Here is a 69159-nt window from a genome sequence, read left to right as displayed (position 1 = left end):
ATTGCTGAGAATAACGAGGCTTTGAAACTGAAGTCCCGCAGCCCGACCACCACGCCTGAGCCCCACCGTGGCGACTGACTCAGGCGCAATTGCCCGTGGCAGCGGGTTTCGCAACATTCCATCTTTTTCTGAGCTGTCCCTGGAGAAAGTCAAGAGCTCCAAGGGTGGGAAAACTAGTCACTTGTCAGCTCCACAAAGGAGCAAAGAAAACTGCACGCAGCAGCGTCTTGCAGAGCCCCCCTCCCAGATGGCCGCCATGCCCCGGGCCTCGGGGAGCCTCAAAGGGCTCCCCACACAGGGCCCTCGGGCCTCCCCAGCCTGGAACGTGTGGCCAAAGGGGCAGAACCACTACTCGTCCTGCGGGTCAGCCGGCGTGCGCCAACAGCCCGGATACAGCCCACTCTCCAAAGGCCTGTGTGTGCCTGCTCTGGGGCCCACCACCGCCGGCTTCAAGGCACATCGTGCGGCTCCTCGACCTACCACCTCCTCACAGCAGGATCGGAACCCAGAGAAAAGGCTCGGGCATCCTCATGGGATCTGGGCATGGCGCCAAAGCTGAGGCAGCCTGGGCTTCTGCGGCCCACCTCACAGTACCATTTAGGGGAAGGGCCCAGAAGACAAGCATCCATGATGCGGACAGGAGGCAGGGCAGTGAAGCCACAGTCCAGGTCCCTCCAGACCTCTCAGTAACCCGTGTGTGGGGCCCGTGAAACAGTGGGTGCCTGGTGTCGCTGTGGTGTGAGGTCCCCCACGGCTGAGGGCAGGTCACTCAGCTGCTGGGCCCAGAGCAAGTCTCTGGTCCCACTCGCTCTCGAGCACCTCTTCTGAACTCCCGGGTTGCACAGAGCAGTTTCGAGGACCGCCAGCAGTTGCCCTACAGACATGGAGGGACTCCAGCCATGCCTCCGCCCTGCGCCTCTGCCTGCCGGCTGGTCTGCATGGGCTTGGGCGGGGGACTTCAGCTCTGGGCCCAGGCTTCTCCATGGTCAGGGACGGCACTGTGCAGGGCACAGGGGTGTGTGGCCTGCGCGCTCAGTCCCTGGCCTGTGGCAGGCTGGCTCCGGTGTGGCTGCGTCACTGCCCCTGGAAAGAAGACAACCCGCAGCCAAGTGGGCCGGAGTGGCCCCGCCAGGTCCCCAGCAAGCACCAGCTGCCCTGGCAGTCCAGCCTGAAGCCAGAGCCCTGTCCCTGAGCTGAGGAAGACAGTCCTCTGAGCCGGAGGCAAGGGACTCCCCACCAGGGCCTCGGACGGTGCCACACGAAGCCTTTCCCCGCGCCGATGCCTCCAGTGCTGCAGGGTGCGTCCTGAGCCTTGGCAGGGCTGCACCAGCCACCTTCCTGCTCCTGTCCCCCCAGGAGCTGCCCTGGGAACCCAGTAAAGTCTGCAGCCCTGTCCTTAAGGCAGGGGATGCAAGCGCAGCAATCTGCCTCTTACTCTAAGTGATGCCGGCCACAGTACCAACACCAGACTTCTGGACCCCCAAATATCTCCTGAAGTTCAGGCTCTGGATCCCCGCCCGTGCGTCTCCCAACCGCCCACAACCATCACAAAGCCTCTGGTGCTGCCACCGTCCCCCCTCGCCCACCATGCCAGTGCTGTCTGCGGGAGACCCGGGCATCAGGGTCCCTGGGCTGCCGCCTGCCCTCCTGGTGGAGTCGGTGCAGTCTGCTTCTGCTGGTTCCTCTACCTGGATGGCAGGGAGCGCCATTGCCTGGCAGCCGTCACTACCCGCTCCCACTGTGACACCGGCCTGCCCAGCTGTGTCTGGGGACACAGCCCAGCAGCCTGAGTGGACCCACTGCCCCTGCGAGGGCGAGAGCTAAGGGACCAGGGCGCCCAGCCCGCCTGCAAGGTCTGCAGAGGGAGCCCTCCTCCCAGCACACAGGCATCTTCACAGCTTTCTGCCCTACACTGCATAGCTCGGCGTGCCCAGGGGTCATGGGTGGGAAGTGTGGCCCTGGGGTGGCTGTGTGGGGGGCGGGGGGGCTCCCTTTGAGTCGGGACCTGCAGTCCAGGGGAGGCGCCTGCGGAGGGATCAGGCAGGTCTCAGAGCCCGAGGCTGGCAGGGCCTGTCCTCACAGGGCCCTCTGGGCTGCTCTGGAGATGTGCTCTCTCCCCGCAGGTCCCCACCTGTGACGTCCTTCCACTCCCCACAAGGCCTCACCAGGGGCTGAAACAATGGGGCCACCAATCTGGGACTTAGCCTCCAGAAATGGAGCCAAATAAACCTCTTCTCTTCACAAATATCCAACTCGTGAATTTTGTTATAGTGATGAAAATGGGCTGATACATTTACTGGCTCGGCCCCTGAGGGGCGTTGTCAAAGATTTCCCCTGGGCCACTGCACAGTTACCACGCAGGCCCCAAACCAAAGTCCAGTTATTCTAAGCACCAATACGCACATCACAATCACACCCTGAGTGGCCAAGGAAATGACCACCATGTGGTCTGCTAGTCCAGGGGACCCACGGTGACCAGCACCGCAACCAGGATTCCTCTAGCATCCTAGCCATACACCCACCCTACGCAGAGTCCAGGATGAAGCCCAGCATCTGCAGAAGTCAGTGCCTCCTGAGCCCTGTGTCCAGCTCTCCTCAGAATGCTTGCACACGCCCACCCAGGCATTCACCACCGAGCAAACAGCTGCCATCCTTGCCTGCCCCCTTTCTTCTGCCCCCTGATGACCGTCAGATCTGCCCCTGCACACTCCCACCCAGGCGTTCACCACCGAGCAAACAGCTGCCATCCTTGCCTGCCCCCTCTCTTCTGCCCCCTGATGACCGTCAGATCTGCCCCAGGAGGCCCTAGCTCCTGCAGGGGCGGGCTCGCTGTCGCCTACAGCTTCTCTGACATATACTCTCTCTCTCCTGGACCCCACCCAGGTCCCCCCAAATTTTCTCCATACTCCCTGGCCTGGTGACCAGGGAACAGGGGCAGCCTCCAGTGGGGGTGCCCGTCATACTGTGTAGGAGACCCTGCCACATCTGGCACAAGGGAGATGCTGGCGTACAAGGGAGGGACGGGGCCCTCTGTGGGCTCTGGAGTCAGGGTCCACAGAGCCACCTCCTCAGGCTTTCACACCGCCAGGCACCTCTGGACCCGTCACCTCCAGGAAGAGAGGTCCCTGCCAGCAACCTGGGTCCTCGCTGCTGGCCAAGTGTGGCCGTGCACCTCGGGACTGGCAAGCCCCCTCCCCTACTTCAAACTCCAAGTCCCTCCAAGGGCACTGGTGAGGTCGACCCCCAGGCCACCTTGCACCCAAGATGCCAGTGCCCCAGCCAGGAAGGCATCTTCACCCACAGTGGACGGCCACCTCGCCACCCGTGCCTCAGGGCTCCTGCACCTCCTGCGCTAACTGGGATCTTCTGAGGGTGACTGTGAGGATGTGGGGGTGCTGGTCTGCTCAGACTGGCCAAGCAGAGCAGGAGAAGGGGTGGGCGGAGGAGGGACTCCCTGGCCAAGGCAAGTTCTAACCACGTGGGTCTGGCCCTCTGTCTGCGCCCCAGAGTGCCCTAGTGGGCAGTGGGTGAGAGCTGAGGGTGGACCCAGAGCAGCAGAGACCCACTGGGCTGTGAGCTGCGGGCCTGAGCCCTGTGTCAGGACCACCATCTTCACAGCCTCTCAGGCACACTCAGGTATAGACGGGCATGCGCTGCCCCACACTCCCCCCATGGCAGGCCGCCAGCCCTGCTTGTCCCCCTGGTCCTGTGGGATCCCAGCCACAGCCTGCCCCACCCAACCCACCCCACCCTTCTCATCCTCTGTGCTCAGGCAGGGACATGGGGTGGCCAGACCAGCGTTGTGGGGCACTGAGGCTGGGCTGGGCTGGCGGCCAGCTCCTTTCCAGCGGTCTTCAGCTCACAGGAGCCCCTGCAAGCCTGGGAGGAACCGTGTCCACCCGGAGCCCCGCAGGGCAGCAGGCTGAGGAAACCCCGGACGCTGCACCCCTGTCCCCAGACCCGCGGACACCTCGCCAAAGCAGCCTGGCTTGAGCCAGGACACTGGTGGGGCGGAGGGAGTGCCCAGCAGGGGCAGCTCCTGGGGGCGGAGAGGGAGGCCCTTGGGCAGAGGTCCTTCTAGGGCAGCCAGCTAGGGAGGGAGGCGGACTTGGCCGCAGTGTCTCCAGAGAAGCGCCAGTGCCGGCCCTCGTCTGGCCCAGGCTCCGGCCAGCTCCTTTCCCTCCCCTCCTCCGTCCTCTCCGTCCCGGGACCCTCCCGCCCGCTCCGCCGACCCCGCCCCGGCCATCGGCGGGGCCGCAGCGCCTCCTGGTGGCCGCCTGGCCGGGGGCGGGCGGTCCAGTGGGCGGCCCCTCGCGCCCTCCGCCGCGCGCCCCGCTCCTGCCCACTCGGCGCCGCGTCTCGGGCCGTCAGGACCGCAGCCTCCGGGCCGCGTGCAGCCAGGTAAGCCCCTGCCCCGGCCGCGCCGTCGGGTCGTCCAGCCTGGCCCTGGCCGCCGCGAGCTGGCCAGAGGCGCAGGGCTGCGCGGCTGGACCCGGGACCCCGGACCCTCCGCCCGCGCCCGGCCCGGCCGCCCTGGGGGGTCTAGGCAGGGCTCCCGGATGGCTGCGGACCTCCGACCCGACGGCCCCATCGGGCCTGGAACGCTCTCTGAGGGCTCAAATCATCCCTTAGGAGACCCCTTTAGTTGGCCCTGGACAGGCGGGGTCCAGTGGTGCCGGCCCAATGGGGAGGGCCCTGCTGGGGGAGCTCCTGGGCACAGCCTGGGCACCCCGCAGGAGAGAGGGAGCCACCGGGACTGGGGGCGCAGACACTGCCCAGCCTGCCGAGCCGTCCTGTCCCCACAGGGTGCTCGGTCTGATGGGCCTCGGTGTGCAGGCTTCGGCCAGGGCTCACCCGGTCTGGTCCAGAAGGGACCGGACTCCCAACAGGGGCTGGCCACCACATTCCTCCGCTGCTGTTCTTGGAGGCCAGCTGCTTCCTTTCACAAATCGGGCGATACTGGCACTTGGGGCCCCTCAGAGGGAGCGGTTCAGAAGTGAGGGGCGTGGGGAAGCCCCGGGGCCAGACTGAGGAGCTGAACACTGGCAGTGTGTCTGCCCGGTGCGCGGGTCTGGTGGACAGTAAGCCGCTCCGTCGCTCCGAAGCTGCCACACATTGCTGAGAGTGGGGCGCAGGGAGAGCAGAGCGGGGTGACAGGGTAGAGTGCAGCCCGGCTGGGGAGAGTCCAGCTCACACTACTGGCCAGCTGGTCAGCTGGAGTGCGTGCCGGCACCAAGCGTGTGTGTCCACCAGGGATGCTGCTAACCTGCAGACATGGCGGCTCTGCTGTCCAGGGGCCACACCGCGGGTCTCTTGGGGGCCATGGGCAGCGAGGCCTTCAGATGAGGCCTAAGGACAGAGGTGGTGGCCAGCACCCAAAGGAGGGCCGGGATCTCCTGGGCCTCAGCACAGGAAGCCACCACGCCCGCCTCGGGGCTCTGTTTTCTCATCTTAGCACAGTCAGGCTTAAAATCACCCACGCTCTTGCCCAGCACGGGTGCTGGCGCCTTAGCACCGAATAGACAGGCTGTGCCCACAGCTGCAGAACACTACAGAAGCTGGAGACAGGGCTTGTGGGTAGTCGAGCGCTTTCCTTTCCCGGGTCCCATGCTCCAGTGAGTCAGCCCTCCTCCTCACACAGTGACGCAAGGCCAGGGGTCCAATGTGGGCAGGCCTGGGGGCCAGCCCTGCCTCGGGGTGCCTGCTGGGATCGGACCCACCCGGAGACCAAAGCACAACACCCAGCAGGCCGGCAGCGAGCCGGGCTGTTCCCAGAAGGGTCTCAGGCCCCTTGGCGGCCCACTGGAGAAGAGGTGCAGGACGTGGTATCCACAGTGGACGGGACAGCTGTCTTTGCCTTCTGTGCCCATTTCAGAGGTAGTTGTGGGTTTGCTTTGCACATCTCTGGTTTTGTTTGGTTTTATACAGTACATTACCCGGTCACTGAGCACTTGTAATGTTATTGCGATTTGCCTGGTTGTGATTTCCTCTTATTCCTAACAAGTGTTCATTCTTTACTGATTTATAAGCACTCCGTACAGTTTTTATTGAGGCATAATATATATGGAATGTATGACGTGTATGTGCCACAGTGCACAGGTCATTCTTAATGTTATGCATCATTACTACCATCCAGCTCCAGAACTCCTTTTATTTTGCAAAACTGAGACTCTTTAAGCAAGGAGCCTGTTCCCTGTTGCCGAAGCCCGGTGGCCACTTTCTGCTTTGTCTCCGGGATGTGCCAGCCCTGGGTGAGTCACGGTAGTGGAGTCAGACGCTGTGTCCTTGTGCCCGGCTCGTTTCTCTCACGTCGTGCCTGGGGTTCGCTTCCTCCAATACAGAGCAGTCCACCATAGTGCGCACACTCTGCGTCTCCGCTCGGCGGCTCTCTCCGCGCTGTGGCTCTTGCGGGCGCTGCTGTGCCATGGCTTGCAGCGGTCTCCGAGACCCTGCCCCAGTTCCTTCCAACACACACCCAGAGGTGGAGGGCTGGGCCGTTCGGTAGTCCTGTTCAGAATGTGTGCGGGAGGGGCACTGGGCGGAACCAGGGGCATGCCACCTCTGAGCTGCACTCCGGCCCTATTTCATTTTTCATTTTGGAAGAGGTCGCGCCAGGTTGATGAGAGTCTCACTACCTGCTGAGGCTGTCCCTGAACTGCAGTTCTCCAGTCTCAGCCTCCTGCGTACTGGGAGGAAGGCGTGTGCCACCACACCCAGCTGGTAATACTTTTTTTGAGGGCCTGCCACACGTTTCCCACAGTGGCAAGGTTCCCGACGCTCCCGTCCCTGCAGCACTTGCTGATGTCTGGCTCTCCTTCTGTTTCCATAGAGGTTCCACTCAGGGTGTGCGGTGGGGCTGCGGCGTAGATCGACCTGCATTCCCTATGGCTAGTGAGTTGGCGTGCTCTCCTCTGCCGCTGGGCCACTCGCATGTCTGTGGCGGGAAATGTCCGTTTAAGTCCTTTGCTATTCTAGGCAAGTTGTTTGTTTTGTGGCTGTTGAGTTTTATAAGTTCTTTATATATTTGCATATTCTGGATATTAATCTTATCAGATATATGATTTGAAGATATTTTCTCCAATTCTCTAGTTCTTTTTTTACTCTGTCAATAGTGTTTCAATGCACAAAATTTAAATTTTCTTTAGTCCAGTGTGCCTACTTTTCTTTTGCTGTCTTGCCTTTGGTGTCGTATTCGAGAAATCTTTGTCAAATCCAGTGTCATGAAGTTATTGAGCCATGCTTCCTTCTAAGAGTTTTATAATTATGGGTCTTGTCATAAGTCATGGACCTATTTTGAGTTAGATTTTTATATGATATTAGGTGAAGCTCTAGCTTAATTCTTTTGCATATGGATATTTAGGTTTTTTTAGCATCATTTGTTGAAAAGATTGTCTTTTCTTGCCAGGCGTGGTGGTGCACACTTGTAATCCCTGCACCTGGGAGGCTGAGACAGGAGGATCGCACAGGTTCAAAGCCAGCCTCAGCAGCTTAGTGAGGTTCTCGGCAACTTAGTGAGACCCTGTTTCCAAATAAAATATAAAATAGGTCTGCGGTATAGCCCAGAGCCCCTGAGTTCTATCCCCAGTACCACAGAAAAAAGAAAAACAAGATTGTCTTTACCTCACTGAATGGTTTTGGTCCTCTTATTGGAGTCCCATGAACATATATGTGAGAACTCCTTTCTGAGCTCTCTTTTGCACTGAGTGTATATACAGAGATATATAGTCAGTTTTTCTCCTGTGATTGAACTCGGGGCATTCTACCTCTGAGCTACACCTACACCTCCAGCTATTTTTATTTTTTATTTTGAAACAGAATCTAAGTTGCTGAGCCTGGCCTTGAACCTGTGATCCTCCTGTCTCAGCCTCCTGAATACTGGAATTATAGGTATGAACTCTCATGCCCAGTTGGTCTATATATTTTGGCCTGATGTTGGTGCTACAATGTTGATTACTGTAGCTTTGTAATCGGTTTTAAAATCAGTAATCATGAGGTCTCCAGCTTTATTCTTTTTGAAAAATTTTTTGGCTATTTGGAGTTCTTTAATTTCTTTCAGAAATGTTTTGTAGTTTTCATTGTAAGTTTTTCACCTCCTAGTTTAATTTCTAAGTATTTTGTTCCTTTTGATATTGTAGTAAGCAAAATGTTTCTAAATTTTCCTTTTAAGCTGGGCGTGGTGGCGCACACTTGTAATCCCAGCATTCAGGAGGCTGGGACAAAAGGATCATAGTTCTCAGCCAGCCTCAGCGACTTAGTGAGGCCCTCTGCAACTCACTGAGACCCTGTTTAAAAACAAAGAATAAAAAATAGGGCTGGGGGTGTAGCTTGGAGGTAGAATGCCCCTGGGTTCTACCCTTAGTACCACAAAAATAAATAAATAAACAAATAAATCAATCTGCCTTTTAGAGTGTTCATTGTTAGTGTATAGAAATGCGACCGGGCGTGGTGGCGCACGCCTGTCATCCCAGCATTCGGGAGGCAGAGACTGGAGGATCACGGTTCACAGACAGCCTCAGCTACTTAGCAAGGCATTTCGCAACTCAGTGAGACCCTGTTTCAAAAATAAAAGGACTAAAAAATAGGGCTGGAAGCGGGGTTTGGTGGCGCATGCTTGTAATCCCAGCATTCAGGAGGCTGAAACTGGAGGATCGTGGTTCACGGACAGCCTCAGCTACTTAGTGAGGCCCTGTTTCAAAATAAAGAATTTTAAAAAATAGGGCAGGGGGTGTAGCTCAGAGGTTCGTGCTCCTGGGTTCCATCAACATACCCCCCCAAAAAAAGAAATGCAAATGATTTTGCATTTTTCAACTTTGCTGAATTTACTTAAAAATTGTAACAGTACTTTTGCAGATCTTTAGATTTTTCTACATTTAAGATTATCATTGGCAGAGATCGTTATACTTCTTCCTTTCCAATTTGCACGTCTTCTGTTGATGTTCCTTGCTCGATGACCCTGGTGAGGGTCTCCAGAACAATGTGAAGGCATGGTGGAGGCCGGCACCTCGCCTGGCTCCTGACCTCAGGGAGGTCACCCTTGGGGTGAGGTTCACAAGGGCTTTTTAGTATACCGTTTATTATACTGAGCTAACTGCCTTCTATTTTTAGTTGTTGAGTGCTTTTCTTATCCTGAAAGGTGTTGAATTTCGCCCTGTGCTTCTGTGCATTGAGATAGCCATTTTTAAAATTCTTCATTCTGTTAATGTGGTGTACAACACTGATTTCATATGTTGAACTATCCTTGCATTCCAGGAAAAAAATCCCATTTAGTCATGGTAGAAACCCTTCTAGCCGGGCGTGGTGGGCGCGCTTGTAATCCCTGCACTTGGGAGGCTGAGACAGGAGGATCGCACAGGCTCGAAGCCAGCCTCAGCTACTTAGTGAGGCTCTCAGCAGCTTAGTGAGACCCTGTTTCCAAATAAGGTATAAAAATAGGTCTGGGAGCGTAGCCCGGAGGTAGAAAGCCCCTGGGTTCCGCCCCCAGTACCACCAAAAAAATTTTAAAAAAACCTTCCAATACGCTACTGAATTGAGTTGTTAGCAGTTTGTTGAGGTTTTTGTGTCTACACTCACAACAGTGTTAGCGTGTGCTTCTCCTCTCTTATAATGTCTTTGTCTGGTTTAGGTATCAAGGCGGTGCTGGCCTTGCCAGTTATGTCAAGAAGCCTTTCTCCATCTTTAAGCTTTGTGAAAAACTTTAGAGGAATAGTATTAGTTTTTTAGATGTTTGCTAAAACTCACCAGTGAAGCCACTAGGCTCAGGGATTTTCTTTTTTTCTTTCTTTCTTTTTTTTTTTCTTGGTGGTACTGGGGTTCCTGGAAACCCTTCTACCTCCGGGCTACACTCCCAGACCTATTTTATATATTTTATTTGGAAACAGGGTCTCTTAAGCCAGCGAGGCTGGTTTTGAACATGCGTGATCCTCCTGTCTCCGCCTCCCAAGCACAGGGATTACAAGCGTGTGCCACCACGCCTGGCTAGCTCAGAGATTTTCTTTGTTAGGGATTTTTTTTTTATTACTGATTCAATTTTCTTACTACTTATAGGTCAATTTAGATTCTCTATTTCTTCATGATTTAGTCTTGGTATAATTTGTGTTTCTTTTTTTGTGTATGTGTGGTACTAGGTTTGGAACCCAGGGCTTTTCTACCTCTGGGCTATACTCCCAGACCTATTTTATACTTTATTTGGAAACAGGGTCTCACTAAGTTGCTGAGAGCCTCACTAAGTAGCTGAGGCTGGTTTCGAACCTGTGCGATCCTCCTGTCTCAGCCTCCCAAGCGCTGGGATTACAAGCGTGTGCCACCACGCCCGGCTTAATTTATGTTTCTATGAATTACTCCATTTCATCTACATTTTTTAATTTGTCAGCATAAAATTACTCATATTACTCTCCCATAATTCTTTTTATTTCTATAGAATTAACAGTAGTGTCCCCACTTCAATTTATGATTTTAGTAATTGGATTTCTCTCTCTTTTTTCATTCCGTCTAGATAAAGGCATGTCAATTTTATTGCTCTTTTCAAGGAACCAAGTTTTGATTTAGTGGACTTTCTCTCTTACTTTTCTATTTTCTTTTCCTCTGCTCTAATCTTAATATCTCTGATGGATTTGGGGGTTTCTTGGTGGTGGTGGTGTTGCACCTTATTGCACGTCTCTCCTCCCTGGCTTAAGTGACGTCCAGAGCGTTTAAAGGGCTGAACCTTTTTATCTCTATTTTTCTGTTTCTCCTCTTGGAAACCACACATTGAAGACTAGCGCATTCAAAAGCAAACACATATGTGGAGGGGAAGGTGCCGACTCAAACGATTTGAAAAGACCTTATATTTATACTTCAGGCTGCTTCCCAGCACAGAGAAAGCCTTTAACAATCAAAGACAAAACCAAAAACCGCACGTGCTGGAAAGGAGGAGATTCCGACTCCAGAATCACAACATTACTAGACTCAAATGTCCACTACTGACAAAATACCACGAGGCACACAGCAAAAGAAATATTGCAATGGAAACTGTGGCAAAGACCTGATCTACTAGGCAGACTTCAATATAACTCCTTAAAGATGCCTAGAGAACTGAAAGAAGGCATGAAGCAAGCTGAGGGAATCATGTGTGAACAAAATCAAAGCAAAAAAGAAGACCTAGAGCTGGAAAGTAAACTCGAAATAAAAGATTCTCTAGAGTGGGGTCAAGGGCAACTTTGAGCAAAAAGAATAGTCAGTGACCTTGACAGTAGAACCAAGGAACTTATTGACCTAGAGGAAAAGAAAGAAAACGTGTGAAGGAGAGTGACGAGAGCCTAAGGGCCACGGGACACCCTCGACGTCAACTTACACATGGCAGGAGCTCCAGGAGAGAGCGTGAGGGCAAAGCATGTTGAAAGCAATGGCAGCCGGCTAGCCGGGCCTGGTGCCGCAGGTCGCGAGCCCAGTGCTTGGCAGCCTGGGAGTGGAGGGTGGGATGTTCATGGCCAACCTCAGCAACTTTGTGAGGCCCCCCACAACTCGGTGTTTCCAAATAAAATAATAACAATCAGTCTGGAGTGTCGCTCAGAGGTAGAATGCCCCTGAGTTCCATCTTCAGTACCACAAAAAAATGAGAGAAAGAGACAACAGACAGAGGGAGGCTAAGGACAGCATCACAGGTTTGGAAAATGGCGTGACCATCAACACGCAGGAGCCAGGGACTCCGTGCAGGATGAACGGAAGAGACCACACTGAGACACACCGCCACCGAGCTCAAAAGACAGACTTGACGGCAGCAAGAGAATGACTCATCACACACAAAGGATCCTCAGTACTACTGTCAGCAGATTTACTTCTTTTATTAAAGTTTGAATGCCAGTGGGTGATGAGTTGGTATTTTCAAAGTGCGAAAAGTAAAAAAAACTCAAACCAAGAAGCCTGTATCCAGCAAAATTCCCTGTGTGTGTGTGTGCGTGTGTATGTGAGTGTGTACGTGTGTGTGCGTGTGTGTTACTGGGAATTGAATCCAAGAGCAGTCTACCTCCAAGCTATACCTTCAGCCCAATTTTTATTCTTCATTTTGAAACAGTCTCTCTAAATTGTGGCGTCCTAAGTAGCTGAGGCTGGCCACGATCCTTCTGTCTCGGCCTCCCAAGTACTCAGATTACAAGTGTGTACCACCACGCCAGGCTAAAATTGTTCTTTAAAAGTAAGAGGAAAATTAAGACACTTCTGGTTCCATAAACGCTGGAGGAGCTCCTCACCACTAGACCTGCCCTACAAGGAACGCTAAAGGGAGTCTGAGGTTGAGATGACAGGGCAGGCAGGAATTCAAGACCAAATGAAAAGTAGGGTGTCAGTGAAGATGAGCTCACGGCCAGGACAAGAGTGAGTGACATGTAATCATGGTGTGGAACTCCAGTTTTTGTTTTCTACATGATTTAAGGGACTAATACATTTAAATAAAAACAATCATTAGTCTAAAGGCTAATATTATTGTAATTTTGATTTATAATTCCACAGTTTACTACACAATGGAAGGAACGTATGCACTAAATATTAGTTATGTTTTGGCATAATATATGATCATTCTTCCGTGCCCATGGGCTCCACATTCACAAATTCAATCAACTGCAGGTTGAAAATATTTGGAAAATTACCTCAGTGCTGAACACGTGCACGTCTCTTTCTCGGTATCATTGTTCTCTAATAGTGCGGTGCGGCAGCCACTCACATAACATTTGCATGGTACTAGGTATTAAAAGCGGCCAAAGCACATAGGAGGTGTGCCTGGGCTACACGCAGATGCTGCACCATTTCATACAAGGGCCGGAGTGACGGGAGCCGGTACCACAAGAAGTTCTGGAACCATCCCCTCCAGATACCGAGGGCTGACGCCACTGGGAGTTTTGTGACAACGATAGCTGAAAGGAGCGTGGTCAGAGCGGCTAAAGAAGTAGAGTTTTTATATGTTTTTGATGTTTAGGTGGCATAAATTCAGTGTTTTAATTCTATGATGATAAATTTGATCCCCATAGTATGCACAGAAAAATTAAGAATAAACAAACTCAAAGGAAACGAGAAAGGAATTTAAGCATCTCACTACCAAAAACCAACTAAGCAGAGGAAGACAGTAATGCAGAAAATTAGGGCGAAGAGCTATGAGGTGTAAAGGAAGCAGAGGCAAAAGAAAGGAGCCCTTCTTATCAGACCCTGCTCTGAGTGGGTGGTGCAAACACTCCAGCCAAGAAACGGGCTGCGGATGCAGACTGGGTGTTTAAACTGTACTACAACTCCAGGCTGTACCCCAGAAACTCACTCTAGAGCAAAGATAAAACAGGGACTTGATGCATGGGAAAGGATATTACATTCACGTAACAGAAGAGGTGGGCTACACTAGCATCAGACAAAAGAAGCCTCAAATCAGAACAGGCCCGAGCCAGACATGGGGGTGCACACCTACCGCTTCAGTATGTAGGGGGCTGAGACAGAAGGATCACAGATTCAGCAACTTAGTGAGATCCTGTTTGAAAATAAGAAGGGCGGGCATATAGCTCAGGGATGGAGTGCCCTTGGGTTCAATCCCCAGCACCATCAAAAAAAAAAAAGGCAAAAATTGTTCCCAGAAATTTTAATTAAAATTGCATTTAATTGTACATTTAGCTATAAACAACTAATATCATTTTTTATGCTGGGGATTGAACCCAGGACCACTCTGCCACTGAACTACATCCCAAGCCCTTTATGTTTTATTTTGAGAAAGGTTTCTCTCAGCAAGTCGCTCTGACTGGCCCAGAACTTGTGACCCTACTTCCAAGTAGCTGGGATTAAAGGTCTGGACCACAGCACCATGCGTGGTCAGAAACAACTGATACTCTTATTATCTGCTTAAGGTATTTAGATGACTTCTTTTTCCTTTTCTTTTTCTTTTTCTTTTTGCGGGTCTGGGATGGAACCCAAAGGCATTTGGCCTCCGAGCTACACCCTAGCCCTATTTTTTTTATTCTTTATTTTTTGAAACAGGGTCTCTCTAAGTAGCTGAGGCTGTCGGCGAACTGCCATCCTCTGGTCTCAGCCTCCCCAGTGCTGGGATGACAAGCGTGGGCCATCATGCCCGGCTAGATGATTTCTTAGCTAAAACAACGTTTGCCTCTCCAATATATTCCCCAGAAAAAATAAGCCTGGGGTTTTTTCCCTAAGTCCTGCACATTCTTATTTAATTCATTTATTCCTTGGATTGGTATTGTTTTTCTTGCTAATGTAACTAGTATTTCTCCATGACGTTTTCTGACTGGTGTTAGTGGACCGGAAGCCAGCGGCCTTTGCACACTTGCAGTGTCTGCGGTGGGAATTCATTCGGGGCTGGGCTGGCTCGGGCTCAGGGTCTCCCGCGAGGTGGAGGTGGCCGCTGAGGCCGGTGGAGGCCACCGGGCTGCGGACCGCTTCCTGACCGCTCCCTCCCAGGCTGCCGGCGGAGGCCCGGCTCCTCCCCATGCGTGTGATGTGGCAGCCACGGCGCCCTCGGACACCCGTGTCCTTGCTGGCCCTGCAGGTGGGTAGGGGTTCTGTGTGAGCGGGGCTGCGCAGGGCATGGGTACCAGGAGGGAGCCGAGCCGGGGCCATCTCGGATGATGGTGGCCATGCACTGCAGGGCCGAGGGTTTCCTTTAGGTGTTTCCTGCACTTCATCGTTGCTCTTGTTTTTCCCTGCAGAGGTGCTGCTTGCCTTTTCATTATACATGAGGGCCAGGTTTCCCAGCACCCGCAAGCAGGCTCGCCACCAGCTCTGCTCACCTGGTAGCCACGGGTGGTCGTCAAGTCCTGGTCACTGCTGCTCTGCGGAGCTGCCCTCTGCTGCCCCTCAGAGTCTGCTGTGCTCTTTCTTCCGTCTCTGCCCTCATCTGTCCTCCCCTTCACCATCCCTGTTTCTTCTGTCTAATTCATGGATTCTGGTATCTTTAGCATCTCATCTTTTGTCCCCTGGATCCATTTACTTTTTCAACTAAAATAATTTAAAATTCTGAAGCCTGGAAGTGCCTTCTCTGATCTCAGACTGGGGATGAAGACTCAGAGCCACGCACACCCCCGCCTGGGACAGCTCTCAACCTGCACGGGCCTCCTCTTCTTCCAGGTCCTGCTCGCCCACTGTGGGGGCTGTCCTGAGGGCTGCTGGACACCTCAGCACCAGCTCTGAGGTGTGCCCCCCACCTCCAGGGCAGCCCAGGGGCTGGGTCGCTCTTGGGGGGCTGGGCCATCTGATCCACACAGAGGCAGCGGAAGTGCAGAACCTTTCAGGCCTCTCCTGGGCGGTCCCCGGCCCCAGGTCTGGTGCTAGAAAATGTCCCTGTGTGGTAGCCTTGGCCTGCTGGGCATCTGTGTGGCTGCAGGGGCACAGGTAGCTATCTGCCCTCGGTGACCCCACAGGGTCCTGTGCCTTTGAATCTTGGTGCTCTGGGGTCACATCAGCCATGGGTGACCCAGGCCAGCAGGAACAGCAAAGCCAGCTCGGGGCCCATCCAGACGGCCTCCCCAAGCCACAAGCCAGAGTCCAGGCCAGGCCCCATGCCTGCAGTAGCCGCTACTGTGTCTGACCACAGACCTGCCATTCCCAAGTGCCATGTGAAGGGAAAGCCAGGCCAGAGGTCACACCCGACGGGGCCGCACCAGGGCCTGGAACTGGCTCCTAACTCAGTACACAGATGCTGTCCTTCGCCTCCAAGCCTGGGGCGGGGGGGAACTCTGGTGCCTGGAGTTTTGACCCTACTCAGATGGGCCTATCTCTACAGTGCCCAGCCTCCAGAGGGCAGGACTGAGCGTGTGAATCCCACTCAGTTCTAAGTCCAGATGCACTCACTAAATATTTGTGTCTGTAAGCCAGGCACAGTGGTGCACTCCTGTAATCTTGGTACTTGGGAGGCTGAGTCAGGAGGATTGCAGTTTCGAGGACAGCCTCAGCAAGTAGTAAGACTCTCATCAACCTAGTAAGGCCATTTTAAAATGAAAATCTAAAAATCAGGGCTGGGGGTGTAGCTCAGAGATAGAATGCTCCTAGTTTCAGTCAGAGCTCCTAGTCCAGGTGAGGGCAACAATATGGTGTGGCTCCTGCTTCCTGGAGGGTGAGGACGGTGCCCAGTCCTGCTGGCCAGCAGTGTGCCCTGTCTACAGCTGCTGGGATGGGCCCAGTCTGCAGTCATGGGCATGGGTCCTGTTCTGCAGCTGTGGGCATGGGCCCTGTCTGCAGCCATGGGGATGGGCCCTGTGTGCAGCCGTGTGGATGGGCCCTGTGTGCAGCCGTGGGGATGGGCCCTGTCTGCAGCCGTGGGGATGGGCCCTGTCTGCAGCTGTGGGGATGGGCCCTGTCTGCAGCCGTGGGCATGGGCCCTGTCTGCAGCCGTGTGGATAGGCCCTGTGTGCAGCCATGTGGATGGGCCCTGTCTGCAGCCGTGGGGATGGGCCCTGTCTGCAGCCGTGGGGATGGGCCCTGTCTGCAGCCGTGGGGATGGGCCCTGTCTGCAGCTGTGGGCATGGGCCCTGTCCGCAACTGCTGGGATGGGCCCTGGCTGCAGCCGTGGGGATGGGCCCTGTGTGCAGCTGTGGGCATGGGCCCTGTCTGCAGCTGTGGGGATGGGCCCTGTCCTGCAGCCGTGGGCATGGGCCCTGTCTGCAGCCGCTGGGATGGGCCCTGGCTGCAGCCGTGGGGATGGGCCCTGTCTGCAGCCGTGGGCATTGGTCCTGTTCTGCAGCCGTGGGCATGGGCCTTGTCTGCAGCTGTGGGGATGGGCCCTGTTTTGCAGCCATGGGCATGGGCCCTGTCCTGCAGCCGTGGGCACGGTCCCCGTCTGCAGCCGTGGTCACAGGCCCTGTTCTGTAGCCGTGGGCACGGGCCCCGTCTGCAGCAGCCCTTCTTCCTCTCATAGGCCGTCAAGGCGCAGGATCGCTGCCACGATGCTCCGGGGCCCCTTCTCCACGCTCCTGCTCGGGGGGCTCCTGGGGGCCCTCCATGCCCAGCAGCAGGAGGTCCTCTCGCCCGACACCTCCACCTCTGAGAGGAACAACAACTGCCCAGGTACCGGGGCAGGCGGGGAGGGCGGTGACGGGCCCTACGCACTGCGGGCAGGCCATGACTGTCCGCTGTCCCCAGAGAAGGCCGACTGCCCGGTCAACGTGTACTTCGTGCTGGACACCTCGGAGAGCGTGGCCATGCAGTCCCCCACGGACAGCCTGCTCTACCACATGCAGCAGTTTGCACCGCAGTTCATCAGCCAGCTGCAGAACGAGTTCTACCTGGACCAGGTGGCCCTGAGCTGGCGCTACGGGGGGCTGCACTTCTCCGACCAGGTGGAGGTGTTCAGCCCGCCGGGCAGCGACCGTGCCTCCTTCACCAAGAGCCTGCAGAACATCCGCTCCTTCCGCCGCGGCACCTTCACCGACTGCGCCCTGGCCAACATGACGCAGGAGATCCGGCGGCACGTGGGCCGTGGCGTGGTCAACTTTGCCGTGGTCATCACCGACGGCCACGTCACCGGCAGCCCGTGCGGGGGCATCAAGATGCAGGCCGAGCGGGCCCGCGAGGAGGGCATCCGGCTCTTCGCGGTCGCCCCCAACATGAACTTGAACGAGCAGGGCCTGCGGGACATCGCCAGCACCCCCCACGAGCTCTACCGTAACAACTACGCCACCATGCGGCCGGACTCCACCGAGATCGACCAGGACACCATCAACCGCATCATCAAGGTCATGGTGAGCAGGCGTGTGCGGGCCCGGAGGGGGTAAGGCCTGGCAGGGCCAGACCTGGGGCGTAAGGGCCAGGTCCCACAGCCGCGGCTAACCAGGGTCTCTGTCTTTTCTGCAGAAACACGAAGCCTACGGCGAGGTGAGTGTCACTTTCCTCTCCTGCCGGCCCTGGCCACACTGCCCCCTGGGCCAGGGAGGCCGCTGACCCCGCAGAGAGGACCACACCTGCTCTCGGGCTGGTGCTGAGCAGAGGAGAGGAGGAAGCAGGAGCCCTCGGCCCCGTGCTGGCTGGAGAACCTTGACCTTGCATGGAGGGCTCCCGGCCAGACCAGGCTGTTTCAGTCCCGGGGCCAGCGCTAGGCCCCTGCTGAGCATGCTCAGGGTGGAGAGTAAGGGTCGTGACCTGGCTGCCCCCAACTCAGAGCCACAGCCTGAGCCCAGCCAGGCCAGGAGGAGACGGCAGCGGTGCCCAGCCAGGCCCCGCAGTCTCGGGAGGTCTGTGACTTCCCTGTGTGGCGTGTGTCCAAGCTCTGGCCCCCAGAGAAGGGGAGCAGGCCCCGGGGTCACCCGGGAGGATTCTGCAGACGCTCATTCCTAGGACAGCCGCCAGCAAGGGTGGCGGCTCCGCTCCTGTTTATAGGCGGGGCCTCTTCAGTGCCCGTCGCTTTGGGCTCATGACCGTCCACCGTTGCTTAACTCAGCCTCACCTCCCCAAAACTGACTAAACGACTTCGCTAAAACCAGCCCTCTGCTTGCCCAGCGCCCGAGCGAGCACCTGCTCCTTCTCCCTGGCCGCAGTGGCCCTGACGGGCATCGGGGCTCCTCTGAGCATCCCAGGACACTTGTGTCCAGAGCCCTCGGCCCTCTGGGGACTTGTCCCACCAGCCTGACAGCTGACCCTGCTTTCTCCTTCCAGTGCTACAAGGTGAGCTGCCTGGAGATCCCTGGGCCCCCCGGCCCCAAGGGCTACCGTGGACAGAAGGTGAGCTGCCCCAGGGCCCGCGAGGCCTCCTGCCAGGAGCCCGACATGTCCAGGACAGCTGAGCCTTGGATGGCTCCACACTCCAACCTGGAGAAACTGAATTCAGATTTTATCATTTTCCTTTAAGTGTCATTTTGAGAAAAGGATTTTTTTAAAAAATATTAAGATACTTTTGTAAAGTAAGTAAGCATGCTCACTTAGAATAGACTAGGACTTTATATAAACCATATACAAGCCGGACGTGGTGGCGCACGCTTGTAATCCCAGCATTCGGGAGGCTGAAACTGGAGGATCGTGGTTCGCAGCCAGCCTCAGCTACTTAGTGAGGCCCTCTGCAACTCAGTGAGACCCAGTTTCAAAATAAAGAATAAAAAATAGGGTAGGGGGTGTAGCTCGGGGGTCAAATGCCCCTGGGTTCCATCCCAGACCCACAAAAAAACAAAAACCAAAAAAATAAACTATATACAGATCTTTATTTACATATAGGTGCACATATATAGAAATAGGTGCATTACTGTTGATTCAGTTGATGATTTCCATGAAGAACACTTTCTGGTTTATTAAACAGAAGGTTTTAGGGGCTCTGCTTTGAATGGTCACCTGCATTTCCCTAATAGAAGTATCTAGAACAAAACCCTGCCAGACTTCACTGCCAGAGTCTGAAACTCCAAAGGAAAGGGGAGGGACAGACTTCTAACGATGAGATGGGGCACTTAAAGTAACCTGCTAACCAGGCGCCATGGCCCATGCCTGCAGTCCAGCACTTGGGAGGCTGAGACAGGAGGGTCACAGGTTCACAGCCAGCCTCGGCAACTCAACAAGGCCCTCAGCAACTTAGCGAGACCCTGTTTCAAAACACAGAGTAAAATAAGGCTGGGAGTGTTTCTCAGAGGTAGAATGCCCCTGCATTCAATCTCTAGCACCACAAAGAAATGTAATTCTGAAGGAATGTGACCCTTATTAGATTTCTGAAGCTGGGACCTGTCTGGAGTTAGAGACCTCCTGCATTTGAGAGGAATTAATGTCACTGTGAATGCCTCAGTGGTGAGAAGGGCGGTGTGGGGGCATGCCCACCCAGAGGCTGCCCGCCAACACTCAGAGGAGAGGGTCAACACCAGCCCTGCCTGGCGTTGGCCAGGACCTCAAGGTGGCCCCTGTAGGGAGGACTGTACCTTCCACATTGTCTTCAGGAGGTGACAGCTTACCCTTTTCCCTGACCTCTGCTTTTAGGGTGCCAAGGGCAACATGGGTGAGCCAGGAGAGCCCGGACAGAAGGGGCGACAGGTGAGCATCCCCACGCCACACCCCAGGTCACTCACGCACGCACACCAGGCCTGGGAGCCACCCGGCTTAACTGTTCTTCTTCCGCAGGGAGATCCAGGCATCGAAGGCCCCATTGGATTCCCAGGACCCAAGGCAAGTTCCCCTGGCCCTGCCCAGGGCTGGGGCTGGCATGGCAGCCTGGCACAGGAGCCCATGCCGCCAGGGAAGGCCTCCCCACCACCCTCACCGGTGCCTGCAGCCCAGCAGCCCTGTCTCCAAGCAAGAGACGCACCAGACAGTCTGACGGCCATCCCAAACCAAGTGTCTGGCCTGAGCCCTCGTCCAACCCCTCCGCTGAGCGTGGTGGCCGCCTGCCAGGCTGTCCCTACCCCACTGCTGGGCCCTGTCCTTCCTGCCATCCCCCAGGGCCCCGCCACGCCATCTTGCCCCTGGTAACACCCGGTTCTTTCCTCCCGCCCCCAGGGTGTTCCTGGCTTCAAAGGAGAGAAGGTAAGCACGGGTGCTGAGCAGGCAGTCTGGGTGGATCGGCCTCATCCCAGCCGCCCGTGCCGCCCGCTCTGTGCTCTGTGGGAGGGCCTTCGCTCCCCAGCCGCCCACATCGCCCGCTCTGTGGGAGGGCCTCCGCTCCCCAGGGGCTCCTCACACCTGTTCTCCTCCCACACAGGGGGAATTCGGAGCCGATGGAAGGAAGGTAAGCAGACAGGTGCGCGGGGCCCGGGCTGCTCAGAGAGGACAAGAATCAGGGCCAACCGTCCCCTCTCCTTCGCTTCCCAGGGTGCCCCAGGCCTGGCCGGCAAGAATGGAACCGATGGGCAGAAGGTACAGTGAGCCTCTGACTGGCACTGCTGTGACTGTTCACACACACCCATGCACGCACAAACACTCACACACATGCACACACACCAGGAGCACTTCACACTCCTGACCAGATCCCTGGAGATGTCTCAGTGGCTGCTGGGAATCACCTCATGGTGACCAAGGCGCCATAGCCCCATGCTGTGAAGTGGCCTTCACTCCGACCCCAGGCCTTGCCTTGCCCTGACCGGCCTCCACCCTGTCCTCCTTCAGGGCAAGCTGGGCCGCATTGGACCTCCTGGCTGCAAGGGAGACCCCGGAGACCGGGTAAGCGCTGTGCACGCCTGGTGCCCTGGCATTGAGCCTGGTTCTGGGGACAGAGGCCCACCCTTCCCCTGCTTATGGCCCAGCCCCAGTGGCAGAGTACCCATGGGTTCTGTGCCTGCTCTTGGTGGTCTGTGGGTCGTCCTCCAGGCCAGGTGGATCCCTGTCAGCCTGCTCCATTGCTGACTAAGGCCAGCAGGGCCTGGCCTCATGGGCAGGGGTCTCACAGACCCCCGGGCTGCCCAGGAAGACTGGGGGCTGGTACTTTGCCACCCTGGCTTGGGGAGAACCAAAGAGTGCCTGGGATGGTGCCTGGCAGGAGGGGACACATCTCTTCCCTTCTCTCTCAGGGCCCGGACGGGTACCCAGGGGAGGCAGGAAGCCCAGGCGAGCGAGGAGACCAGGGCGCCAAGGTAGGTGCCCGCCCAGGCCCACTGCAGCCTCCACACAGCCAGCCTCAGGGCCTCAGAGAACACAGCCTAGGCAGAGAAAGCCCGCAGAGAGGGCCTGTTCCCGACCCAGTCACTGAGGAGCAGGCCACAGGGCCTTGGCTGCAAGCCCGCCAAGCTCATCGTGCGCATAGGAGCCTGGGCCTCCCTCCACCCAGCCCTCTGGCCTGGGCATGTCCCACTGCCATCTGTGCAGTGCACAGGGACCCTGCCCTGGAGGGCTGAGGGACCCACCTGGGTACCCACCACCATCACGGCTGGCTCCCTACTGCCCTAGGACACGGGCGGGGGCACCTGCCCAGGTCCTGCCCTGCTTCCGGGGCCCTTCACCCTCACCCACAGAGGAGCAGAGGCTGATCTTTCCAAACCCTTCCAGGGGGACGCTGGCCGCCCAGGACGTAGAGGGCCTCCAGGAGACCCGGGGGACAAAGGAAGCAAGGTGAGTCGTGCTCACCCTGGCCAGGATGGCCGCCGTGTGGGCCGCGTCCTCATCCTGTGAGGAGGGGATGGCCGCCGTGTGGGCCGCGTCCTCATCCTGTGAGGAGGGGATGGCCGCCGTGTGGGCCACGTCCTCATCCTGTGAGGACAGGGACGGCCGCCATGTGGGCCGCGTCCTCATCCTGTGAGGAGGGGATGGCCGCCATGTGGGCTGCATCGGGGGGCATGCAACAGCCCCTCATTTTCGCAAAGGCAGCGGGCCTCACTCCATGCACCCTCTGGCTTGACAGCCCCCACAGGCTGTGGCTGAGCCTTTTCCCCCATCCACAGGGATATCAAGGCAACAACGGAGCCCCAGGGAGTCCCGGCGTGAAAGGGGCCAAGGGCGGGCCCGGGCCCCGCGGACCCAAAGGCGAGCCAGTGAGTGCCCGGCCCTGAAGGCCGTGCAGGCCAGGGTCCAGTGCACTGCTTCCTCCTTAGAGCATCTAGGAGGGGCCTTAGGATGGCACTGGGCCAGGGCAGAGCACAGCAGGTCTCCCCAGGACTGGGTGGGCACAGTCCCCTGGGAGGCTGGCATGGCCCCGTCCATCCCTAGATCTGCCACAGCACCACAGCATGAGCAGAGGAGGCCGCAGTGCAGGCCAAGGCCCTGAGGAGGGATCCCCAAGCACAGGGTCCCCACACCCAGAGCCTGAGTCCTGGGGCCCACAGCCTCCTCCTGCAGCTGGGCCTGACTCAGGGATCTGGGAGCTGCCTTCCCCCGCAGACATGTCTATTCTCTGCAGGGGCGCAGGGGAGACCCCGGAGCCAAGGGCGGCCCAGGCAGTGATGGCCCCAAGGGGGAGAAGGTGAGTGATGTGTGTGGAGGAGCCCAGGGTCTCCCTGCAGGACTGTAGGCCCTGTGACAGGGCGACCCCTCCTCAGCAGGCAGAACGCTCCTGGGGCCTGTCTCTCCAGGAGGCTCCGATCCCCAGGCCCAGGCCCTCCCCACACAGGGCCTGTTCCACACGGCCACACACAGCACGGCTCCACGCAGGTGCACCACCGCTGTCGCAGCTCTGAGGGTGGTCCTAAAAGGGCTTCGTGTGGGCAAAATCCACAGCCACAGCCCCTTCAAGATGGGGTGAAGCGGCCCCTTCCGAGGTGGCAGGGTCCCAGCCCCACCACGAGGGCCTCAGTGGGAGTGTGAGGTCGGCGGTCAGTGGGGCAGGGCTTCAGGATAAAGGATGGTGCTGCTCCCACATCACTTCACAAACCGGGGTCCTCCTGCCGGGGGTCAAAGGACCCTCCCTCTGAGCCCGGCCAGCAGGTGGGACCCAGACCCATCCCCAGCCAGGAGCTAACATGGACCGGGCCTCTTCCCACAGGGAGATCCTGGCCCTGAAGGGCCCCGGGGCCTGGCTGGAGAGGTCGGCAACAAAGGAGCCAAGGTGAGGAGTGAGGGCCAGTGGGCGGGGGCCAGTCTTGGGGATGGGCGCCAGCACCCTCTGCGGGGGCTGCACACGGAACAACCTGCCCTGTGCCCCGCGGTCAGGGCTGAGGCCAGGAGCTCTGCAGAGCAGCGGGTGGTGTGGCCCTGCCCTCCCCCAGCCCCCCAACATCCACAAGACTGACAGCGGGCCTCTGAGGGGACCCCAACCTCACCCTTTCCCTTGCAGGGAGACCGAGGACTGCCTGGACCTAGAGGCCCCCCGGGGGCAGTCGGGGAGCCCGGGAAGCAGGTCAGTGGCAGACGACGCCGGCCACAGCCCTCTGTGGGTGGCAAGGCTGGCTGTGGTCACCCCCTATGACAACCTCGTCAGCAGGACCAGGGCCTTCCCACACCCCAGGCCAAGCCTCCTCTGCCCTGAAGAGACCTCGCGGCAGGCCCACACTAGAGGAGGAGCCAGGCCCCTGGGCCTCGGGGCAACTCCGCTGGCTGGACAGTGTGGTCTGCTGCTCAGAGTTGGGCTGTGCGCATCGGGTGACCCCTGGGTGCAGGTCAGTCCCTATCACAGGTGACTGCTCCAACCCCTGGTTTCTATCCTGCCTTCAGGGATCTCGAGGAGACCCCGGTGATGCTGGGCCCCGTGGAGACTCAGGACAGCCAGGCCCCAAGGTACACCCCCCACCCAGGGCAAGGGTGACGGATGGGTGAAGCTCCGGGCCCTGGCCTGGCAGAGGGGCCTCACCTGACCTAAGCTCCTGCTCTCAGCTCAGAATGAGGCCAGCCAAGGCAGGCCAGGCTGAGTCGGCATGGCATGGGGGCTGCGGGAACCAGGCAGCCCTTCCCCCACTCCCTGCGTTGACCCTCACATAGGGAATGGCACATCCCACTCAAGGTGGGCCCTGAGGCATGGCCATGTGGTCCAAGGGCCATCTCCTTGTGTGGGCTACAGCCACCTCCATCTCCCAACTCAACGGGGGTGGGTGGGGCGAAGCTGGCTCTCAGTGCAAGCCCAGCCAGGGGCCCCTTGTGCTCACCCGCCCTGAGCTCCACCCGGTCTCTGCTCATCCCTCTGCCCGGCCTCTTCCTCCAGGGAGACCCCGGCAGGCCTGGATTCAGCTACCCAGGACCCCGAGGGGCACCGGTGAGTGGTGGCACAGGACGGGGCTCCAGGAGAGGGGCTGGATCCCTGGGGAGGGTCTAAAGGCTCAGGGAGGGGCCAGGAGAGGTGCAGGGTCACTCGGTGCCAAGGCAGGCCCAGTGGGCAGCAGAAGGTGAGATGGGGTCGCAGTCGGACGGGGCCCAGCCCCAGGTCAGGGCTCAGCACTATGGGCCACATGGCCTTTGCCCACAGCAGAGCTGGCTCAGCTCTGAGGGAGTCGGCTCCGTCCGGGCTGGGCGATGGTCCACGACCAAGTGACCCATGTGACTTGTGCTTGCCTCGCAGGGAGAAAAGGGGGAGCCCGGCCCACCTGGCCCTGAGGTACGTGGCCCCCACCCGACCGGCCCTTCCTGCTTCTGGGGGTCTGCATGCCGCCTCCCTTGAGGGCTGGGATGCCCACACCATGCCCTGCGAGGTCACACACCTGGCCCACACTGGGCTGAGTGGTGGTGACTGCCAGGTCTGAGTCCCTTTCAAACCAGACCCTGGGCTTGCCTGAAAAGCCGCATCAGTGTTACCACCTTTCAGCTGTGAAGCAGGCATCTCCTGAGGCTGGGCGGGCAGGGGCAGCAGACAGACGCCTTCCGGGGCTCACGTGTATGTCCTTTCACAGGGGGGCCGAGGAGACTTTGGCGTGAAAGGAGGACCTGGGAGAAAAGGAGAGAAGGGAGAGCCTGTGAGTGTCTTCTCCATCTGCGGCCAGGGCTGGACCAGAGTGGGGACTGACCAGGATCCCCAGCCTGTCCAGCACCCCACCTTTGAAGAGGACAGTGGCTCAGAGGCCTCTGCTCTCTCCCTCCCCTCCACCTTGCCCCCCACCCCCCAAGATCACCCAGAAGCGCCCAGCAGGTGCTCACTAGCAGCCAGGCCAGTGTCCCCAGGCTCAGGTCCCCAGCACAGGCCAGGTGTCCAGCAGGTGGATGTGACTGAATGCACAGCAGATAGTGGTGGATGGCCGCATGGTGGTGGGTAGTGCCAGGGGGAGTGGGCAGGAGGGTGGCAGGGGGTGCATTGATAGTGGGTTGGTGGAAGGGTGAGTGGGTGGGCAAGGGGATGGGTAGGTGGGTGAGGAGATGATGTGGTCAGAGGGATAGGTGAGCAGGTGGAGAGGTGTCAGAGTGGGTGCATGAGTAGGTGGGTGTGCGGAGGTAGACAAGCAGGTGATGGAGAACTGGAGGAGGGGGTGGTTGGAGGGTGGGCAGTGGGTGGGTGGGGAAGCCTGTCACGTGAGTGGATGGATGGGTATAGACATGTGTACATGCATGGGTGGGTGGGTGGGTGGAATGATGAGTGGACAGGTGGGTGGATGGACAGATAAGCGGGTGAACAGATGGATGGGTGGGTGGATGGATGAATGGATGGATGGAACAAACAGATGGATGGATGGATGGATGGATGGATGGATGGATGGATGGATGGATGGGCAAGCAGATGGATGGATGGGGGAGTGGGCAGGTGAGGGATGAGTGGATGGACAGGTCAGGAGCTCAGCGGGTGGGTGAGTGTACAAGTAGGTGCATGGGTGGTGGATGGGTAGATAATAAGTGGAGGGAGAGATGGGCAGATAAGTGGCTGGGTGAGTGGGTGAGGGATGAGTGGATGGAGGGGTGGATGGATGGATGGACAGACGACGAGTAGGTGCATGGATAGATGGATAGTTTGGTGGGGTCCTGAGGGTGAATGGGTGAGTAGAGGATCATGGGGTAGGAAGAGCCACAGGTTGCCATGAGCTGTTCATCGCCATGTCTGGAAGCTTCTGTGGGCTCTGTGGTCCCCGTCTCTCTCTGGCAGACCAGGCTCTGATGGTGGCTGCTCAGGGCGCTCAGAGACTAGGCTTCCTGGTGTGAGCCCAGCCTCCCCTCACTCCTGAGGCCCCCAAGCCCCCAGGCAGCACCGGGCGGGGCTGCTCTGGGGTACAGGGACCCACTGGGCATGTTTGCTGAGCCTCCTGTCCTGTTCCTTCTCAGGCAGATCCTGGTCCCCCTGGAGAGCCAGGCCCTCGGGGAGCCAGAGGAGTCCCAGGACCAGAGGTAAGCCCCCGTTCCTTTGCCCTCACCCACGTCTCAGTGGGCACTGGGTGGTGGCACCCGGAAACCTTGGTGGCCTGGCCACAGGTCTTGCTTCTCATTGCTGTCCTTGCTTCTCAGGGTGAGCCCGGTCCCCCTGGAGACCCTGGCCTCACGGTAGGTGTGACACAGTGTAGAACCAGTGTCCTCCCTCCAAAAGTCAGAAGCCAGGGCAGTGGGTGCGGGGTGGGCGCAGGCTGGGCGAGGTCAAGGGTGCAGGCTGGGCTCTGCTCCGTGCCCAGTGTCAGAGCTGGGGCCTCTCCCTATGGAGCTCTTTGGGGCGGGGCAGGGTCTGCTCCTGGCCTGAAGACCCCAGCCCACAACACTGTGTTGCAGGAATGTGACGTCATGACCTATGTGAGAGAGACCTGCGGGTGCTGCGGTGAGTCCTGGGGACCACGGTCTGTACACACACAGCTGTGGGGAGCTGGGGTACAGTTGCCTCCCATATCCCTGGCCCTGCGCATCCCCCAGACCCCACCACTGACCTGGCCACCCCCACAGATTGCGAGAAGCGCTGCGGCGCCCTAGATGTGGTCTTCGTCATCGACAGTTCTGAAAGCATTGGCTACACCAACTTCACCCTGGAGAAGAACTTCGTCATCAATGTGGTCAACAGGCTGGGGGCCATTGCCAAGGACCCCAAGTCAGAGACAGGTCAGTGAGGGCAGGAAAGACAGAGACCACTGACAGATTCGTTCCCAGGCGTCCTGTGGACAGAGAGGTTTGGCTTCCGGTGGTCCTCCAGGACCTGCACTGGCCAGACGGTTGGGCAGGGTATGCTGGGGTGGGGTGGGCCCATGGGGCGGAGCCAGGCTGCTGGGATGGGGTGGGGTGGGCCCATGGGGCGGGGTCGGGCTGCTGGGGTGGGATGGGGCGGGGCCAGGCTGCTGGGATGGGGTGGGGTGGGGTGAGGCAGGCCCATGGGGCAGGGCCGGGCTCCTGGGGTGGGGTGGGGTGGGCCCATGGGGCGGGGCCAGGCGGGGGGCGGGCACATGGGCAGGGCCAGGATGCTGGAGTGGGTGGGGCGGGCCCGTGGGCGGGGCCAGGCTGCTGGGGTGGGGTGGGGCGGGGCCAGGCTGCTGGTGTAGGGTGGGGTGAGGTGAGGCAGGCCCACGGGGCAGGCCCGGGCTGCTGGGGTGGGTTGGGGCGGGCCCATGGGGCGAGGCCAGGCGGGGGCGGGCCCATTGGGCGGGGCCGGGGTGCTGGGGTGGGGCGGGCCCATGGGGCGTGGCCGGGCGGGTGCGCGGGGCGGGGCTGCGGGGGTGGCCTGTCCTCCCACCTCACTCCCCTGTGGCGTTCCAGGCACGCGCGTGGGTGTGGTGCAGTACAGCCACGAAGGCACCTTCGAGGCCATCCAGCTGGACGACGAGCGCATCGACTCCCTGTCCAGCTTCAAGGAGGCCGTGAAGAACCTCGAGTGGATCGCGGGCGGCACCTGGACGCCCTCCGCCCTCAAGTTCGCCTACAACCAGCTCATCAAGGAGAGCCGGCGCCAGAAGACGCGCGTGTTCGCGGTGGTCATCACGGACGGGCGCCACGACCCGCGGGACGACGACCTCAACCTCAGGGCGCTGTGCGACCGCGACGTCACGGTGACGGCCATCGGCATCGGGGACATGTTCCACGAGCGGCACGAGAGCGAGAATCTGTACTCCATCGCCTGCGACAAGCCGCAGCAGGTGCGCAACATGACGCTCTTCTCCGACCTGGTCGCCGAGAAGTTCATCGACGACATGGAGGATGTGCTCTGCCCAGGTGAGCGCCCGGAGGCTCCTGGGAAGGGCCGCGCCGGCCGGCAGGGCTGACCAAGAGCCTGGCCTCTCTTCTCTTCCAGACCCCCAGATCGTGTGCCCAGAGCTTCCCTGCCAAACAGGTAACGCAGAGCCCCCCATCCAGCAGCCCCAGGCAGCCTCCCTCCCTGAACACCTCCCTCCCTCCGAGGCCCTCTGTCCCCAGCGGCCGCGCTGGGGTGGGGGTGCGGGCCCAGCTGCTGCAGAGGCACCTCCTGGGGGAGAGACACCTTGAGCTTCAGACCCCCAGACAGCAGAGGTGGGGCTTCCACAGCCTGGTGCAGGAGCTGGTGCTGCCTGCCTGGCTCGGCTGGCCTCTTAGCCCCTGGTCTGGGGCTAGGAGGGAGTCCTGGCACCTGCCCCCATTGGGGACAGAAGCAGCCGGGCATCCAGCACCAAGGGTTCGGGCCTGCTCTAGGTCTCTGAAAGCCCTGCGCTTGGTGGGTGAAGTGACCCACCTACAACGTTCTGTAGGCAAATGCCCCACACAGCGGCCAGTTTGCTTGCTCCTAACACTGCCAGCTACATTTGTGGCCCCTGGTGTGAGGCTGGACGTAGGGGTGCCCAGGGTAGGGCTCTGCCAGGGCAGAGCTGGTATGCCCCAGGCAGTGGTGCTGCCAGCTGGAGCTGGGGTGCCCAGGCAGGGGCTCTGCCAGGCTGGAGCTGGGGTGCCCCAGACTGGGGCTCTGCCAGGCTGGAGCTGGCAGGAAGGGGATCTGCCAGGCTGGAGCTGGGGTGCCCAGGCAGGGCCTCTGCCAGGCTGGAGCTGGCAGGAAGGGGATCTGCCGTCCGGAGGGGTAGGGAGCACCTGTGTTTGGCTGGACATCGCTGCCACCATCCCTGCAGTCAGAGCTACAGGATGCGGTGGCCATGGGAGGGGCCACAGGAGGCCCCCTGAGCCCTGCCATCCCAGAAGCCTCGAGGGGTCTGAGGCTGAGTGGGGAAGGGGTGTCCTGCTGAGGCATGGGTGGGTAGCCTCAGAGTCTGCCCCCGTGTCTGCCTCGGGAGCTCAGCGCTTCTCGCTGTCCCATGCCCACTCCTGCAGACAGGGAAGCTGCTGAGCACACTCCCACTTGTAAGGCATCCGAGGGAGGGCACTGTGGAGCTGGCGTCAGGGTCTTCACAAGTTTCCAGACAGGACATTCCCAGGGAATTGCTCACAGAGCTGTGCCTTGGCCTTGTTACTGGATTGCATTGACTGTGGGCTTGGAGCTTCCCAGAAACCCATGATGCTGGCAACAGGGCATCAGTGCTTGGAGCAAGGGGCCCACTGTGCTCTTAGACCCACAGCCACACAGGATCTGGGACCCCCAGATCCACGCCCCCCAGATCCTCCTCCATCCCAGAGCATGGGACCAGCCAGGGTGCGCAGGGAGGCCGACGCACACACACCTGGCCCAGCCAGAACGCTCCTGCAGCTCCCATCAAATGCTGACGCCCCAGAGCCCCCCCCCCCCGCCACCTTCACTGGGGAAGGAGGGTGCTGTACCTTGAGAATCGGGCTTTTCCAGCGCCTGTTGAGGTGATCGCGAGTTTCCTTGAGCTCCTGATGACAGGTCCTGTTCAGAGTTTCAAATGTCGACGAGCCCTGTGTACCTGACAAATCCCACTTGCTCGTGGTGTGCCCTGCTTGCTGTGAGTTGTTGGATTTGCTCTGTGAGGGGCTTGTCCGGGGTTTGTGTCTGTGTCTGTGAGTCTCATTGGTCCACGGTTTCCCTTTCTTGAGATGTCTGTCTGGCTTGGCACTTGCCCACAAGATGCAGTGGCTCCAGGATGAAACTCCGCAAAACAGGGAGCCCTGCCGAGAGCCACCCAGTGCAGGGTGGGGAGGAAATGGGGGCTGGCCACTCTCACCTCGTCCCACCTCCCCTGAAGCCCAGGACCCCACGGAATGAGACGGCCCCCAGAAGACCCCCCACACCTCATAGAGCTCACCTCCTTCATGGCTGTCAGTCAACGTGGTGACAGGGACGTGGAGCCCTCACACCCTCAGACAGCAGCCTGCTGAGCATGCTTGCCAGCATTTCTGCTGCAGGTGGGACAGCACCCGCTGCCTCAACCCCAACCTCCGGGGCCACGCTAGACCTGCCCAAGCCCGGGGACTTGACAGTATTGGGACCATCGAGGGCACCAGAAAGCCAGCCAGACCCGGCTTGAGGCCACAGAACAAGGAGGGCCAAGACACAGTGAGGAGAAAGCTCGGGAGCCCAGAGCCCTGCACTGGTGGGTTTGCTCACTCCCCCTCACAACCAGAGGTGGCAGAGAATGAGAACAAGACGCCCAGCCGAGCCAGACCCTCCCCTCCAGCAGGCACTGAGAGACAGGGATGGAGAGGTACGGCAGAGAAACAGCGATGGAGAGGTTCCCTCCCTGGTGCCGCCATTCCCAGGGCCCTTCCTGAGGATGGGGAGGGCTGGGCAGGTCAGGGTCGCAGGCTCCTCACCAACACAAGCCTTAGGCTGGGTGCAGAGGCGCGGCGGAAGCTGGGGGCTGTGTGGCTTCCTGCCATGGTGGTCAGGCGGCCTTGGAAGAGTGGCAGTGCCCAGAGATTCCCTCAGGTCTCTGGCAACCTTGAAGCGTCTTGGACTCCAGCTGAGACTCCTGTCACCTCCGCCTGGGCTGCCACCCCCGCATCTCCTCAGTCGACTCGCCCCTGCACCTGTCTGCTCTCTACTTTGGTCCTAACTCTGCTCTCGAGGAGCAAGGCCGAGAAGGGGCTGGAGGCTGCCCACGCCCACCCACAGCCCTAAAGTCTTCTCTGGCCACTCCCTTACAGATGGACAGCAGCCTGGTGGTGAGCCCCCGGTCACCTTCCTCCGCACGGAAGAGGGTCCGGACCCCAGTTTCCCCAGGACCATCCCCCTGATCCAGCAGTTGCTAAACTCCACGGAGGTCACCAAGGACCCCGCCGCCTACTCCCAGCTGGTGGCCGTGATGGTCTACACCGCAGAGCGGGCCAAGTTCTCCACGGGGCTGGAACGGCAGGACTGGATGCAGCTGTTCATTGACACCTTTAAGCTGGTGCACAGGGACATCACAGGGGACCCCGAGACCGCGCTGGCCCTCTGCTGAAGCACAGGGTCTCCATGCACAGAGATGGCAGAGCCAGCCCCTCACCTGCTGCTCAGCTTCCTGGGGCTGCCCGCCACAACCCGGGGGCTTAGGTCCACAGGAGTTCACCTCTCAGTCTTAGCCAGAAGTCCTTGGGGGCCAGCTCCTTCCTGCCTTCGCCAGCCCCGGCATGCCACCATCCCCAGCCTGCGCTCCGGACCATCACTCCCATCTTCCTGAGGCATCCTCTCTTGTGTCTCTGAGTCCTCCCCTCACTTTGGAAGGACACCAGTCACTGAATTTAAGGCACCCTAAACCCAGGAAGCTTACATCTTGAGATCTTAACTTGGTTCCACTTCTTCTTGGCCACATAAAGTAGTCCTCACCAATCCAGGATTAGGGAATAGGTATTTTTCGGGGCCATTATTCAGCTGACCATAATACCCCAGTTCCCCGAGCTGCCTGTCTGGGGATGTAGGGAGGAAGGGTCGGAATCTGAGTACTTGGGGAAGTCTTCTTACTGGTTCTACTGGGGCTGCAGAGACAGGCCCCAGCAGTCATGAGAGCCCTGTCAGGTGTGGGCACGACCCTGTTTGGTGACAGCATGTGCTCATGACCCACGGGTGCTGTAAGAAGGGCTGTCCTGACGCCATGATGCCTCTGAGCCTGCATCACAGGCACTGACAGCCACCAGAGGTCCTGCCCTGCCCTGCAGGCACCAGTGTCCCAGCCCAGGCCTGGGGATCCCAAGGCACCACCGGGTCTGCTGCCCTTTGAGGCACCTTTGCTGCTCTCAGGGCAGTGGGGTGCTGGGGCAAAGTCACTGCCCCACGGCGAGACAGGAGGGATGTCCTCAATCCTGGAGCCCTTGTCTTGTGCCGGCCTCCGTCTTGCTCCTCTGTGCGCCTTCTGGCTCAGGTGAGGTCAGTCCTCCTGGGGCAGTCCAGTCTGAGCCCACTGGGCAGTACAGGCTGGCCAGACTCTCTGCTATGGGTGGCCCACATACAGAACCCTAAACAATCCCCAAACACCCACCACTGCTGAGCCTCCATCAGCCCCCCAGGATCCCCCAGGCCTCACGATGGCCATGCCTCAAGGAAAATCCCCCAAGCCAGCCCCGGGGCACGCCTGTGGGATGACTGTGCGAATGTGTGCTTGTTTTGAGGGGCCTGGAAAGCCCAGCAGCCTCTAGACCTTACTAGGCACTCCAGGCAAGTTCCAGGTATGGTTAACACCAAAATAAGCTACATCATTAATAAGCTCATCAGAAAGGATTGTGTTTGCCGGGGGTGGGGGGGCTTATAAAAACCAGAATGGACACACTAGAGGCATTGCTGTGGCCAGTGGCTGGACCTGCGGCACTCCTGTGGGTGGGTGCCTGCGTAGAAGTCCTTGGTCTGCCTGCCCAGTGTCGGGAGTCTGTTCTCGGGATTCCTGGGGGTCTGAGAGCTGGGGCCATGATAGCATCCAGGGATGAGCTGAGGCAGCCGGTGGCGGTGCTGGCCCTGCAAGAAGGGCCCGGCCTGTGTGCCTGGCAGGCATGGAGCTGGCAGGGCCCCAGCTAGTGTCTGATGCCCTTGTGTGTGGTGAGGGCCTGGCTGGGCTGCAGTGCCTCATGCGGTCCCTGCCCTGGGGACCCTGAGTCCAGGGCTGGTGATGGCCCATGCAGGGAGGGTCTTCCTGGTACACCAACCTCACCACACCAGGGCACACCTGAGGGTACTTGGCTCCTTGATTTCTGGGAGATGCATGGCCTGGCTGGCTCCAGTGCAGTGAGAGGGAGTCGGGACCAGGGTCTTTCTGAGATCCCATCCTCCTGCCCCAAGAGGAGGGGATTCTCAGAGCAAGGGGGGGCCCTGCAGGTACGGGCCTGGGCCCAGATGGTGCTCAGTGGAGGGGCGGAGCATCCAGCCTCCTCCTAGGCCTCCGTCCTCTGGTTTGGGATCACCTCCTGGTGGTGGGACATATTCCAAATGAGTCTGCCTGAAGACCCCACTCAGGGCCACTCTGGGCGAGGCCAGGTCGGCAGGCAGTGTGTGCAGAGGCAGGCGGCCTCTGTCCCCGCGCCCACCCGCCTCTCCCCCGCAGAGCTGTACGTGGCCCAGTGCACGCAGCGGCCGGTGGACCTCGTCTTCCTGCTGGATGGCTCCGAGAGGCTGGGCGAGCAGAACTTCCACAAGGCACGGCGCTTCGTGGAGGAGGTGTCGCGGCGGCTGACGCTGGCACGCAGGGACGACGACCCCCTCAACGCCCGCGTGGCACTGCTGCAGTATGGCGGCCAGCGCGAGCAGCAGGTGGCCTTCCCGCTGACTTCCAACCTGACGGTCATCCATGAGGCTCTGGAGAGCGCCAGCTACCTCAACTCCTTCTCCCACGTGGGCGCGGGCATCGTGCATGCCATCAACAACGTGGTGCGGGGCGCGCGGGGCGGGGCGCGGCGCCATGCCGAGCTGTCCTTCGTGTTCCTCACGGATGGCGTCACAGGCAACGACAGCCTGGAGGAGGCGGTGCACTCCATGCGCAAGCAGAACGTGGTGCCCACTGTGGTGGCCGTGGGCGGAGACGTGGACATGGACGTGCTCACCAAGATCAGCCTGGGCGACAGGGCGGCCATCTTCCGAGAGAAGGACTTTGACAGCCTGGTGCAGCCCAGCTTCTTTGACAGGTTCATCCGCTGGGTCTGTTAGCGCCAGCCTGGCCCCACCTCCTGCCCATGGTGCTAATGGGACCGCAGCCCAAAGCGTCTCCCGCTGCGAGAGCCCTTTCCTCCAAGAAGGTCCAGACAGAAGGACCCTCTCCCAGCTCCCCATATCCTGCCCACCACCCAAGGCTCCCATACCCTGCCGGCCTCCTCCCCATGCCTCTCTCCCCCTCTCTTCCCTGCCCCCCAGCAGCCCCTTCCTTCAGAGCAGCCTGTCTGGGCCCCGTCTCACTGGCCCCACCTGAGCCCCCGAGAGCCCTGTGCTGCGCTCCCTGTCTAATAAAGGCTTTAACCACCTGCTGCTCCCAGCCCCCATGTCTGTGCCGAGGGAGGACCTGTCCCCGGCTTTGCTCGCCCCAGGCGGCTTGGCTGGGGCTGCGTCTTTGGGTCTCACCTGTGTCTCTGAGATGTGCTACATCTCACCAACATGTCCACACAAATGTCCCACGCCAAATCCACTCACTGAAACGCCCAACGCCCCTCTCCACGAACCCATGACACAATCCCCTAAAAGCATCTCTCACATCACCTCAGTTTCCTAACCAGGCACCAAACCATCATCCCTCACCATCATTCCCTCAAAATCATCCCTCACTATCGTCCCACACCATCGTCCCTCACCATCGTCCCTCACCATCATTCCCTCACCATCATCCCTCACCATCGTCCCTCACCATCGTCCCTCACCATCGTCCCTCACCATCGTCCCTCACCGTCGTCCCTCACTGTCATCCCTAACCGTCATTCCCTCACCATCGTCCCTCACCGTCGTCCCTCACCGTCGTCCCTCACCATCATTCCCTCACCGTCATCCCTCACCATCATTCCCTCACCATCATCCCTCACCATCATTCTCTCACCGTCATCCCTCACCGTCATTCCCTCACCATCGTCCCTCACCGTCATCCCTCACCATCATCCCTCACCATCGTCCCTCATCATCGTCCCTCACCATCGTCCCTCACCATCATCCCTCACCATCGCCCCTCACCATCATTCCCTCACCATCGTCCCTCACCATCATTCCCTCACTGTCGTCACTCACCATCATTCCCTCACCGTCATCCCTCACCATGGTCCCTCACCATCGTCCCTCACCGTCGTTCCTCACCATCATTCCCTCACCATCATCCCTCACCATCATTCTCTCACCGTCATCCCTCACCATGGTCCCTCACCATCATCCCTCACCCGTCATCCCTCACCATCGTCCCTCACCATCATCCCTCATCATCGTCCCTCACCATCATCCCTCACCATCGTCCCTCACCATCATTCCCTCATCATCGTCCCTCACCGTCATCCCTCACCATCATTCCCTCACCGTCGTCCCTCACCATCATCCCTCACCGTCATCCCTCACTATCATTCCCTCACCATCGTCCCTCACCATCGTCCCTCACCGTCATCCCTCACCATCATTCCCTCACCATCATCCCTCACCATCATTCTCTCACCGTCATCCCTCACCATGGTCCCTCACCGTCATCCCTCACCCGTCATCCCTCACCGTCATTCCCTCACCATCGTCCCTCACCATCATCCCTCATCATCGTCCCTCACCATCGTCCCTCACCATTGTCCCTCACCATCATCCCTCACCATCGTCCCTCACCATCATTCCCTCACCATCGTCCCTCACCATCGTCCCTCACCATCATTCCCTCACCGTCGTCCCTCACCATCATTCCCTCACCGTCATCCCTCACCATGGTCCCTCACCATCGTCCCTCACCGTCGTCCCTCACCATCATTCCCTCACCATCATCCCTCACCATCATTCTCTCACCGTCATCCCTCACCATGGTCCCTCACCATCATCCCTCACCCGTCATCCCTCACCGTCATTCCCTCACCATCGTCCCTCACCATCATCCCTCACCATCATCCCTCACCATCGTCCCTCACCATCGTCCCTCACCATCGTCCCTCACCGTCGTCCCTCACCGTCATTCCCTCACCGTCGTCCCTCACCATCATTCCCTCACCGTCATCCCTCACCATCATTCCCTCACCATCATCCCTCACCATCATTCTCTCACCGTCATCCCTCACCGTCATTCCCTCACCATCGTCCCTCACCGTCATCCCTCACCATCATCCCTCACCATCATCCCTCATCATCGTCCCTCACCATCGTCCCTCACCATCCCTCACCATCATCCCTCACCATCGCCTCTCACCATCATTCCCTCACCATCGTCCCTCACCATCGTCCCTCACCATCATTCCCTCACCATCGTCCCTCACCATCATTCCCTCACTGTCGTCCCTCACCATCATTCCCTCACCGTCATCCCTCACCATGGTCCCTCACCATCGTCCCTCACCATCATTCCCTCACCATCATCCCTCACCATCATTCTCTCACCGTCATCCCTCACCATGGTCCCTCACCGTCATCCCTCACCATCATTCCCTCACCATCATCCCTCACCATCATCCCTCATCATCGTCCCTCACCATCATCCCTCACCATCGTCCCTCACCATCATTCCCTCATCATCGTCCCTCACCGTCATCCCTCACCATCATTCCCTCACCGTCGTCCCTCACCATTGTCCCTCACCGTCATCCCTCACTATCATTCCCTCACCATCGTCCCTCACCGTCATCCCTCACCGTCATTCCCTCACCATCATCCTTCACCATCATTCTCTCACCGTCATCCCTCACCATGGTCCCTCACCGTCATCCCTCACCGTCATTCCCTCACCATCGTCCCTCACCATCATCCCTCACCATCGTCCCTCACCATCATTCCCTCACCGTCGTCCCTCACCATCATTCCCTCACCGTCATCCCTCACCATGGTCCCTCACCATCGTCCCTCACCGTCGTCCCTCACCATCATTCCCTCACCATCATCCCTCACCATCATTCTCTCACCGTCATCCCTCACCATGGTCCCTCACCGTCATCCCTCACCGTCATTCCCTCACCATCGTCCCTCACCATCATCCCTCATCATCGTCCCTCACCATCGTCCCTCACCATTGTCCCTCACCATCATCCCTCACCATCGTCCCTCACCATCATCCCTCACCATCGTCCCTCACCATCATTCCCTCACCGTCATCCCTCACCATCATTCCCTCACCGTCATCCCTCACCATGGTCCCTCACCATCGTCCCTCACCGTCGTCCCTCACCATCATTCCCTCACCATCATCCCTCACCATCATTCTCTCACCGTCATCCCTCACCATGGTCCCTCACCGTCATCCCTCACCGTCATTCCCTCACCATCGTCCCTCACCATCATCCCTCATCATCGTCCCTCACCATCGTCCCTCACCATTGTCCCTCACCATCATCCCTCACCATCGTCCCTCACCATCATCCCTCACCATCATCCCCCACCATCATCCCTCACCATCATCCCTCACCATCGTCCCTCACCACCCTGTTTTAAAACAAATAATAAAATAACAACAACAACAATAATAATAATAATCATAATAATAATAATAGAAAATTTAAACCATGCTGACAGTGACACAGGTGCACACGCTTTTGGCCTCCCAGTATTTTTCATCAGTGTGCACACCACTGGGATTGGGCCTAGCAGAACACAAAGCCACTTCCCTCCTGCCTGTGGCCCTGCCGCCCAGCACCTTCCAGAGCAAACACACACACACAGGCAGCCGTCCCCACAGCACAATTCTCAAGGCCCTTCCCTGGAGGGAGCAGGCCAACTCCTGGTTGCAGGAACCTTGTGGACCGACACACACTTTGCCTGTTGCGTGTGTTAGATGTCTCCTTTTTTTTGTCACTTTGATGACATTTCGTTTCAGAAACAAGTTGTTAAATTTCTAGACAGTAAACTGTCCTGCAAGGCCTTTGAGTTTTCTCAACCTCAGACTGTTTCTCTTCATATCCCATGTTATTGTCTAATAAGCCATACTTCCCGTGTTTTGCTTGGAAACTGCATCTGGAGGTAATCTTGGGGAGTGACCTTTTAGCTGGTCAGTGCAGGACTCTGGAGGCCTCACGGCAGGACGCAGAGGAGGGCCGGGTACTGCCTGAGGAGCCCGGGAGCCCACGAGGTGCCACCAACGTGAGTGCTCCGTCCCTGGAGTTGTGTTGTTCTGTGGACTTTCTGTCCCGGCCATACTGTCCTGAGTATCTACACTGGCCCAGTGCCCCAGCCTCCTGGGACTGACAGCCCCTGACCTGGGGACCCTAGGGCTGGGCCACCACTCCAGGATTCACTGACCACAGGGCCGCCAACCCCACTCAGCCCCAGTCCAGCCTCAAGCCCAAACACACTACACAGGTTTGGTGTTCAGACTTTACTGGAGGCCACAGGTGGCCAAGGGTGACAGGCCTTGTGCCCACTGGAGGCCCGGCAGGCCCCGCCCACCACCCTGCCCTGGGCGTCCACCTCTGTCTTGTCTTCTCACCCCATGTGGACAAGCTGTGTGTGAAGCCCGCCCTGCCCTGATGAAGCCAGCTCACGCTGAGGCCACGCCAGGCCTGGGATGGGTGGGATGGGAGCGGGCCCGGGGATGGCGCCCTCCGGAGGTCTCCTGTGGCTTGGCCCTCACTGCCATTCCTCCTACCACCGTCACTCCCGCCGGGCCTCCAGGCTGTCCAGCACTAGTGCGGCCTGGGTCTTGGCTTCTTGCAGGAGGCTGGAGACATGCTGGCGGGTCTGAGGAACACAAGGTGGGGATTATTACCCATGCCTGCAGAGCGGCCACCTCCACCGTGCTGGGCCCGCACACCCAGGCCCCTATTGCCACCCTACTACCTCGCCCTGGCCTGCACCCAGAGTGACTAAGGCCATCCAGGAAGCTCCTGGGGGCATCAGTGTGGGCAGGCCCCACCCCATGTTCCCCACTCCTTCCCTGCGTCCCTAAGGCCAAGGGACAGCACTCATGCAGGTCCCCCAGGCTGGGCCTAGGGCAATGCTGGCCCTGAAGAGGCCCCAAGGCTGCCACCTATCAAGAACAGATCAGAAGCTGGACATGGTGGCGCATACCTGTAATCCTTGCACTTGGGAGGCTGAGATAGGAGGATAGCAGGTTTGAGAACAGCCTCAGCAAGTAGTGAGACTCATCAACCTAGACCTTGTTTCCAAATAAAAAATAAAAGAGGCACACACTTGTAACCCCAACATTTGGAAGGCTGAGACAGGAAGATCATGGTTTGCAGACAGCCTCAGCTACTTAGTGAGCCCTTTCGCAGCTCAGTGAGACCCTGTTTCAAAATAAAAAATAAAAAATAAAAAACAGGGCTGGGGATGTTGCTTAGAGATAGAATGTTCCTGGTCTCCATCCCCAGTACCACAAAAATAAAATAAAATAAAATAGGGCTGGGGATATAGCTCGAAGGTGGAATGCCTCTGGGTTCCAATCCCAATACCACACACACAAAAAAAGAACAGGTCAGAGCCATGACATGGCTTCTCCCAGACACTCATAAAAGTCTAGAAACAGAGGCCGGAGCTGCCCTGTGGCTGGGCAGGGAGCAGGTGAGGCCTCCTTCAGGTGCTGAGGATGTCCCCCTGGGTGGCCAGGCACCATCTCCACAGCCTGAGAGCCCCGCCTGGTGCCTACAAGGAGCTCAGGCCCGGCCAGCTGCAGCGGCCTCCTCCTCTGCCCACCTGGTCCTTAAAGGCTTCATCCGTCACGTCCTTCAGGTTGATAAGCACGTTGAAGTATGCACCAAACACACCGGTCTCCAAGGCCTTGGTCGCCACCTGCAGACAGTAGCAGAACTGGCTCCGGGGACATAAGGAGGGCAGGACAGGGCCTCTCGAAGCCTCACGCCATGGCCGAGGCTGAGCGCACCGACCTCCCCAGGCCCGTACGCTCCTCCGGGGCTCCGAGAGGCCCTGGGCAGAGCACTGACAGGCGCTTGTCCTCCCCAGGGCCTGGCGCCTCCCGGCAGAGAACAGGCTGTGGTGGCCACAACCTCCTGATCCCCAAGCTTGTCAGAGCAGGCGGCCCCAGCAGGCTGGGGAGGTCGCCCTGGCTCTTTCCTGACAAGTAGGAGCTAAGCTGATGCTCTAGAGGTGCTAGCCCCAGCCCTGGTCCTTCAGAGCCTGCACTTCCACTGGCAGCCCCCGACTCCTACCTGCAGATCTGACAGGCAGGCCAGGTTCCCACACAGGGCCAGCTCCCGCAGTGCCGGCCACAGCCGGGACACCGTCTCCGCCAACGTCAGCGGCACGGCCACAGCCTGCCTCAGACCCTCCTGCAGGGCAGCTGTGCGTCTGGAAGAGAGAGGGTGCTCTGAGCCAGCACAGGGCCACTCTGACCTCGCACCTCCCGGCCAGGGCTGAGGGCACAGGACCCCAGCAGGATGGTCATTGGGCACCACCGCGGGGCTGCACCGCACCCAACACTGAGGCCCTGTGGCCTGGAACAGCCAGCAGGCATGCCTGGGCCCCTCCACACCTGTCCTTCTCTGCGGGGGTGCTCTTGGGCAGCTTCAACGCCTCCTGCGGGGGGGGGGGGGGAAACCAGTGAGCACAGAGGGGCAGCCGAGCCCCGCCCACTCTCAGTGGCAGTGAGGATGGCGGCTTGCTGGGACCCCAGGAAGCAGCGGAAGGCCAGGGCTTCCCACTGGGGCTGCTTGGTAGAGGGGCTGCAGGCCAAGGGCAGGGAAGAGCCCACTCTTCTGTCACTAGGCGGGACCGTGCACTGCCCTGTCCAGCTGTAGAAGGAGGGCAGCAGCCGCCCAGGCCAGGCAGACAAGGTTCCTCCTGTCTGTGTCTCTCTGGGCCACCCGTGAGGGAGCAGCCCCTGCCCAGACTGCCTGAGGGGCAGAGCCCTGGAATGGTCCCCACTCACCAGGTAGGCGGCAAAGGCCTGGGCGTCTGAATCCACCAGCGAGGTCAGCTGGGCCGAGGCAGCATGGAAGGGCGGGATCAGGCGCCGCATCTTTGTGTCCAGGTGCTCAAACTGGCGCCGACCATAGGTCATCTGGCCCACCATGGAGGCCAGCGCCGCGCCCTGGCAAAGGCTGAACTGTGGTGGGGCTCTCCAGGGACAGCCTCCGCTGCCACCCTTGGGGTCTTACACTTTGGGGTCCCGCACCTTAGGGTCCTGTGCAGTGTAGGCCTTCACTTGAGGATTGTGCACTTTAGGGTCCCACACTCCGGGGTTCCCCCGGCTGGTTTCCTCCCCTGTGGGTGCTCACCATGGCCGCAGAGGCCGCTGCCACCGAGCCGCCCCCAGGGGCCGCCGAGCGGGCGCCCACTTCACGGATGAAGACACGCAGGGTCGTGTCCAGCAGGCTCTGCTCCGTCTGGTCGTGGACTAGGTACCTGCGGGTGGGCGGCGGGCCGCTCAGTGGCAGCGGTCCAAGTGCCTCCGCCCTCCCCCACCCGGCTATCCAGGTTTTGCAGAGCAGCTGCGGCTGGAGGACTTGTTGGGGCCTCAGGGCGCCCTCCAGCCCCTAGCCTGACATGGGGACTGGAGGAGGGGCAGAGAGGGGAGGGTGGAAGGGAAGGAAGTGAGAGGAGAGGAGGAAGAGTGCAGGGAGGAGCCGGCAGGAGGAAGAGAGGGCGGGCAGACCCCACACACTCACTCAATGACCCGCTCTGTGGGGTTGAAGGGCGCCAGGGAGTCCAGGCCCAGCCGGCTCACCACCTGCAGACGGGCGTCCACGGCCCAGTGAGATACGCCTGGAGGGCAGGCAGGGAGCCCGCTGGCTCCAAACAGCCTGCACTTTGGGGGAAACTGAGGCCAGTGGAGGAAGTTGCCTTGGTCCCTGTGGCCAGCCCCACTCACCAGCGTGCTCCTGCCTAACAAGTTCTCCAAGTCCACCAACAGTCCCGGTTACTTAACCCTAAAACGGGCGTTGCCTAAATCCATAGCAGTTGACACAGTCCCGTTAAGGCTCCACCAGAAGCCAGCCACACGCTTTCTGGAGCCTGGACCATCCACAGTGCGGGCGGGCAGGCGGCTTCCTAGGACACAGCCAGGGTGCTGAAGATGCCGCCCGACAAGGACAGCGGCGCCTCCCAGAGCCAGCTCAGCAGCAGCAGGCTCAGCCCTGGCCGCAGACCCCGAAGACCTCAAAGACAGAGACCTCACAGCCAATGTACAGGTCATTCCAACCAGAAGAGGCCAGAGGCAGACCCTGAGGGCTCCTCACCAGGGGGAGGGCTCAGGCCTTCAAAGAGTGGGGTCAGGTTGGGGGCCCAAAATGTGACCCCCATGAATGAATTATGAAAACCGCCCACCAAAGGAAAGAGCGGCGGGGTCTCTGTCCCTGCCCCTCTGGGAATTCACGGCTGTGTGGTTTCTGCGTCCAAACATAGCATCAAGTGGCCCAGTGTGGACGGATCCCCGGCCCCGGCTGAGGCACACACAAACCTCTTGGGGTGGGGCAACTTGAAACCCAGGGACCCCAGAATTGCCACAGATAAAATTCCAGAGAACACACACTGACAATGGAAACCACAGAGTGCAGGAAGAACCAGGTCACCTTCAGAGGCAGAACAGAAACTGCAGACCTCAGAGACCACAGACACCAGCACCCTCAGACCTGCAGGATAAACTCACATGGTAAGAGCACAGAGGAGTGGCAGCCGGGCCTGAGAGCCATGTGAGAGTCACGGGCTTGAGGCCAGTCCCAGAAACTTGCAAATAAAAAACAAAATAGGGCTGGGATCTAACTCAGAGGTAGAATGCCCCTGGGTTCAATCCTCAATACAAAGAAAGGGGGGCATCAAATGTAGCCATAAAGTATAAATACATGCGGGACAAGGGAAGGGTGAAGTTAGAACATCGATGACCGGTGCTGGCTGGTAAACCACAACAGCTAGGATTTCAGAGGAACGAACTTTAAAGGACCTTCCACGGGCGCCCACAGCCCCTGGACGGGGGACACCTCCTGGGCCGAGCACCAGCTCTAGCATGCGAGTCTGGCTGCTGCCCTGGCCTCCTGATGCTTGGAGGACACAGGCTCAATCTGCAGTCCCTGCCAAAACGCGCACCCCACTCATTGAGCCGAGTCAGGCCAACCCGGGAGGGCCGTCTGGCGGCCAGCAACTGTGCCTGTGATGGCCGCCGAGACAGCACAGGACCGGAAGACTGGGGGCCCTTCCAGAGTAAAGGATGAGGGCGTGTGGCAAGCAAACGCACCAGTTGTCTGAGCTGCATCCCTGCCCGAAGCTAAGCAGCTATGTGGGGACTACTGGGCCCTGATGCAACTGGACCAGGTCTGAAGATTGAATACCACAAATGTATGGATGCTGGATCCTGACCATTGCATTTTGGTTACATAAGATAATGTCCTTGTTCTTACAAAGTACCTGTAATCCCAGTACTTGGGAGGCTGAGACAGGAGGATCCCAGGGTCGAGAGCAGCCTCAGCAACTTAGTGGGACCCTGTTTCCAAATAATAAAAAATAAGATAGGGCTGGCTGGGAGTCTAGCTCAGAGGTAGGTAGAATGTCCCTATTTTCAACCCCCAGCACCACAGAGAATACACCTGAATAACACGTGCTCGACTTACTTTCCTGTGGTCCAGGAAAATGGCATGATTATGCAGGAATAAGCCCAGGAAGGAAGGAAGTGGGGTGAAGTGCACAACACGGCAAACTGGAAAGCGAGCCCAAGGGAGTTTCACGTAGGATGTTACACAAAATACAGTCACAACAATGTATGTGTGTGTGTGTGTGTGCGCGCGCGTGTGTGTGGTACTGGGGTTCCTGGAAGCCCTTCTAACTCCGGGCTACGCTCCCAGACCTATTTTATACTTTTTTAAATTTGGAAACAGGGTCTCTTAAGCCAGTGCGGCTGGCTTCGAACGTGCGTGATCCTCCTGTCTCCGCCTCCCAAGCACAGGGATCACAAGTGTGCGCCACCACGCCCGGCCACAATGATTTTTAATAGCCAGAAACAAAACAGACGGGGCCCCAAGCATGTCAAGGACTGAGAGGCTCCTCTGTGAAGACTGGACCACAGTGAGTCTCAGCGAAGGAAGAGCTGAGAAGAGCGGACAGGATGCCGAGAAGACAGGCGCCAGCGGCCGCACCCCGCCGCACCCTGTGAAGAGCCGACAGGATGCTGAGAAGACGGGGCCACACGACCGCACCCTGCCCCACCCCGTGAAGAGCGGACAGGATGCAGAGAAGATGGAGTGCCATGCAGGCAGCACCCCACCCCACTCCGTGAAGAGCAGACAGGATGCTGAGAAGATGGGCCACTTGTGCAGCACCCCGCCCCACCCCGTGAAGAGCAGACATGATGCTGCCCCCACGGTGGGCCAGAGACACAGTAGAAGAGACGCTTCTCAGAACTAAGCCAGAGTGGGATCTAGACCTGGTGTGGGCCACAGGCCTCTAATCCCAGCTACTCAGGAGGCTGAGGCAGGAGGATCCCAAGTGCCAGGCCTGCCTGGACGACATAGCAAGACTGCCTCAAAGTCAAACATAAAAAGGGGCTGAGGGTGAAGCTCAGTGGTTAGAGCACCCTGAGTTTGATGAAGAAAGGGTGGGGGAGAAAGGCAAAGAAGCCAGGTGTGGTGGCGCACAGCTGTAATCCCAGCATTAGGGAGGCTGAAACAGGAAGATTACAGGTTCCAGGACAGTCTCAGCAAGTAGTGAGACTCCAAACAACTGGCGGGACCCTATTTTTCAAAACAAAAAATAAAAAGGGGTGGGGTGTAGCTTGGAGGTAGAATGTCCCTGGGTTCAATCCCCAGTGTGGAAAAAAAATTATAATAATTAAAGGTAATGCATGGTTGCACATGCCTGTGGTCCTAGTACTTGGGGGGGCTGAGGCAGGAGGATCACTAGTGAAGGCCAGCCTCAGTAGTTTAGTGAGACCCTCAGCAACCTAGTGAAACTGTTTCAAAATAAAAAGCCAGGTTTGGTGCAGTCTGTGGCCCCAGTTGGGAGACTGAGGTGAGGCTCACAGGTTCAAGGCCAGCCTCAGCAGCATAGTGAGAAGTCTCAGCAACTTAGCCAAACTCGGAAAAGAAAAAATTAAAAGGCTTGGAGGTGGAACGCCCCGGGTTCAATCCTCAGTAGCACCAAAAATATTTCGATTAATTAATAAAAATAATAGAAATGAGAAGCCAGGCGTGGTGGTGCACACTTGTAATCCCCACGCTTGGGAGGTGGAGACAGGAGGATCGCGCCGCGCTGGCTTAAGAGACCCTGTTTCCAAACAAAAATATAAAAAATAGGTGTCTGGGAGTGTAGCCCAGAGGTAGAAGATTTCCAGGAACCCCAGTACCACCAAAAACAACAACAACAATAATAATAATACTAGAAATGAGGCCGAGACAGGAGGATCGCAGGTTCGAAGCCAGCCTCAGCTACTTAGTGAGGCCTTCAGCAACTTAGTGAGACCCTGATTCCAAATAAAATATAAAATAGGTCTGGGAGTATAGCCAGAGCTAGAAAAGCCCCTGGGTTCCACCCCCCAGTACTACAAAAAAATAAGATTAAAAAAATAAAATTAAAAAATAAAAGAAATGAGTAGAATACTTAAAAATGGATTCTAATCCTTCTGTTAGCCAGAAGGAAATCAAACCCACACACCACGTCCCACATGGATGAAGCAGGGCCACACTACTGTCTGAGCAAGCACTCGGGTAGCACAACTCCCAAGACAAAACTGCCCAGAGGGCAGGAAGAAGTGGAGGAGCCTGGAGCCTCCATGACGGCTGGCCGCAGTGGCTCCCAGAGACAGCTTTCTGCAAGAACCGCCATGCACAAGGCTGTGAGTGCCAGACACACACCTCAGATCCACAAACCTCTAGTTCCAGACACATGACACAAATCTGCAGTTCTCTGGTTTCTGGGGTGTGGGGAGCCCTGGCAGATGGGGCAGACGCTGGAAGGCGGAGGACAGGGACTGAACATAGCGCAGGTCACAGACAGCCTTGACAATGTCTGCCACTCAGTCCATAAAAGTAAGGCTCTGGAGGAGGGGGTTCTGGAGGAGTCCCTGGGGGAGGGTCTAGAGGAGCCCCTGGGGAGGGAGGGTCTGAGGAGCCCCTGGGGGGAAGGTCTGGAGGAGTCCCTGGGGGGAAGGTCTGGAGGAGTCCCTGGGGGGAAGGTCTGGAGGAGTCCCTGGGGGGAGGGTTTGGAGGAGCCCCTGGGGGAGGGTTTGGAGGAGCCCCTGGGGGAGGGTCTGGAGGAGCCCCTGGGGAAGGGTCTGGAGGAGCCCCTAGGGGGAGGGTTTGGAGGAGCCCCTGGGGGAGGGTCTGGAGGAGTCCATGGGGTAGGGTCTGGAGGAATCCCTGGGGGGAGGGTTTGGAGGAGCCCCTGGGGGAGGGTCTGGAGGAGCCCCTAGGGGGAGGGTCTGGAGGAGCCCCTGGGGGAGGGTCTGGAGGAATCCCTGGGGGGAGGGTTTGGAGGAGCCCCTGGGGGAGGGCAGGTCTGGAGGAGCCCCTGGGGGAGGGTCTGGAGGAGTCCCTGTGGGTGGCACCTCGGGTGTAGGGTTGGGCCCCTGTGGGTGGTCCCCGGGGTGAGCCTGCAGCACCACCCCTGCTCCCAGCAGCTCTGCCCCCCTGCTCTCCCACCCCACCCGTGGCCCACCAGCCGGATGCGGTGCTCCTCCTCCAGGACAAACAGGTTCTCCTTCTCACAGTAGAAGGCAGCCGCGTCCAGCAGGGCCTTCAGAGGCACCAGGCCCACCAGCTGCGAGCCCACCACCGGGAGGCTCAGCTCCTGCAGGCAGGGCAGATCAGCCTGGCGGCCAGCTCCCGCATGTCGGGGCTAGGGACCCGCCTGCCCACCTGCGCCTCTCTGCAGGTCTCCTCGTAGACAGTGTGCAGGGCCGTGACCTCAAAGTCCAGGAGGTTCGTGGACACCTGGGCCATGTTCTTTTCCTCCAGGTACCAGCCGATGCCCTGAACCTTCTTCAGGCGTCCTGGCTGCAGAGGCAATGTTGTCTCCAGCCTAGGGAAGAAGCTCCCTGCCCTGCCGTTTCTGCCGAGGCTGGAGCCTCAAGCCAGGTGAGGAGAGACTGCCCACCACGGGGAAACTGAGGCCCCAAGGGTCAGGTGCTGAATTGGTGCCAGGGGACCCTGAAAGACCAGCCAGGATCCCACCCTCCCATCCCAGCTTCTCACCCCAGTGGCCGCCATCCCTACTCGTAGGGTGATGTGGCCACAAGACCAGGGGACCCTGACAGGCCTTTGCCCAGGCACAGAGAGTCTCTGGCTTTTATGCCATGCTTACAGACAGCTGAGTGTGCAGGGCACAGAGCTACAAAGCTGGGCTCCAGGGTCTCAGCCACCTGAGGGGACCCAAGTATCTGGGCTGAGGACAGATGGGCAGGGAGCCCCCACCACCCTCACCAGGAGTGGCTACGTCATCTGACCTGGACTTTCTGCAGAAGAGATGCAGGCCGGCTAGGGCCGGGCACCAGGTCCCCAAGGGCCTGTAGGATGTCTGTGGACCTGGGGCCCTGAGGGTATGTAGAGATGTGGGGGGCCTGGACACTGCAGGATGCGGGGAGCTGGGCACTGGGGCCCCGGGACTGGGAGGAAGCTGGGCACTGGGGCCCCGGGACTGGGAGGAAGCTGGGCACTGGGGCCCCGGGACTGGGAGGAAGCTGGGCACTGGGGCCCCGGGACTGGGAGGAAGCTGGGCACTGGGGCCCCGGGACTGGGAGGAAGCTGGGCACTGGGGCCCCGGGACTGGGAGGAGGCTGTTTTCTTGTCTCTGTGGAAATGCTTCGTGGGCCAGTGCACCCGCTTCCATGGACAACATCTCCATCTCCAAAGTCTCCACTGACCCCTGCAGCCCACTGGCCTCAGACCCTGAGGCTGGGCAGGCAACAGCTGGAGGCTGAGCCCCGCCTGAGCAGACCCCGTCCACGCTGGGGTGGCAGCCGCCGACACCGCTGGGCCCTCTCCCGGGCGGGGCGAGCCAGCCGCAGTCCTCACCTGGTCCTTCCCGCGGCCCTGCTCCCGCAGGTTGAGCGCGATGCGGTGGGCCTGCTCCTTGGTGCTGAGCAGGTTGATGTTGAAGGCGATGAGGAACTTGCGTGCACCCGTGACCGTGGCTCCCCAGCTGGGGACGAAGGAGCTGGGGCCAAAGTCTGGCGCCCACTCTGCCTGCTTGAGCTTGAGTGACATTCAGCCAAGTGAGAGGAGGGGCCAGGCCTGCCCCTTCCTGCAGCAGGGGACAGGGCCGCCTCCCAGCCCTGCCACCTGTGCGGGGCAGCACCTTCTCAGGGAGGGCCTCGTACTCCCCAGCCCGGATGGCCGGCAGGGTCTGGCGACTGGCCGTCCGCGCAGCCTCTCCATAGAGGTACACTGCAAAGGGTGGGGCAGGCCAGGCCTCAGCAGGGTGGAGACCCATCCCGGGACCCTGCCTGGGCAGACCCTTCCGCCAAGCGCCCTTTGTGCCCCGTGGGGTGGACACAGCGGCCTCTGGTGGGCACGGCGTGGCACTGCCCACCGCACTGACAACCTTGGCAGGCTGTGACTGCGAGGGTCCGCACCAAGTGCGTGGTGGTGCTAGCGCATTTTCACCTTCAGCCCGTGACAGACACAGCCGCAGACAAAGGGGCGGAGGCGGGAGGACACCGCAGCCCCCAGGTGGCCGTGCACCGGGCCCAGGCCCCACAGGCCTGGCCCATGGCAGCTGCGACGCTCCAGCCTGGATTCATCAGTTCTGAGTCACTTTCTTGATTTGGTTAATTCCCCCAAGTAAAACTGTCCAATCTGAGGAGGCACGGGTTTTTAGGTCGTGACTCGCCTTGCCACCCCGCTTTCCAGTGTGGTCAAGCCGTCCCCGCTCAGCTGCGGCGGGCGCCAGGTGTGCCGCGCCACCTGTGTTGGCGTCACTGCAGAGAAGGCAGGGCTTGCCGCCTGTTAGTCCACGCGTGGTAATTTGGGTAGTGGTCTGCAGGGGCCTCAAGAGCAGAGAGCGGGTGGGGGTGATGGAGCCCCAGCCACGCCCTCCCTGGGCACTCACCCGGCACACCCAACTCCTCCGCCAGCTGCTGGCCAAAGGCCTCTGCACACAGAACACATTCATCCATGCTGACACCCCTCACTGGGATGAAGGGACAAACATCCAGGGCGCCCATGCGAGGGTGCTCCCCTGCAGAGAAAGGGTCAGGTAAGGAGGGCCCTTCCCTCTAGTGAACAATCTATCAGCCCCCCACACACACACACAATGTCACTGCCAGTGTGGGGGAGGCCCTCAAGACCCAGGAGGGCCTGAGGAGTCAGCATCTTTGGGATAAAACTCTCTCCCCTAAAAGTCACACAAACAGCAGGGCGTGGTGGTGCACGCTTGTAATCCCCGCACTTGAGAGGTGGAGACAGGAGGATCGCGCAGGTTCGATCCTGTTTTCAAAAATAAAAATAGTATAAAATAGGTGTGGGAGTGTAGCCTGGAAGAAGGGCTTCCAGGAACCCCAGTACCACCAAAAAAAAAAAAAAAAAGAAAAGAAAAAGTCACACAAACAATGTCCCCAGGACACAGTGGGGAAAGTCCAGCTCTTAGTGGGCCCTGGCCAAAAGCCTCCTTCCCCTGGTGGACAGAGCTGTGGGTCAGCAGCCCCACCCACCTGTGGGCCTGGCCTCTCCCCAACTTGAAAGGGGCCTCTTAGCTTGAACCCCCCTCCCTGTGGCGCCACAGATCCTGGCCTTTTGACCAGCTCGGGCCATGTCCACTGACCTTTGAGCCAGTGTTTGGTTTTCGGGGAGGTTGGCAGGTCTGTTTCCGCCCTGTGTCTGGCCTCCCCCCTCTCAGGGCCCGCTGAGCCTGGTCCAGGCCACTGGAAGAGCGAGCGCTGGGACGTCTCAGGACCCTGAACCCGGCAGCGGGCCCTGGAGCACTCTCACCTCTGTGCCTGCTCATGTCGATGAGCCGCGAGGCTGCCCGGGCGGCATTGAGCGCTCCCTCGACCACACGCTCCGGCTGCCCCACAAAGGTGTAGACGGTGCGGTTGGTGGAGGGGCCAGCATCCACGTCCAGCAGCACGCAGCCTGGGGTCTGTGAGATGGCTTGAGAGATGGCGTCAATCACCTGGAACAAAGGCCCGCCCACACCTCAGCCCCACTGGGAGGCATTGGAGGTGGCTGCACCCACACCTGCCTGTGGCCTAAGACAGTGCTGCTGAGCACTTGGGGATCCCCATGGGGCAGAGCTCCTGCCAGAGAGCCTGTCTGGGCCACAGGAGACCCTGTCACAGCGGCCATGGCCACTGCAGGCAAAGAATGGATCCAGCAGGAAACTGGTCGTAGGACCCCCACTAGAACATGAACTGGGGCCCCTACTGCAGACAGACTCCCAGAGGGAATGGTCATGGCACCCAGAGGGGCCAACAGCCATGGTCAGAAAGCAGCCCCTTCGTGGGAGTGGTGCAGGTGAGGGGAGGGGCTGGTGCAAAGTGTGAGGAGGGTCCCAAAGGGCCTTGGGCCTCCCAGGACAGGAGCAGGGCTCGGGCCCCTGCCCTGCCTTGTGCTCCTTGGTGGCCTGCCTTACCTCTCTGTGCCTGGGTTTCCCTGTAGGCTAAGGAGGTGACAGCAGCTGCCACATGGTGAGCCTCCCGTGATCTCGGCCCTCTGGAGTGGTCCTTGAGCACCGAGGCCCATGGAGGCCAAGCAGTGTTCCCAAACCCCACCAGCAGCGCTGCAGGCCCCGCAGAACTCCCCCACCCGGGCCAGTCACCGTGAGTGCCCCTAGGTCCAGGGGCACGGCTGGGCCTGTCCCTGGAGCCCTCAGGAGGCAGTTCCGAGGGTTTACCCTGGGAAGACAGCACCACACCAACACATGCCCTCCTCGGCCTTTGCCCTGGCACTCCACCCGCCCGTGGAGCCTCACCTCCTGGTTGTTCCCCTCGGAGAAGTTGGGGACACACTCCACCAGCTGAGACATGCCGGTACCTGGTCCAGAAGCTGCTGGAGGAGCCGTGGAGGACGAGGAGCAGCTCTGCTGAGGCAGCACCAGCTCTCAGGCCTTCCCAAGCCCTTATAAACCAGCACGTGGGGAGGAGCGGGAGGCGGCTCCCCAAAGAGCAGCCAGAGGGGTGTGCACCGAGATGCTGGGAGGGCCTGGCGGGTAAAGTCCACTGCTGCCCTCCCAGGTGGCCCTCCCCCAGTGACGTCTGGGCCTGTGCTTCTTCATGCAGGGCCTGGCCTCGGGCTGTGAGGGAGAATGCCTGGGGGGCCCTCTACCCCGCGTGGAGCCGGGCCCTGTACACAGGCCAGCTCAGCTCAGACAGGCAGCAGGGCAAGGGCCTGCGCGTCGAGAGTGTGCACAGGCACCTGTGTGTAAGTGTGTATGTGCATGTGGGTGTGCCATTGTGAGCATGTGCAAGAGTGTTGGTGTGAATGTGTACGTAGATGCCAGGGAACATGCGCATGTGGATGTGGGGTGTGGATGTCGGGGGTGTGTGTGGGTTTGGTGTAAGCATGCCTGTGCACAGTAACGTATTTGTGTGGATGTTGGTGGAGGTATGAACGTAGATGTGTCTGTGGATGTTGGTGTGTGTGTGAGCGTGAGGGTGTGTGCATGTGGATTGGGGTGAGCATGCCCGTGAACGATCATGTATTTGTGTGGATGTTGGCGTGCACGTGGGTGTGGCCCCAGGGAGTGTGCCTGTGCACCCCTGGGGGCCCGCTGCTGCTTTTGAGGCCTAGGCTCCTGGCTCCACCGTGGCCTCTTGAGTTCTAACTGTAAGCAGGCTGACCTTTCCCCTCTGTGTGGGGCCCTGGGATCCAGGTCTGGAGTCTGTACATCCTCTTGGGCCCTTGACATAGCAGGACCCCCTACCAGGAGCAGGGCCCACAGCCTTGGGGCCCTCAGGGCCCATGGTGGTGTTGGTGTGGCTGCAGGGCCTGGCCAGATTGCATAGGCTTGGGGACCCCACAGCCACTGGGGCCACTTGCTGGAGGTGAGGGAGCCCACAGACCCTCACAGGCTGGAGGGACATCGTCCCCAGCCAGGGCTCCAGGTCTGGAGGATGAGGGGAGGTCTCTTGTGAGGCCCACAATCCACATTTTGAGGAACATACACCCAAGACCTTGGGACATATCCGTATGTGGAGCTGGGTCTTTATGGAGGTGGCGTGGGTGAGCTGAGGTCGTTGGGCTTGGCCCTGATCCAGTGAGTATAGACACTCACAGGAGGACCGGGGAAGAACACACCCTCTGCACAAGCAGGAGGGCCCAGCCCTGAACCACTGGGATCTCCCACCGTGGCAGCTGAGTGTGGGACAACCATCTGTGGTCTTGGCCCCAGGCTGTGTGTGTGATGGCAGTCTGAGCTGACCCAGGGTGAGGACCAAGGACAGCACCAGCTCCAAACTCACAAGCCTCCATCTTCATGCCCACAGCAGGGTGAAGGGAAGTCACCTGTCCGGTGAGGGAGACAGGGATCAGAATACTAGACTGCAATGCCTGAGGGCAGATCTGACTCAGGGACCATGAAAACTCTGGTAGGTACTACCACCAGCTCCTGAACGGGGACCTTAGAAGGACCACTGTTTGTAAGAAGAAGGCTCCACCTGGTGCCCAGACTCAGGTTCTTATTAACACTCTCCAGGAAAGGAACCAGAGCTCCTGGGATGCCCAGAATGAGCCAGCAGAACCCAACAGTGCCCAGAAGCTAGGCAGTGCTTAGAAAATAGATCCAGACAACCAGAACTCCACAGAAATGAGGGCACAGCAGGACACAGGAGGTGCCCGTGCTGGGATGTCTGAGTAACAACAGAAATAAAGCAAGCTGGGCATGGGGTACATACTGTGATCCCCGTGCTTGGGAGGCCAAGACAGGAGGATTGAGGCCAGCCTCCGCTACTTACCTAGTAAGGCCCTGCTTCCAAATAAAAATATATATAAATAGGTCTGGGAGTGTAGTCTGGAGATAGCCTCTGGGTTCCATCCCCAGTACCAATTTTAAAAAGCAGTCTTGGACCCTGACCCAAAGCATAAATAACACATCCACGGGTCCATAAATGAATAGGTGTGGAGAGGAGACACATCTCCCATGCAGCAGAACCCCAGGTAGTTCACATGGCACTTGGGCCTCAGGCAGGACCAGCCTATACCCACAGCCAGCTCCCCATCTATAGAGCCCACGCCCACAGAAACTTGACCATGTGGGCACTGCCATCGGAACCTGACCAAGCAGCCACTCTAGCTCTCCACCGAAGAGCCCCCCAACCTCCTGCACCCACAGCCTGAGACCCAGCCCCTGACCACTGGGCTTTCCCCAGCCTGGCCCCATGCAGTGGCCACCTCATGCTCCACTGTGTAGTGGGGTGTGTCCCAGGTGGCACTGTCCCAGTCAGAGCCCCCGGAGCCTGCAGACACCACGGCCCTCAGGCCAGGACCCTGAATCTTCAGATCTCAGAGGGAACACCACTCTGCCCCTGGGATACCCATTCGTCAGTTGTGTTTCTTTTCTATTTTTTATGAGGTTTTGACATCTTAGGGACCTTGCTGGCTGGAAAGACCACTGTTCTGAGGGCTAGCTAATTCCTAGAGATAGTAAGTGACCCCCTGGATAGAGCACGCCTTGGATGTGTGAACCAACCAGCCCAGAGCCCAGGCGCCACCTCCTCATGTGAGTTCGCTCCCCACGACCACCCAGGGCAAGAGCTGGCCACGCAATGACCCCTGCAGCCTAGAGCCTAGGGAAGTGGAGCCATCAACCTTAAACTTGCTTGCTCAAACTCCCCCACCCCGCCTCCCCGTTCCTTCCCACAGGGCCTCCAGTGCCTTTGGCATCCTGATGTCCTGGGCAGCCCCATGTGGCCCTGCATGGCATGGCGTGTACCTCCTGCATCAGTCGTCTCCGTGTTCCTCATCTGACCATACTTAAATCCTGAGCATTCATTACCCCTCCTCCTCCTCAGGTTCCAGGAAGCATCCACTGCTAACACTGAGGGGGGGGCTGAGGACCACCCAGGAGACGACACAGCCTGGCCCTGGTTCCAGCAGCTCCTGGTGCACCCCAGCTGAGTGCAGCCAGCTCACCATGCGACTTTACCGCTCCTAGTTGTGGCGATGGCGTGCTGAGCCAGAGCCTCTCCAGGGCCCGGCAGCTCTGCATCCACAGCCGGTGCTTCCCTGTCTGACTAGGTCTGGCCATCCCTGGTCCCAGCTCCCCTGCACCCTCGGGAGCCTCACAGCTGAGCCTAGCCACTGATCAGAGTGGGTTCCCCAGAGTGCCACTCACTATTCTGGTTGGACCATTACTGGGTGAGACAGACACCCCTCCCTTGCTGTTCAGAGGATGGAGCAGGGACCATGGTAGGAGAGACAGGCCCCCACACTCTCCACTTGGTACTCAGGGAACAGGATGGGGGCCATGCTGGGTGAGACAGGGGACAGAGCAGGGACCATGCTGGACAGTGCCACACTTGGGCAGCCTAAACATGCCAAGAGTCTTGATCACTCCAGGGCTCGGGCTCTGGAGGCGCGCACACACACACACACACACACACACACACACACACACACGCCCATTGACTATGGGCTCGGTCTCTTGTTCCTACAAGGCGGTCTCTGCCACAGTGCCTGGAAGGTGACCTCCAGGGTGGGAGCAGATGGCTAACCTCCCAGCTTGCCTGACCCTTGGTGACTCCACGGCCCACTCCCCAGGTCTCCTGGGCCCCCATGGTAGCGGACCAGCCCTTGCCTGGTGCTGCTACTGCTGCTTCCTGGATTCCTGCCCCAGATGAAGCACCTGCCCTGGCCCACACAGGCTGTCACATGGGCTGAGCTCAGGGTAAGGGTCTTCTGTGGGGTCCCTGAAACCCCTAACTTCTGCCCACAGGGCAGCGTCTCCACTCTGCACAGCCAGGTGACTCTGCAGTTGTCCTGGCGCCTCCTACAGGCGAGCAGAGACCAAGGCGCTCTCCATGCCCTCAAAGAGCCAGAGGTGAGGCAGACAGGTAAACATGCTTTTAATAAGGCGACAAGTGCCCTGGGCTGCGGGCAGCGGCGGGCTGCTGGGCCCCAGGGCAGCGGCTGGCCCGAGGCCTCTCCCTGCTGCAGTGCGGGCAGACCCGCTTCCCTCCAGGGACGCGCAGGAGCACGGCGGCCCCCCGGGTTTGGAACAAACACGTTTATTGCGGGAAGGGCGAGGTGCTGGCTCACCAGGCGAAGAGTGGCTTGCTGTCCTCCTTGGAGAGCTCGCACAGGCAGTTCAGCAGCAGCAGCGAGTCGCCCAGGAACTTGGGCGGCACGATGTCGATGACCAGCTTGCGCAGCGCGGCCGGGCTGCTGTGCAGTGGGTTGGCGCGCAGGTCGGGCCGCTGCTTGAGGATGCCGTAGGTGTTGATGAGGAACTCGCTGAACACCGGGTGCACCTCGCGGCTGTAGCCCAGCTTCTCCAGCCGGGCCGTCAGCGTCAGGTAGCGGTGCGTCAGCTCGCGCAGCTTCTTCTCGTCCACGGAGCCGTCCAGAGACTTGATGGAGGTCTGCAGAGCAAGGTGGAGGCCTAGGTGTGCCAGGCGCCCACCAGGACGGGCTGGCCCCGGGAGGCGCCTGGGCCCTTCCTGCGGCAGCGGACGTACCTGCTTGATCTTCTCTGGGATGTTGGACACGGTGAAGCCGTAGAGCCGCGTCACTCCCGGGAACACGTAGGCCAGGATGCGCCGGTCCAGCTGGAAGGCGATCTCCCCGACAATGCGGCCGTCCTTCTCCGTGCCCGCGAAGCTCTGGATCTCTGTGTGGAGGCGAGCAGGGCGGTGCGGGTCAGCGCCACCTCCAGCGCCCGCTGCCCTCTCTGCCCTCCACTACGAGGTCAACACAAAGCAAGTAGAAAACGGGGAATGCTGGGAGCTGAAGGGAGAGACCTTTCCCTCCCCACCTGTCCCGAGAGGGATTCCTGGATCCCGCAGGCTGCAGCGCCCTTCTCTGCTGAGCGAGCCCTGCCTGTCACGGTGTGAGTGCCACCTGGTGCAGGGCTGTCCCTGCGGGGCCTGGATGGTGCCCACACCAGATGAGTTGGGGTAGGCTGGCCAGTGCTATGGCCTGGGGACAGGAGGAAGCGGCTGCTCTGCCTACCAAAGGGAAAGGGAGGTTCCTTGGCATTGCAGGTGCATGATGTCTGCACCGCAACAAGGCCAGACAGGACTGCTGGGGGGCAGGAGACTCGATCCTCATTACTTCCTGACACTACTCAGGACACTTGGGCCCCTCCCCTCCCCAGATCCCCCTCCCACACACCTCTACTGTGACAGGAGTCGTTCCTTGAGCAGTGTGATGTGTACCAACACCTTCAAAACCATGTGCTCTTTGAAAAACGAGAGACGTCAAGGCGAGGAAAGACCGGCCCGAGAATGGGCAGACGCTCGGGTGCTAACCAGAGTGCTCCGGCCGCCCAGCCCTCCTCTCTGCCAGCCGAATCACAAAGAGCACAGGAGCTGTGGGCAGCCTCCCCAGCTGCTCCCCTGAACAGCTGGGACTCACACCCACAGCAGACACTCGGCGGCACACCCCCGCCCACAGCCCTTCCTGCAGCCCCTGGAACCGCTCCACAGACTCTCCAGGGTGTCAGGGGTGAGGGCCGCTGGCCCGACCCGCGGGACAGCAGGCTGAGATGGCCATGAAGGCCCACCAGGTTCTGTGCCCACTCCAGTGACCAGGTACCCACACTCAGGACACCAGGGCCACGCAGAGCTCGGCCCTGCCTGCTGCTCGCAAGGGCACCTGTAGCCTTGGGATGTTGTTGGGTGGGGCCAAGCCGGGGTAGCTCTTCTTATATATTCTGGATGCTAGTCCTGAATGCAATGCACAATTTACCAATCTTTTTTTCCCCATTCTCTAAGGGTGGCTTTTGATTTTTTTTATATTGCCCTTTGAAGCAGAAAAGGTGTTTTACTTTGGAAAAAAGTCCAATTCATCTATTTTTCTTTAGTTGATCGTGCTTTGGGTATTATCTGAAAATCCACTACCAAATCCAAGGGCATAAAGATTAACCCTATGTTTCCCCACGCATGTTACAGTGTTTGCTCTTTTGCATCTCCAAGGTATCTGATCCAGTTTTAATTTTTTTTGGTGTTTTTTTTTTGGGGGGGTGGTACTGGGGTTTCTGGAAGCCCTTCTACCTCCGGGCTACACTCCCAGACCTATTTTTTATATATTTATTTGTAAACAGGGTCTCTTAAGCCAGCACGGCTGGCTTCGAACCTGCGCAATCCTCCTGTCTCTGCCTCCCAAGCGCGGGGATTTCAAGCGTGCGCCACCACGCCCGGCTCTGATCCAGTTTTGATTTTTGCGTTCGGTGTGAGGTAGGGTCCAACAGCACTCTTTGTGAGAGCATGTCCACTTGTCCCAGCATGGTTTATCAAAGATTATGCTTTCTCTACTTCATTCTCCTGGAACCCACATGGATGCCAAGCTAATTTCTGGACTTCTCATTCTGTCCCGTTGATCTCTAGGCCCATTTTTACAACACTGTCTCAACAATGAAATTCCTATAAACTATTGATTATTAAATGATAGTAAGCCTTCTAATCCATGAATGCAAGATTTTTTCTTTTCTTTTCTTTTTTCTTTTGGTAGAACCCAGTGGCATTCTACTTCTGAGCTACACTCCCAGCCCTTTTAATTTTGAAGTGGTCTTGATACATTGATGGGATCTCACTAAGTTGCTGAGGCTGGCCTGAAACTTGTGATTCTCCTGTCTCAGCCTCCCAGGTTCTGGGATTACAGGGGCACACCACCATGCCCAGCTGATTTTTTCTAATTTTTATGTCTTCTATTTCTGTCAACAATACTTGCTCGTTTTCTGTTCATTTCTTTCTGAAGCACTTTACAAGGTGCAGAAAGTACTCAGGCCAGGGCTGAGAACAAGGCAGATGGCACAGACGCACACAGGGTGGGTGCAGGCCCAGGAGGAAGGGCGCGACCCACTTCTGTTTCTCTCACTGGGGCCCAGCCATGCCCTGTAGCCTTCTCTCTAAAGTCATTAATTAGGCAGATGAAATGTGCTGTACCTGAGATGTTCTAGTTCACTATGTGGTCTCCAACATCCAAAACCAGTTCTTTAAAGATAAAGATCAGTAAGCTGGGTGTGGTGGCACACACTTGTAATCTCGGCATTTGGGAGGCTGAGACAGGAGGATCTCGGTTCGAGGACAGCCTCAGCTACTACTTAGTGAGGCCCTTTGCAACCCAGTGAGACCCTGTTTCAAAATAAAGAATAAAAAATAGGGCTGGGGGCGTAGCTTAAAGGCAGAATGCCCCTGGGTTCCATCCGCAGTACCACAAAAACATAAAGATAAAGGTCAGTACTATTGATATGCCTCTAGTCAGACTTATTAAGGAAAAAAAGAGGAAATCTTCACTATCAGAAATTAGAGATGGCACCACTCCATTCACCTGGGGAGACATCTGAAATATCTTTATGCCAAGAAACTTGACAATCTAGATAAAACAAGCCAATGTCCTAAAAGTCAAACTACAGGCCAAGTACAGTGGCACATGCGTATAACCCAGCTACTCAGGAGGCTGAGGGTAGGAGGATTGTGAGTCCAAGAAGAGCCTCAGCGACATAGATGCTGTCTCAAAATTAAAAACTAGGAAGGACTTGGGATGTAGCTCAGTGGTAGAGTATCCTGAGTTCAATCCCCAGTCATGAAAAAAAAATCCACAAACCACTAGAAGAAATAGATCATTTGAACAACTTCATATCAATAAAATGGAATTTATTTTGTGTGTGTGTGTGTGTGTGTGTGTGTGTGTGTGTGTGTGGCACTGGGGGTAGAACCCAGGGGCTTTTCTACCTCCGGGCTATACTCCCAGACCTATTTTATACTTTATTTGGAAACAGTTGCTGAGAGCCTCACTAAGTAGCTGAGGCTGGCTTCGAACCTATGCGATCCTCCTGTCTCAGCCTCCCAAGTTCCGGGATTACAAGCGTGCCCACCACGCCCGGCAATAAAACAGAATTTAAAAGGGGATAGATGTTCTTAACAGAGAAAATTCAAGGCCCAGGAAGTTTCAGTGGTGATGTCTACCAAACATTTAAGGAATAAATAATACAGACTTGACACAAATTCTTCTAAGATAATTAAAAAGAATAGAATACTTTCTATCTTGTTCCTTGAGGACAACAGTCTAAAACCCAAACCAGAAAACTAGCTGGCCATGGTGGTGCATGCCTGCAATCCCATTACTCAAGAGGCCGAGACAGGAGGATCTCAGGTTCAAAGCTAGCCTCAGCAACTTAGCAAGACCCTAGTTCTTTCTTTTTTCTTTTCTTTTCTTTTCTTTTCTTTTCTTTTCTTTTCTTTTTTTTTTTTTTTTGGTGGGTCTGGGGATAGAACCCAGGGGCATTCAACCTCCACACTACACCATCCCTTGTCCTATTTTTTATTCTTTATTTTGAAACAGGGTCTCACTAAGTTACAGAGGGCCTCACTAAGTAGCTGAAGCTGTCTGGGAACTGCGATCCTCTCATCTCAGCCTCCAGAATGCTGGGATTAAAAGCGTGCGTCACCACACCCAGTTTAGCAAGACCCTATTTCAAAATAAAAAGAGCTAGATGTATATCTCAAAGGTAAAATGGCCCTGGGTTTAATCCCTAGTACAAGAAAGAAAGAGAAAGAGAAGAAGGAAGGAAGGAAGGAAGGAAGGAAGGAAGGAAGGAAGGAAGGAAGGAAGGAAGGAAGGAAGGGGAAGGAAAGGAGGACATCCCGCATTAGCACTTTTTTTTTGTACTGGGGATTGAACCCAGGGCATTCTACCTCTGAGCTACACCCCCAGTCCTAATTTAACTTTTATTTTGAAACACATTCACACTAAGTTGCTAAGGCTGGTCTCGAACCTGTGATCATCCTGTCTCTGCTTCCAAAGTACCACCATGCCCAGCTTTAGCACAAATTTTTATCAAAATTTTAGCAAGTTGAATCTAACAACAACAATAACAAAAAAAGGGTAACATATCATAATTAAATGTGATTTACCTCAGGAATGCAAGGTTGGTATAACATTCAAAAATCAATGTAATGCCAGGTGTGGTGACACATGCCTGTAATCCCAGTATTTAGAAGGCTGAGGCAGGAACATCACAGGTTTGAGGCCAGCCTCAGTGAATTAGTGAGACCCTGTTTCAAAATAAAAAAGAAAATAATATGGTCTGGGGAAGCCAGGCATGGTGGCGCACACTTGTAATCCCCGCGCTTGGGAGGTGGAGACAGGAGGATCGCGCAGGTTCAAAGCCAGCCACACTGGCTTAAGAGACCCTGTTTCCAAAAATAAAAAAGCATAAAATAGGTCTGGGAGTGTATTCCTGAGATAGAAGGGCTTCCAGAAACCCCAGTACCACCAAAAAAATACAAAAAAAGGTCTGGGGATATAACTCAGAGATAGAATGTCTCTGGGTTCAATCCCCAGTACCAAAATCAAGAACAACAACAAAAAAATGAATAAGATAAAATAAAATGTCAAGGAGGAGCTTCTGGCTAAGATGATGGAAGTATCCTCTGAATGAAAAGAAACAATTTTATGAAGAGAAAAACAGTTCCAGGAAAGCTGGGTGTGGTGGCACATGCCTGTAATCCCAGTACTTGGGAGGCTGAGACCGCAGGCTCGAAGCCAGCCAAGCCACTTAGCGAGGCCATCTACAACTTAGTGAGTGAGACCCTGTTTCTAAATAAGAAATAAAATCAGGCTGGGTGTTTAGCTCAGAGATAAAATGCCTCTGGATTCAATCCCCGATTATGCAAAAAAAAAATAGTTCTGGAATCATAAAAGAGAGGGTAAGAAGCTAAAATGCTGGGGAATCTACAAAACACACACGTACACACACACACACACACACGCACACGCACACACACGCACACACGTACACACACGCACACACACGCACACGCACGCACACGCACACACGTACACACACACGCGCACACATGTACACACACACGTACACACACATGTACACACACACACACAACAATAACAAAACTACTAAAACTAATAAATGAATTTAAAAGGTTGTAGGATATCAAGTTGTACTAGTCAGGGTTCTCCAGAAAAACAGAGCCAACAGGGTGTGTGTGTTGCGTGTGTGTGCGTGTGTACAGGAATTTATCATAAGGGACTGACTTATAGGTTCACGGAGACTGAGAAGTCCTAAGATCTGCAGTCGGCAGGCTGGAAACCCAGGAAGAGGGGTGTTTACATTCAGAATGAAAGGCAGCCAGGCAGAAGAATTGTCTTTTACTCAGTGTGTGTGTGTGTATGTGCGGGGGTAATCCAGACCTTCAACTGTTTGGATGAGGCCCACCCACATTACTGGCCACCTGCTTTATTCATTCTACCAATTTAAATGTTAACCTCAAGCCGGGCGTGGTGGCGCAAGCTTGTAATCTCCGCGCTTGGGAGACTGAGACAGGAGGATTGACAGGTTCGAAGCCAGCCTCAGCTACTTAGTGAGGCTCTCAGCAACTTAGTGAGACCCTGTTTCCAAATAAAGTATAAAATAGATCTGGGAGTGTAGCCCAGAGGTAGAAAGCCCCTGGGTTCCACCCACAGTACCACACACACAAAAAAGTTAACCTCATACAAAAACACCTTCATAAATCCACTCAGAATAATATTTGACCAAATTCCTGGTTCCCATGGCCCATTAAAGTTTACACATGAAATTAACTATTGCAGGACTTATCCACTGTGTCCCTATGTACTAGAAACAGATATAAAAAGTTAATACCGATAACACAACATGACCTACTATAGCACCAAAAGTATGAAATACTAAGGGTCAATGTGACAAAATATACAAGACTTATATGTAAATAACCACAAAATATTGCTGAGAACCATTTCAGACCTAGATAAACAGAGCTAGGCAGGGTTCATCCGGAGACTCAGTGTTGGCTGGGAATGACAAGCATTCCTGTGACCCCAGCATTGGGAGGCTGAGACGGGAGGATCGCAGGCTCAAGGCCAGCCTCAACAACTTAGGGAAGGCTTCAGCAACTTAATGGGACTCTGTTTCAAAATAAAAGTAAGCCAGGTGTGGTGGCGCACGCTTGTAATCCCAGCATTTGGGAGGATGAGACTGGAGGATTGCAGTTCGTGGACAGCCTCAGCTACTTAGTGAGGCCCTCTGCAACTCAGTGAGATGCTAAAGAATAAAAAATAGGCCAGGGGATGTAGCTTGGAGGTCAAATGCCCTTGGGTTCCATCCCCAGTCCTGCAAAAAAAAATTAAAAATAAAAATAAAAAGTAAAATAGGAAGTCAGGCGTGGTGGCGCATGGTTGTCATTCCAGCTTTCGGGAGGCTGAGACAGGAGGATCACGGTTTGAGGACAGCCTCAGCTACTTAGTGAGGCCCTTTGCAACTCAGTGAGACCCTGTTTCAAAATAAAGAATTAAAAAATAGGGCTGGGGTGTGTAGCTCTGAAGTAGAATGCCCCTGGGTCCATCTCCAGTACTGAAAAAAAATTAAATAGGTCTGGGGGTATAGCTCAGAGGTAGAACTAAGGTTCAATTTCCAGTAAAACACACACACACACACACACACACACACACACACGATCCAATGTTCTATAGGTGACATTTCCTAAAAACTAATTGGCCTCTAGACCCAGCACAGTCCAGTCAACATCCTAGGGGGCTTTCTTTTATAGAAATGGACAAGCTCTTTCCAAAACTCATATGGAAACGTAAGGGACCTAGTCCAGCCAGAGCAATTTTGAGAAAGGAGGACAAAGTTGGCGAGCTCACGCCCACAGCTTGATTGACAGTCTCCTGTGAAGCAAGGCGAGTCAGTGGGTGGGTAAGAACAGCGGGAAATGGAACCCTGCGGAAGGTCCGGAAACAGAGACAAGCAATTTTCACGAAGTGCCAAGTCGATTTAACCGTAAGGCTGGGGATGGGGCTCAAGGGAGGAGCACCCCGGGGTGCGTCTCCTTAACCAAGCAGAGGTGCTGGAGTGGATGCCTGTGTGCAAACCTCCACCACAGACAAAACTGCTTGACAGACCAGAGACCCAACTCAACCCAAAGTGACAAGCTTCTAGAACACTGAGAGGAGAGCCCACGTGGCCTTGGGATTCCCAAAGCCTCCCTACATCAAATGCAGAAAAGTATACACTACAGAAGAAAACAATCGGCAAATTTCACTTTATCAAATGTAACCGTTTTGCTCTCCCAAGACATTTTGGGAATGGGAAAGCCAGATGGGGAGGCCGTGTCTGAATAGCACATATGCATATAGGACTCGAATCCAGAATAAATAAAAAACCCCTACAACTCGTTTTCCTAAAAGGTTGGAACAGACACAGCTCTGGGTCCTGCCCCTACCCAGCGCCTCCCACTCAGGGCCGCTGGAGAAGCCAGCCCGCGAGGTCCTGCCTTACCGTTGAGGTAGTAGCTCCTCCTGGTCCTGTCCCCGGTGGGCAGACTGCTCTCTGAGAAGCACACCTTCTTGGGTCGTGCCATCTCCCTGGACTCCAACAGGGTCTTGTCTGCCAGGGGGTCCTGCAGAGGGCTCAGGAGTGGGGACAGCTTCCGGTCCAGGCCTCGGGCGTGCAGCTCCGGGGCACTGAGGAAGGCTTTGAAGGTCACCTGGGAGGAGGTGGCACAGCCCGGGGAGGCCTCGTCCTCACTGGAGAGGGGGGCGTGGGAGCACAGCAGGTCCTCCAGGGAGGACGTCTGCATCTGGGACGGTGTGTCAGGGACACTGGTGAACCTTCCAAACTCTGGACCTGGGTTGAGGAGAAAAGGAGCAGGAGGTGGGGCAGGAGAACACTCTGGTGGGCGCTGGTGCGCCTGGCCCAGCTCCAGCATCTCCACGCCCCTGATGGAGGGAGCCCTGTCTCCAGCACAGCGGTGCAGCCACCCTGCGCTCACACCACACCCCTGGAGCGACTCCCACATGCCTTCTACCCTCGTCTCAAATGGGCCCGTTTGTCCCATTCCGCAGCATAGCTTTTCAAGAGCTATGTGAAAAGTTGTTTTCATTCAGCTACTGTTTGTCTAACCCTGCCTGAGACATGTATGCATACACAGGGACTTTCCATCCATTTTCTTACAAAAGCGAAGCCACAGTCAACCTCCCTGGGTGCATCTCCTTGTTCACAGTGAGCACCCTCTGTGGTCTGCACCTGGGCTCAGAGCGTGCGCACATGTTTGTGTGCGTGCATGCGTGCGTGTGTGTGCTTGTATGCGTGACTTTCTTTGCTTTCCACAGTTGCAGGGTGGTGCTGCACCCACGGGGTACAGACATTAACCACAGTTCCCTGGTCAAATTTAACTTCTCTCATGGCTTGTGAGGTCCTTTTCTATACCCAGGTAAGGAGTCTATTCTCCTGGAAACAAAGAACATATATATTGGAGAAACTTTTTAAAAAAAAAAATTAAAAACTGGGTGCAGTGGCACATGCCTGTAGTTCCAGGATTTGGGAGGCTAAGACAGAGGATTGCCAGTTCGATATTCTCCTGTCTCAACCTCCCAAGCATTGGGATTACAGGCATATGGCACCACACCCAGCTGGGGAATTTTTTTTTTTTTTTTTTTTTTTTTGTGGCAGTACTGGGGATGGAAACTCAGGGGCATTCTACCTGTGAGAAATACTCCTAGCTCAATTTTTTATTCTTTTATTTTGAAACAGGGTCTCACTAAGTTGCAGAAGGCCTCACTAAGGAGCTGAGGCTGTCCGTGAACTGGGATCCTTCTGTCTCAGCCTCCCAAATGCTGGGATTACAAGCGTGCGCCACCACGCCCAGTGGAAATTATTTTTAAATGGGCCAATAAATACAGAAGAAAAACCTAAGCATTAGAAAATAACCATTCCCCGAAGTGCTGCAGACCAAGGCAGTCTGTGGGGCATTCTTTCAAGTCCCCTAACAATTCACAATCCCTCTATCATATGAGCGAGATTAGTATACTAAAAAAATAAAAGGTGCTCAAAGTTAAAAATTTGCCACAATTCTGATATCAAATTCCCACAAAGCATACACAGAGTTCAGAAAGAAATTCATGCAAAACCCCATCCAAACAGATGTCAAGACAGACCAGGAAGAACAGTTATATTGCAGGACCCAGAAGCCAAGCAGCGCAAGATTCCCAGTCAGGCCCTAGAGGGAGGTTAAGGGCACTTTCCCAGCGTAGAACAAATAGGCTCAAAAAAGGGGACAAAATAAAGCTGGGTGTGGTGGCACACGCCTGTAACTCCAGGGTTTGGGAGTCCAAAACAGGAGAATCGCAGGTTCTAGGCCAGACTCAGCAACTTATAGCAAGACCCTTAGCAGTAGTGAGATTCTGTTTCAAAATAAAAAGCAAAATAGGACTGGGTAGAATTCTCTGAGGGAATGCCCCTTGAGGGTCACTGAGCTGCAGGAGGGATGGGAGCTAACAGCCCCGCTGTCCTCCAGGGAGGGGATAGCTCTCTTGAGCCCATGAGACTCCAGTGCAGAGGCCATGCAGAGGCCATGCAGAGGCCATGCAGAGGCCAAGTGGCCTCCAGTGAGGCTCAAGGGGCCAGGATGACCCTGAGAGCTCAAGAACAGGGCAGCCCAGGGGCACAGGGAGGCTGCTGCCCTCTCTGGTCCTTTGGAAAATGTGTGCCCTTGGCTCTCATGCCTAGAGAAGACCCCAGGGTGACGTCTTTGCTGGCCAATGTCAGGGTGGGTGTGGGTGTTTGTACTCACTGTGCCCTCCTCTGCAGTGGCATGCACAGGCTGCAGCCCTGGGGAGCACTTGGCCATGTCTGTTTCAACATTTCAAACACATCATGGTCCTAACGCACATGACCTTCCGCCAAGGGACCCACACTTAGGAATTTCCCTGTACAAGGTCACAGAGGAGCGCAGGCAGCTGCTCACGTCAACACTGTGGTCACAGAGAGCTGGAGAGGTGCCACTGCCCATGGCAGGGCCCAGCAGAGAAAGCTCCAGTATCAAAACGCAGTGTGGACATGGAAAAAGCCCAATGGTGGGGGGGGGGGTCAGGCGTTTAAGGGAAAGCCCAATTGAGAATGTGATCCTGCTTAGGTAAACCAAAAAGATACACTTGTGGAAATTAATCAGGAGTTTCAGAGAGAAATCCAAGAAAATGTGGGTGGAGAAGGGTACGTCCTCTGCACACATGGTCAGATGCAGGAGAAAAACAGGCTTTTGAAGCACACATCCTACTTGGGAGACAGGTGCCAGGGACATTTGGAGACATGCAAACCACTCCTCTGTCCACTCCTGCTCTGAGCTGTGCTCCTTTCTGTCCATAACTTTTGCTCATACAAGCCCTCAGTGTTGGTTCCTTTTGTGACTGTAAACTTCCTCTCTGTGTGTGTGTGTGTGTGTGTGTGTGTGTGTGTGTGTGTGAGAGAGAGAGAGAGAGAGAGAGAGAGAGAGAGAGAGAGAGAGAGACTGACTAACTGGACTGATTTGTGGCATTGGGGATTGAACCCAGGGGCATTCTACCTCCAAGGTATACCCCAGTCCTTTTTTTATTTTATGTTTTGAAATTGAGTCTAAGTTGTTGAAAGCCTTGCAAGGTTGCTGAAGCTGTCCTTGAACCTTCAATCCTCCTGTCTCGGCCTCCCAAGCACTGGGATCACAGGTGTGTGCGAACATGCCTGGCTGTAAAACTTCATTTGTACAAGCCCTTGGTGCTGTTTTCCAAACTCCAGGCCCTCAGGTCCCGCTCGAGCTGCCGCTGGGGATGCCCCTGTCCACAGCCTACAAATGGCTGAGGGCCGGCTGAGTCTGAGTGCAGCACGTGGGTCCTAGGCTTTTCTCCACACACATACATCATGGAGGGCTGACATTGCAGATGGAGGAGCTGGCCCTGTGTGTGGCTCTCCCATGCCTCTCTGCGCATGTCCAGAGTTAAACGGGAGCCGGGCACAGTGGCACACTGTGCCAAGTAATCCCAGCATTTGGGAGGCTGAGAAAGGAGGATTACAGGTTAAAGGACAGACTCAGCAATTTGGCCAGACTCTCAGCAACCTAGCAAGACCCTGTTTCAAAAAACAAAAAGAGGCTGGGGGTGTGCTCAGAGGTAGAATACCCTTGGGTTTGATCCCCAGTACCACAAACACAAACAAGTCAGATCTGAGTGGCCCCTTGCTACTGCCCAGCAGCCCTGGCTGAAGCCCACGGCCAGCCTGAGCCCACACTGACCTTGGCCTACACCCTGCAGCTGGGCTCCACTCTCAGGGGAGGGTTGGTGGCCTCAGGCTGGGGCCCACCCGAGACAGATCCAACAAGACTCTGGCTTCCAGGGGGTGGCCCTCTGCTGAGGACACAGCCCTGCCCTGGCTCCTGAGCAGGTGGCTCGAGGCTGGAGAGACTGGCAGTGTGGCTCCGAGGAGGCCTGGGCGTAAGCAGCATTGCAGCCACCATGACTCTCGGTCTCAGCAGGACCGGTGAACTTGGCACCAACACCCAGGATGCCAGACATGGCCCGGTGCCACACAGCATCCCTCCAGCAAATGCCCTGTGGCCTCTCTACCACTGTCCATACTCTGTCCCCACCCCAACTCCTGTGAGGATCCCTGCCTGTCCAAGCCCGTCTCCAGGGTTCCCGGTGGGGCCGAGGCATCAGGGCCTGGGGCTCTGACCTGCCAGCTCTGCGCAGGGCCAGTGGCCTCACCCGTGCTGTGGGTGCGCTGATCTCACTGTGGTGCTGAGCGTGCTCAGAGGGTACTGGTGGACATTGAGGTGGATCCAGGAAGTGACACAGCAAATGCAAGCCCCCAGAGAATGCCCTTGGCGGGCGAGCAGCCGGCCTCCACCCAGGAGCTGTCTGCAGCCCGGCCGGATGGCTCCCACGTGGTGATGGCAGGGTGCACGGACACTGGTGGCTGTCCACTCCAGCGTGGGGACTAGGAGGTGAGCAGACAGTCATGTCCAGAAGCTGAGCCCGCTGGGTCATAGGGGTTCTCAGGCAGCGCTGACTGGGGGTCTTGCCCACTGTCCACCATCCCAGCCCAAGGCGAAGTCACATCTACCAACTGCACCCAAAGTCACCCTACCATGTGCTAAAAGAAAATCTCCCCACATAAACCATGAAACATAACCAACTACAACTGCAGAAGGTGATCAAACACTGCTTTCTGTAAAAAGCGATAGCAGGCTGTGTTGTTCCATGGATCACAGGAGGGTCTGTCCCGCCAACTCACCCCTCAGAGGCAGTTTGGCAGAGGGTGCCTGAGCGGACAGGATAGGGCAGGGGCGGGAGGTCCATGTGACAGCCATACCTGCACCTCCATGAGCTGCCAGGCCAGGGCTGTCCCAGGAAGGAGGAGACTCAAGCGACAGAACAACGTGTCCGCCAAGCCCAACCCAGCCCGCAGCCACCCTCGGGGCTGGAGCTCCAACCTCCACGGTACTCTGTGTCTAACACAGATTAGGACTGACAACCACGACTGGCTCCAGCGGCCAGCCCAGCCTGCCACCCGCCACAGGCTCCGCGCCTCACCTCCACGCCCGGGGGAGCAGGCCTCGGGGTAGGAGGGGGCCTTGGGGAAGAGGAGGTCCCGGCCGCCGTGGCCGCAGCTGTCCTGGCAGCTTTCACTGAGCAGCCGCTTCAGCATCTGATTCTCCTTCATGAGGCGCACCTGCTTCTTCAGGTCTGCATTCTCGCTCATGAGCCTGTTCATCAGCTCGCTCCCCTCCGCCATGGCCTGTCCTGTCTCACGTGTGGGCCTGCGGCCCCATGGAGATGGAAATCCAGAGCCCACAGACCCCGCAGAAACAGCCTGCGGCCACGGAGTTCCACAACTGCCTGGCCTTCCACAGCCTTGTGATGTCGCTGTCCTTAAAGAGGCAGGACCGCTGCCAGGGGTCCCCAGAACCTGGGGCATCTGGCACGCAGGTGATCACTGGGACTTGCCCTTGGTCTCCACAATGAGGAAAAAAAAGGAAATGAAGGCCGGAGAAGACCAGCCCAGGATACCAGTGTTCTGAAATACCACTGTTTCAGACTCTGGACTAGTGGGAGATTTGTGGGGTGGGGTCTCAGTCCCCATTAGGTGTCCAGCTGAAAGCCACCCTGGTACCCCTGCTTCTCCAGCTGTCAGGGAAGTAACTGTGTTGCTTCTGGCTCGGGTCTTTCTCCAGCAGCCAAGAGGCGCAGACAGGTAAT

The 69159-nt window shown here is 57.5% G+C and overlaps 3 protein-coding genes across 5 annotated transcripts; 1 reads left to right on the top strand and 2 right to left on the bottom strand.

The window, feature by feature from the left end:
- Positions 1–16886: 16886 nt before the first annotated feature.
- COL6A2 (collagen type VI alpha 2 chain) lies at positions 16887–34150 on the top strand (the record flags this gene model as incomplete). 2 transcript variants are annotated; one of them, XM_080695779.1, is made up of 27 exons in its annotated part: positions 16887–17025; positions 17101–17699; positions 17812–17832; positions 18610–18675; positions 19906–19959; positions 20047–20091; positions 20422–20448; positions 20624–20650; positions 20734–20778; positions 21028–21081; positions 21429–21491; positions 21904–21966; positions 22296–22385; positions 22751–22813; positions 23333–23395; positions 23624–23686; positions 24001–24063; positions 24485–24535; positions 24839–24874; positions 25167–25229; positions 26521–26583; positions 26701–26736; positions 26956–27001; positions 27124–27276; positions 27925–28377; positions 28457–28495; positions 33552–34150. In XM_080695779.1, the coding sequence occupies 27 exons, from the start codon at positions 16905–16907 to the stop codon at positions 34148–34150; spliced, it is 3066 nt and encodes a 1021-aa protein (XP_080551905.1). The 2 variants fall into 2 exon arrangements, with proteins under 2 accessions (XP_080551905.1, XP_080551904.1); XM_080695778.1 differs by lacking the exon at positions 33552–34150 and adding an exon at positions 31189–31484 and having other exon boundaries at positions 16905–17025.
- A 4584-nt stretch (positions 34151–38734) lies between these two features.
- On the bottom strand, positions 38735–50983 carry FTCD (formimidoyltransferase cyclodeaminase; the record flags this gene model as incomplete). Its single annotated transcript, XM_080695564.1, has 14 exons — positions 38735–38821; positions 39776–39871; positions 40249–40387; positions 40572–40615; positions 40968–41129; positions 41317–41443; positions 41707–41768; positions 46679–46810; positions 46879–47016; positions 48034–48213; positions 48317–48405; positions 49070–49198; positions 49948–50131; positions 50930–50983. The coding sequence occupies 14 exons, from the start codon at positions 50981–50983 to the stop codon at positions 38735–38737; spliced, it is 1623 nt and encodes a 540-aa protein (XP_080551690.1).
- Positions 50984–55208: 4225 nt separating this feature from the next.
- Positions 55209–68695, bottom strand: SPATC1L (spermatogenesis and centriole associated 1 like; the record flags this gene model as incomplete). 2 transcript variants are annotated; one of them, XM_080696834.1, is made up of 4 exons in its annotated part: positions 55209–55535; positions 55632–55834; positions 63431–63778; positions 68494–68695. In XM_080696834.1, the coding sequence occupies 4 exons, from the start codon at positions 68693–68695 to the stop codon at positions 55209–55211; spliced, it is 1080 nt and encodes a 359-aa protein (XP_080552960.1). The 2 variants fall into 2 exon arrangements, with proteins under 2 accessions (XP_080552960.1, XP_080552961.1); XM_080696835.1 differs by having other exon boundaries at positions 55632–55783.
- Positions 68696–69159: the final 464 nt, after the last annotated feature.

The sequence above is a fragment of the Muscardinus avellanarius genome (assembly GCF_963383645.1).
Source record: "Muscardinus avellanarius genome assembly, chromosome: 5".
Taxonomy (NCBI): Eukaryota; Metazoa; Chordata; class Mammalia; order Rodentia; family Gliridae; genus Muscardinus; species Muscardinus avellanarius.
This window is presented reverse-complemented; position numbering and strand designations above follow the sequence as displayed.